This window comes from Merops nubicus, unplaced genomic scaffold, assembly GCF_000691845.1.
Source record: "Merops nubicus isolate BGI_N331 unplaced genomic scaffold, ASM69184v1 scaffold1300, whole genome shotgun sequence".
Classification (NCBI taxonomy): Eukaryota; Metazoa; Chordata; class Aves; order Coraciiformes; family Meropidae; genus Merops; species Merops nubicus.
In genome coordinates this window covers 1-51,505 of record NW_008580730.1, presented here as the reverse complement: position 1 = coordinate 51,505, position 51,505 = coordinate 1, and the positions used below count along the sequence as shown (strand labels likewise).

The window sequence follows — 51,505 nt, the reverse complement described above, 5'->3', positions numbered from 1 at the left end:
CCTGCTGATGACATAAATTAGTCGTATGCCCTATTTGCTCATATTTGGCACTCTTTCTAGTAGTCCTTCACTTCAATCGTATGTGCAACACTGATCTCCAAGAATTCAAATTTTTTTTTTCCCCTGAACAATTCAGAATATAGCCATTTATCACCTAAATGACTTTTGAAGGTGCTTTTCACTACTGTTCAGTGCAAGAATAGCTGTAGGCTTCCTTAATTAGTACATCAGGAGGTAGGAGTCTCATAGAAGTTGGAAGCTACTTTTTTTTCTCTTACATTTCTGAGGAAATCTTGCCATCCTAGGGCTCTGGGCACCTGTTCCATAAATTAATGCACAAAGATAAATAACTACCTCTAGATGGTTGCTTCAGCCCACTTGTCCTCAGCACCTTAAGAGCGAGGTTTGGAGGAAGAAGAAAGAAAGAAAAAAAAAAGGGAGGGGGGAAAGGTTGTACCAAGCCCAGCAGATAACACACATACGTTCTTGTAATGCAAAGAGAAGTGAGATCTAAAGCCAAGTACTCCCAAATGAGAATGCCCTGCAGCAGAAACCCTTCTTCATATTGAGGGAACTCTAGCTAAGCAGCTCTGCTGCTTCCACGGAGAGTAAAGAGAGAAAAAAAATAAAAAAGGGAGAGAGGGAGAACAGTTAACATTTCAGAAAATCAACCTATTTACAGACCAGCAGTGTAAAAACACATTTATTACAGCCAGTGTTTCAAGGAGAATACTGGATGTAATGAGACACTGGTGAAAATCCAAAGGGAGCTATAAAACAGCTTATGAGAAACACACTGTCTTAGAAAAAACAGAATACTAGGATTGGACATAGTTATCTGCAGAGTCTTTTAGGATGTTTCTGCTGTCAGACTGTTTGCTCATTTTTCCACTGGATCAGAGCTCAGCTTTGACAATGACATTACACGCATATCAGTTAACCTCCCTTCTGGAGGGGGAAAAAATTAAGAAATAAAAAAATTACTAAGTTTCCTGCAGAGGAACTACAGCCATGAGTGAGAATAATTTGTTTCACAATTCACTTACGCTGTCACAGAGTCTTCCGAACGATTCCCACAGGATTCAAGTCTTCATGCAGTGCTTCCATGTCTTCATCGAATGAGCTGGGCATTTACTTCACGGTGTCACTTTCATGCTACAAAAACACACATCTGACAGAGTTTCAGCCCTCTCGTTAGAAACTACCTTCTTTAGAAAGAAAGGGGAAACAAAATCATGCATGTACATGCACCATGTACAAGCCCAAGGAGAAAAGAGCTTGAGTCCTACTTCCCCAGAAGCATTTCAGGTCAGAGAAGCTTTATATCCTGGTAAATAAATCTGGCCAGCTATGAAGAGATGTAAAGATGACTCAGACCTCCCAACAGTGGTGGTAACACCACTCAAGACTATTTTACATTAAAAAAAACAAACAACAAAGGACTTTCAGGAACAGGAATGGTGAGGAACAATTTAAGGTTGGTATGTATGTCTCCACTGTTCCCCTGTACCAATCTGAGTTGAAGGCCACATGCTAATCCATGGACCTCTTTCTGTGGAGCCCGAACTCCACACTGGACAGAAGACTTGGATGCTCCAAACTCGGCAAGGACAATACTGACCCTTAAGATTAGAGAGAAGGGTATAGAGAATAGCTTTCCCATCACCTCCTTCCTTTCTTTTGTCAGTGGAAGGCTTGAAAGCTCCACATACACAAACCTCTAGCATAGAAATGAAGCCCAGTTGAAGTGGGCATCACTTCATCATCGATACACTGAGAAAGCATTAATATTTATCCTTTCCTATTTTTAAACGTTCTCCTGGCTGCTCTTTCCAGCACTCTTTCATTAAAAGCTGGTTAGGATATGTAAAAGGAACACCCCAACATCCAGCTCCTAGTGATCAAAATCTCCAGTCATGGACAAGTGCCACATTGCCCCAGGCCCTGCATACCCAGAATAGCAAGTGAGAGCACAAACAAGCGCAGACAGAAGGGGACAAGAGTACTGACAGACTTTTTTTAAACTTTATGTAGGACTCAGTATGTTTTACAAGAGACAAATGTTATGATCATGTAGTAAATTGTGAATTTTGACTTTAAGACTAAGTCAAAAAGAAGTAATAAGAGGAGAAAGAATAAAGAAAGCAGTTGTGTAAAGATATAAAGGAACTTTTCAACTCCAAAACAATTAAATAAAGGACATAAAATCAGTATTGTGTGACTACATAGTATAACAAAACTAAATTGTGTTATACAACTCACAGATAGGAGATCAAAAGTAAATGTAAATAGATGTTTACATTGTTTTCAAAACTTAATACCTGAATGGCAAGCAATATTTATCTGTAGCAGGCTGGCCACCTGTTACTACCTTAGAAGCACTTTATCAACATCTACTTCTTTACTCAGTTAAAAAACGTGTACATGTATATACATACATATTTCAATAATGATCCACAGACATTTCCTTCTCCATGTTATTGTTTTTGCTACATTCAATGTTAATAATTTCATCTAAGTGTTTTAAGAGGCAGCTGTTCAAAGTACATGATTTTTTTGAGGTAGGTTTCTTGATGTCTTCTTCATTCCCGACTTGCACAGGGTCAATATGGCCAAGTAAGGGCAGTCAGCCATTGCAGAAACTTGGGTCGCACTGCCAAGTGCCAATGGTGGAACCTTCAAGGGATGACCACTCCGCCTGCCACTCCACAGTGCAACCTGGTTATTTCCAGATGCTTCACCACTTCCTTGCACTCAGTATCAGTTAACCAAAGAACTTCAACTCTTAATTTATCACCAATTTCTTACTTTTAATTTAGTAAAATGCTGCAAGAACAATTTAGGAGCCCCTGACAATTCTCGGTGGCAAAGCTGAGAGAACTGTAGGAAGAGATGAGAATAGCTACTTTGCCTTCCCTTCACATCTTCAGCTTTGAAGTGGAACAATCTGCAAGGACAGATTGTGATACCATAATCCTGGGGAAAATACAAGCTACAGATGTGCTACGTAAATCCATCAGTCACAGAAGCAGGCACAGGTACTCCTCAAGCCTGAAGCCCTGACAACACAGTCACGGCTGGAAGTACCACGAGATTCCCTTCCCATCTTTTCTTAACACACCTTGTAAGTGGAAACAACAATGGCCTTTTGCCATCATCGTACTCTAAGACTGAAAAACCACAGTTACTGCACTGTAGGCTTTCAGTGAAATTATTTCATTCTCCATATTTTCTAAATCACATCAAATAAAAAACAGTAACAGGCAAATTATTATTAACATTATCAAGTATGTTAAACCCTATTCTGTAATATAAAAGCACGAGAGTGTTGGCTTGGTATCAATGACAATTCAGCAACAAAAATGCCGGGTCTAAACACACCCACATTTTATTTTATAAGGAAGACAAGAAACAGCGGCCACAGCCTTAACATGCACCATCTACACACTTGGGAAACAATCTGTAAGAAAAGGAAGGAAACGTTGCTTTCTCTAGCCATGATGACAGATTTCATTTATCCCTTCTGATGCCATGAACGCATTGAAGGATCAAAGTGACACAAGTGAACACTTTTACACATTAGTTCTCCAGGACACGATTCATCAGAACCTTGTGGTCTGCTGTAGAGCCTGAATACAGCATTATGCTCCAGATTCAGCAGAGATGGTTTTTGATAAAGCAATTTAAAAAAAATGAGATTTGCACACTGAGTAAATTACAGATAAGACACATCCTACATACGATTAAAGTGCTCCAGTATGTGAAAGTGTTAAGATATATAATAAAACCTGAACAGTGTTCAGATGTGAAGGCTGTCCAGAAAATTTTGCAGTTATTTCTGCATCGACCACATGACTCAAGATGCTCTGAAAAAGCAGAGATGCTGCATGCATGAGAACTAAAAGCAGCACTGCTATCAAAGTCGTATTTATCCCATATAGTTAGTAGAATTATGACCAGTAACATAAAACTATGAAAATTTAAAGCTGACTTCAAAACCCACTGTTTAATCTCTAGAAGTAAAATTCCTTTAGCATGGTAGAAATCTGAAAAAAGCAACTTCCATAGTCACAGCCTTTCTTACTGAGCAACTCGATCAGATGAAAAATGCAAGAGGTCACATGAGCCACAAAATTTCACATGCATAGCACAGTAAAACAGATCATCTTACATTCTGTCCCTTTCCAGGTCTGTTCCCTGTGTACACAGATACCCGCCTCGGGGGGTGCGTTACCTACAGACAAGTGCTCACCACTGCAACAATCACTTCCAAAATTCAGCATTTAAATGATGTACCAAATGCAAGAAGAGACATCCGCCCCCGCCCCGAGCGTGCCTTGACCATGTGATGCACTCAGTTTAGCAATATTTACTGCTAAATTTTATCTCTGTACGTGAAAGACAGGGTGCTTTTGCCTTTAAAAATTTAGTAGGCAACTAAACTGAACATTATACACAGTAAGCATCTTAGTATTTTATTTGTTGCATCTTTATACAGATTAAGCTTCATTGATATTTAATTCACTGCAGTATTCTGCTGATGTAGCAACAAAAGATTACATTATAAACAAAGAACAAAACTTTGACTTAAATTCTTTTTATATATATGTAATTTTTCCAGTTGACAAAGAGCATCACAACTACTGAAAAAAAGGAAATAAGCAAGTAAGCTAAGGCAATTTTTTTTTTAATCTCCAGTTGATAGTTTTCCTGTATTTATCATAAATATTGGAAGCTAAACTCCAGCAACTAAAACCAAACGTATTTATAATTTCCTAGCAACCAGGATTCAAATAATGCAGAAAACATACAACAACAACAAAGTTTCACCTAAGTTGAGGTCCATGATCTGTTGACACTATGCATGTTAAAATTCCATAAGGTCATGGAGAGTAAGGAATTTCAAAATAACCTGCTAAGCGTTACTTACAATGGCACTTTTGTAACTCAGGTCTGGGATTTTAGAACTGCTAAGATACTGAAAAACAACACACTGCAGCATGTCTACACTAACCACATAAAAAGACAAGTTACTCCATAAAGAGTCACTGAGATGCTCAACCAAAAATAATATACATTTGAATCTTTATCAAGATAGATTTTACTGTAAAAATGCTCACATTAAAAAATATAGTTATTATTGTTTGGATTTTCATTAAAACTAGGAGGGACTATATGAGCCAAAGTACGAGGAATTTGTATATAATGACATGCTTCCCCACTTTATAGCACTAATAAAAATAAGAATAGAGAAAGCTCTATTATAAATCTATAATATCAACAGTAAAATTTTCTGCTGTCTTTTAAAAACTTTACTAGGTGGGTATATGTGCATGCAAGTCCGTGCACATGTGCCTGTGTACATAAACACGAAAAATACTGACGTGTATATATTACACATCCACAAATACACGCTCCTGCATGTAACACTTCTATAATGCAAACAGTACGCAGGGACTCTTCCATGTGACAATGAAATGCCACATGCCACGTTTTCTTATTAATCCTTTTTGTGTTTTATCCAGTAAGTGTAATAATACTTCCATATTTAGCCAAATATAGGTGTTAAGATTCTTAAAAATAATTATGTGATCTAGCCATAACATCACACACGAAGTAAGCGATCCTGGAAATACTTCTGATGGCAAGTTCAACAGGAAAGTTCATCATGGAATGGAACGTAAATTACTCTAGAAATCAGGACGCAAAGATAGTTAAACATTATGGCAAACAACTTGGAATTTGTATAAAGTTTAAAACATTATTCACGTTACAAAGACTGGAGATATTTTATAGATAGAACTTTTAAATATGGATATGAACGGCATTTATTTTTAAGCTTACTTCTATTAGAAATAGACTCGTTTCCTGTACACGTGATGCTTTGTCTATACCATATACAGTAGAAAAATAAATTCTTTAGCAACCTAGAAACAGTTTATAAAACTCTTGAAGTTTCATTTTCTTTGCTAGACATGCTAAGATAAGACTTACAACTATAAATAAAAGCTATATAGACAACAGGTGAAGTAGAACAAGTTAAGAATGCTACAATTTACAGGACAGACTTTATTGTACTATTAATTCCTGTGTGCTTTGCAATAGGAATAGGGTTGACTTTTCTTTTTTGTTTGTTTTCTTAGAAAAGATAATTACTTGCAAGAATATAACACAATATCAAGATAATTTATAATATACATGTACTTCAAACAGCAGCTGGGTTTATGGCATCGTAGTAATCTAGAATGATAATCCAAGTCATAATTAGAAGTACAATACCTAGGACATAAGTGGAAAAGGCAATTTTTATTTTGGGAAAAAGGAGCAAATCAAACTCTTAAAAGCCTTAATTCTCAAAATCATCTATTTACTATAATACATACAAGACGATCTTAAATCTTGTTATAAGAGAAGATTACAACAGTGACCATCATAAAGCTTTCTTTTTAAACTACACAAAACATTCTAGCAGCTGAATGAGCCAAAACTGTTTTCTTCTTTGCAGACCTAAAACGGTATATTTTGAGCACGAAAGGAAAAAAAAGCTGCTATGAAAAGTCTCACAGGTAGTGTTTATCTATGGTCTCCCCTTTGCTACAATTTGTAATCTTCTAAATTTTTTAGAACTAACAAAATATTTAACCAAAAGACTTGTTTAAATTAAGCAGCATTCTTTTACAGCAAAATCAGTACCAATGTAAAAGTAAAACAAACGGGGGGAAAAAAAAAGATAATTTAAAAATGTGGTGGAACAAAAATATCAGTCATTTGATTTTTAGTACAGCATACCACAGGAAAAAAATATGAATACAAGTTTATGCGATTTTTATATATACACACTCCAAAGAGGTTAATTGTCAGTACCCAAAGTATTTATTGCTATGTATTAGCAATGCATTTTTGTATATCTTTAAAGGGTCACATAAAAATAGATTTAAAGAATAGATTAATTGAAGTCCTAGATTAAAACATTGTTTGGTTTAGAGAATTTTACTACAACAAAATTAATGTTTATGTATGAAAAGTTATATAACCTTATATGAAAATGTCATGAACTATTTTCTAAACACTACATGTATTCCCAAGTGGGAAAAATTAAAATATCTAAAATATATTAGATTAAGTTTACAAGACCATCAATGATCTTTTAAAACATGCAGCTGTTTACAGAATTAACAGTTTTACAAAATGTTTAGTTCAGTAATGGAACATAGAGAAATAAGTAGGCAACATCAAAATTTTTGTACAGTATTTGAAACTCACTTTTACAACAAGCATGTCCTTGGTATTGTGCTGTAAGAAATAATAAGCAAGTTCACCCACCCTTAACAAACTGTCCACAGGTTTACTTACAAGTAAAGATGGATGGTGAGGGATTGTAAAACTCTCAACAGTGCATTTTGCATTCTTCCATGAACCATCCTAAGCATACCGTCATGTAAGTAGCCAGGAGCTTGCAAAACAAACCATAGCTGGGCTTTCGTTGTTTACACAGAACGCTTGAATGTGAATAAATTGCCAAAAATAGCATGTTAAATAACAAAAACAGCCATAAAGCAGGCTGTAAGCACTGAATGTTTCATAAATGTAATCTTTTAAATCATTAAATTTCTATAGAAAAATTTTATTCACAATATATTGTGACAAACTGTCACAGGAATGATATAGTGATTGCAATAAGTATCATGCAGCAGCAGCTTTGTACTTTATAGCTATTTTTGCTTTTAAAAATTAAACCTCTCCAGTCATGCTTATCACATAGTTTTCATCTGCAGTGTGTACAAATGAGGAACACAGTACGGGATAGAACAAAAAGATGTCCAATCAGCTGGATGGGAATTATTTTTCATAAATATGAAGTACATTACTGTATCCTGAAACATGCACGTCTATAGCTCATCTTTACTGTCCAGTGCCAGGCTGCCTGCAATCACCTTCTACTTATATAATACCAAGAGGGTCTGCTGGTAATTGTGACTGTATCAGCTGAGGCTGCAGTGGTGGTGGTAACTGCAGAGGAACCATTGGTTCCACCATCTGCACTGCGTTGGAGGGTGGTGGCTGAGATGCCACTGGGTTCGGTGCTTCTACAATCTCTCCATTGTAGAAGAAAAACTGACACTGTTGAATGAAGGTCTCTATAACCGACTGGTGGATTTTGGTGGTAGAAAGAAACTCTCTGTTTTCAAAATCAGGTCTCATCAAAGTAGGCCAGAAACAAATCGATAAGTTATCAGCAGTCATAAAGTTGGTTTTATATTGCTGACTAACCCTGAAATGAGAACAACATGCACAGAATGAATTAAACCCAGTATGAAACCAACTACAAGTATTTTCATAGCTCTCTAACTGTAAGCATTATTGTTAAACAATTTTAAGATTTCTATTACTTTCCTCCAGCTATCCATTAAAATAACCTTTTTTTTTTTCTTTAACAGATTAGGCAGAAGAAAATTTAGAAGGCATGACTTTTCCAGATTTGGATAGCTAAGAGATCTGATTAAGCTTTTAATCAAGAAAGAAATTAAAAATCCACTGGTATTTTGAAGTTACAAAAATAAAAAAAATCTAATTTTCTATCCTATGTACAGGGCTTCATAAAATTAAAATTTTGTCCATTAAAATATCTAGAAGAAAAATGATAGAAATGGCTTCTTACTGTAGGACACTTAGATATTAGCTGACATCTATGACACTCAAAAGAAAAAGGCATCACATGTTAAAAATAAACACAAGCCCCCCCCCCAAAAACAGGTGTTGATTAAAGCACATCTCTGCAGGCTTTTTCACACCAGCTAGCAACAGAATTTAGCCAGACTGTAAAGAACACGATTGGTGAAATTTCACTACTATCACCACACAGTAGTTGTTTTATTTTTCCATTGTAAGGTAAAGGTTTCCAACTGGGTTTCTCTTCCTAGAAGCTTCCTGCTTTAAAGCAGGGGCTGAAACAGGTTCTTGACTTATGATCTGAATTCGTCATTACAACACTACCACAAGAAAAAACCAAACAGCAAACCCAACAAACCATCCTGCTACTGAATTTAGCATCTACAATTAAATTCCTCCTCAGAAAAAAAAAAAAAAAAAAAACACATTGCTTTTCAGAGAAAAAGCTAGAAAAAGCCAGACTTTTTTGCCTTCTAAAAAACACTCCACATTGTAAAGTAGCATCATTTTTATCTAGACTCATCTGGGAACATGCAATGCCTATACTACAGCAGACAGCACAGGTAACTAAGCTGCAATTGTCCTACAGAAATAGACAGAAAAAAAAAACTTCAGCAACTTGTCAGTTATGATTTTGATGATTAGCAACAGCAGACTGCATGAATTTCTGACAGCTGGCTGCAGTCCATAGATTCAAAAACTGTGAAAGTCATAGTAAACATTAGAATTAATGGTATAAGAAAATATTTTCACTCATTTACAATGCATGTATAGTGGTAACTATGAAGGCTATACTTCCATTTTAGCATTCACATTACTTATTCCAAATAGTGTGAAGGTACACAAATATTGCCCCAATCTGTTTTGAAAAAGTTTGGCCACAAGGATATATGGATACTATTTCTGAGTGACACTAATATTCATAATCTCCTTCCTGAATTACATTTTAACTTCCATTTAAGGATTAAAGAACCCAAAAATATAAATGCAAGCTTGCATTTTGTTTAGCATTTTTATTCAAGAGTTTCCTTCCTATACCGAATTCTTCTGTGTTTAAATTCCTCCTAGACTATACTCTAGAGTAGAACAGTAAGTGAAAATTGCCAAGAACAGAATAAAATTTAAGTGTAAGACACTGTGACAAGACAATGAATCTGTCAGAGTTTTGAATCAGCACTGTCTGCACCTTTTCCCTAAAACAAGTACAAGGAAAAAGACCAAAAGGGATTTCAAATTCAATAATGGTGTTTCATTAGACAAACTACAACAAGGCAAGTTATAAAACCAGGGAAAAATTGCACCTGCCATGTAATAAAACTGAAAGAAAAGCCAGACCTATTTTGCAGAAACTGTCTTTTCCTGTAATTTTTGCTTTCAATTCTAAGAAACTTTCAAGGGGCTTCCTTCAGTTTCATGGTCTGAAATATATATCCTGTGACACCCTTAAGTACTTCTACGATTTGGTTGCATGTTTGGTGTTCTCATGCACCTTTTTCCTCCCTTGTAATGACTTCACTTCTTGCTGTCTCTCATACTATTTCTTAAATCTACACTGATCTATCTAGTTGTAGACTGCTGCTGCTGCTCTGGACTCAAGTGAAGTTTCATTCCTCCCTTGTTCGCTCTCCCTCACCACCAGTATTCTGGCATCAGACCACAGGATGGCCACAGGGTGTCTCAGATCAGATAGCGTATTGTATAGAAAACAAAATTTCCCCTGTCTTTGTTTTCCATGAGAACATGCTGCAGCTGCATAATCACTAGATCCAACAAATGAAGCTGTGGGAAACTATGGCTAGAAGTGAGAAAAGGAGAAGAGCACTGCACCTCATTCCTGGTTGTGGCTTACATTAAACATAATCAACAATCAATTTTATTCTCTTCTGTGTGTCAACTTAACCTCTGTCCTTTCAACCAGTATGCCACCTCCTAGCAAACTTCAGAATCTTCTTCAAAGTGATTAGCAAATGTCTATTCACCTTTTATGTTCACTTGAAATGAAAAATGAAGAGGCTGCTCCTCTTGATCCTGCCACCCCCCTCCTTCACTGCAAACTCTTCACGATCTTCAGGCTGTAAAACCACTCTATGATCAGCCTTTAAAAGCTGTACACCTATGTCCTTCCAGACTTCAGAAGCATATTATGCTATATTAGCCCTTATGTATAAAGGAGTAATGATCAAAAGAGCAAATATAAAACACAACCAGTATCAAGAGAGCCAACATCACTTCAACACTGCCTTGTTTCAACTCCATCTTTGAAACTCACTTCTACTCACAGTTAATGAACTGCAATTAGATTGCTAGTATGCTCTGAAAAGTGCTTATCACACTAAAGAAAAATTTATCTCACTGTTGCCATTTATTACATTCTCATGGTTACTGGCCTCTCTATTTGATAGCAAACTTGTCTGGATAATACTTGTATTTTTTGTTTCAATAACCAAGTCCTATGCTTGTGGACGTGTCCAAATAGTATCAATCACCAACCACCATTAACTATACAACAATACCACCTTTCCTACTCTAATGGCATGTGATGTAAAAATAAAGCATTTAAAACATCAGGTTGTGATAAGAACTCTTCCATCACATAGAAGAGCGTTTTACCTCATTTAATGAACGATTCATTTGATGAACAATATTTCTGTTTCAATGATGTACTAACAGTAATTTACTGCAAATGAATCTCTTAAAAATAAACTGTAAAGAATTTAGTTACAAGTCCCCTTTAAGATCCTGTATCCACCCATACCTACCTCTCTATATATACATGCATTTGCTTATGCTCAAGTGGTTTTATTGTTGAAGGGAATGCAACTACCTGACACTGCAAACAAGATGAAAAATGACAGCCTTTCTTCCTTCAGAAACGATTACTTTGCTACTAGCACCCACAATGTGTATTAGTCATCATTAAAAGAGAGCAGACTGGACAGCAAAGGCCAGTGTACATCACTTACATTCTCCAGTAAGTTCTGTGCTTTATGTATTTCATTTGTCTATAGATGTGCAGGCATTAGAACCCATTCAGGCTTTTTTTTTTTTAAATTACATTTAGCTTTTATTTGCAGCAGTTCAGGTACCTGACACTGTGAATTCAGCTGTGCTATGTAAATAGGTGACCAGCTGAAGACCTGACAATTCAGAGACTGCCACTCCTCGACAAGAATACCAAATCCATTAAGAACATTTCAGGTAACTAATAACTGTGCAAGTTTGAGATGTCCTGTTTTACTTTAGATACATGTAAGGACATCTTGCAATTCTGTAATATACAAATGCATATAATAATTATATCCATTGATGTAATTTTATATTTTAGGGTTGAATTCATATTTGGCAAGACTGCAATGGAAAAATGGAAAAACTTGATACAGCTTTAACAAGTCATAGATGTGATGGAGGTGCCTAAATTCTAACATGTCTTGTATGTTCAGTGAAAAGAGAAGACCCTTTCCAACCTGGAGCAGACCAACTACACTCTCTCTGTTGACTCAATATAAAAGGTCTCACTTCTGTCCCCATATGCTCGGTTATATCACTACAAATACCTGCAAAACCACACAGAGTAGTCTGAAACAATTAACAACTTAAACATCATGAAAAGCTTAGTGTATACACACAAAACTGTCTGCCTGAAAAGCAGCACTGCAGAGAATGACCTGGAAGTCCTGGAGGACATCAAATTGAACATGAGCCAGCAATGTGCCTGTGTGGCAAAGAATGCCAACAGCATCCAGGTTGCATTGGGATTGCTGCCAGCAATGTCTAGAGAGAGGATGTTTCCCCTCTGCTCAGCACCGTGAAAGCCGCATCTGGACTACAGGGTCCAGCTCTGGCTCTCCAGCACAACAGACACATGGACGTACTGGAGCAAGTCCAATGAAGAAACTCAAAGGCCAAAGATCTCTGAAATGAGGAAAGGCTGACAAAGATGGGACTGTTTAGCCTGGAAAAGCTCAGGGGAAGTCTTAACATTGGTTTTAAATATCGGATACAAGAGTGTAGAAATTAATTAAGACTCTACTGAGTGGTGTCCAGCAATAGGACAAAAAGCAACAAGCACAAACAAATGCAAGAAATTCTGGCCAAATTTAAAAAAAAAAAAAACAAAAAAACACACACACTTTTTTCCTGTGAGAGTGACTGAGCACAAGCACTGGTTATCCAGCAAGTCTGTGGCATCTCCTTCCTTGGAGATACTGAAAACCTGACAGGACATGGTTCTATGCAGTCTGTTCTAGTTGACTCTGACAAAAACAATGGGGTCAGACTAAAACTCTGAAGGTCGCTTCCAACCGCAACAATTCTGCAATTGTGTCTAAGAATACAGAAAAAAAAAAAAAAAATCACAAGCTAATCTTAAGTGAGAGTTCAGTGGATAACCAAGTATTTTGTTTAAAAAAAAAAAGTTATTTTAGCTTTGGCAATCTTTGTTTTTAATAATGTAGTTAATCTCATTTGGTGATTTCAGAGAATAATCACATTTTAGCTAAAGAGACATGAGTAAGGTCGCCTTTTCTTCCTGTTTTTTATGACTGACTATTGTACACCTGTGCACATAAAGGGTAAGATTATGAGGTAGTATACAACTACTAATATCATATGATTTTAGTAAACATTATTTCTGGAGAGAAAATCATTAGATTTCCATGCAAGAGGCAAGATTTAGGAAGCAAGTATAATCAATTTACTGTTACTTAGAGCTTTGTTCTACGTTTTAATTATTCAGCAGGGAGTTTGGGTGCTACATTTTAGATTCTGACTGAAGCTAGCCCTGCTTTAAGGGGTAAGGCTAGGAATGGGTTTAGGACAAATGACTTTCAGGTCCTTTAAAACCTGTATTAGTCTATAACTTTAATAGCTAGTTTCAAAAGAAGAGGAAATAAAAAGGAGGTAAGAGAAAAAAAAGAAAAGAGGAAAAAAAGGAAGAGATCTTTAACTGTGGTGCAGTTATTATCCCAAACTTTTTTGTTATGTACACCAGTCTTAAAACTTTATAGTAGTAATGATGTCATATACTTATATATCAATACAATCTGAATATACAAACCGTTTCTAATCAGCTTCTAACTCCTAGTTTCACTTTTTACATTTATACTAGCAGATGAGCAATGCAGCACAAAATTTTCAATTCTAGTAGTCAATTAATTGTTAAAAGTTTAAAAATAAAAAATTTAGTAGAAAAATACTAAACCTGTTTAGATGCGTTATTACATATTTGAAGACATCATAGTTCACTGGGTGGAATTTCTTCACAATTTCTTTTAACTCGTGTAGCCGTTCTGTCTTATCCATGATTTCTATAGAAATAAGTGACATTTTCTGACACATCTACAAAGACATTCTGAGTAAAGTGTTGCTAAGTCTTTTTCCTCATAAAATGGTACAGATATCATACCCACAGATAAATAGTGAAAAAATATGATAAAATTGCATGGAATAACTTCTTTATTATAGAAGTGACTACCTAAACAAAAATATTTTCCAGTATTTGAGCATAACTGTCTATGTTTAAGAGCAAAGAGTCACTTGATCAGCTCGTTGGCTTGTAGAATCATAACTAACAACATGACAGGTAATTTTTTTGTTAGATTTTCCCCTCCTTGCCAAATATTATGACTCAGATATATCTCTAAGATTTATCTGGACTGAAGTTTCACAAAGATTTGGGGGAAGGAAGACATTCACATGAACTTAGAATATCTTAAACTTACCAGTTATTCAAATAATTAAAAAAAATATGAATGAGCCTGGTGCAGCTATTTTAAATACACTGTTTAAAGGAGAACAGGGATTTTCACATGCCCACGGGACATTATGCTTCAGAGAGGAAAGAAGCAACATGTAAGAAAGGACTATGGAGTAAAATAACGAGTAAAACTAAAAAGAAAACAAAACTAAAGCTACTACTGTTGCTGCTAAAACACTTGTGGAAAATACTGAAGTACTGTGGAACCATACATTCTGCAGAATAGACTTCTATTCCCTGCTGCTTTTGTGTCCCAAAAAGGGCAGCAAAGCTGAAGGGTCTAGAGAAGTCGTCTTATGGGGAATGACTGAGTGAACTGAGGTTGTTTAGCATGCAGAAAAGAAGGCTCAGGGGAGACCTTATCACTCTCTACAACTACCTGAAAGGAGGTCGTAAGGAGTTGGGTGCTGGTCTCTTCTTCCAAGTAACATGCCAATAGGAGAAGAGGAAATGGCCTCAAGTTGCACGAAAATAGGTTTAAATTAGATATTACAAAAGATTTCTTCCCTGAAACGGTCGTCAAACATTGGAACAGGCTGCCCAGGGAAGTGGTTGTGCCACCATCCATAGAGTGATTTAAAAGACCTGCAGATGTGGCACTTAAGGACATTATTGGTGACTTAGCAGCATTAGATGAACAGTTGACCTCCATGATCTTAAAGGTCTTTTCCAGCCTAAACGATTGCAAGATTCTACGACTCATGCCATAAAAAACAAATACAAGCTCATTTCTATTACTTGACTGCACTGCTAAAACTGAAATTTGATGTACCCTAGTACCATGGAAATAACATCAAATATGTTCTAATATATCCCAAATAGATAATTAAAAGCAGAAAATGTGCAGCAGAAATACCAGAAATAGGTATCTACATGTACTGTCCAAACCCACAAAATCTCTCATGGATCGTATATTAAGCGAGCCCAGGCACAAGTGTTAGGTTTACACTCATACACTAGTACTTTCGTGTTTTGCACAAAAAAAGCATTAAGAACACTGTATATCACAGTTGTATCCTGCAAAAATGCATAGCAGTCTTTTTCTGAGTTTGCTGCTAATACAAGAGAGATACTCTTTAAAAGAAGGGAACACTTTTGTCATTCCACTTTGAAGTGTATGAAAAAATGTTTGCAAGCAAACAAAATCAAGCATTTCATCTTATGAGGACTTCAAAAATAACGTGAAGCAAAACTAAAAGAGAATTACTGTAATATTCCATAGACATGCCTTATTTCTAAAGCCTACTTTGAATGCAAGACTTTACAAATCAAGGTTTTTTTCCCTGTTATACAACTGCAATATAGTTCCAAGAGCTTTCATCACATGCAGCACTAATACAGAATTGGATAATAAGAAGTAGATTTCTCAATTGAAATTTTCTAGAAAAAAAAGAATTAATAAGCCACAACTTATTTAGAAAAATAACCTATTACTTTTTATTATATAGTTCTGTTAATTTTAAAGAGTATAATGAAATGTACATGTCTAATTTAAAAAAATCTCAGTGCAGCTAGCCCTCTCAACTTACAAGGAAGTAAAAACCGCAATAAGGGCAATCAATATAACACGATTAGATCAAGACAAGATTGTTTTTTACTTACTTGATGTTTCTAGCAACTCTTGATGCAATGAGTAAGGAATTAATGGATCTGGCAGATCGGCAAAAAATGCTTTAAGTGCCCCAGCCACTGCATTTACTGTTACTCCCATAGCCTCCAGACTGATATTATGATCTGTAAAACAAAATTAAACAGTAGTGTAAGTAAAGCCTACAGCTATCATTCCTCAGTGTTTTGAATAAATTATTTTCTTCATAAAATATTCAAAAGGTTGCCAAACATTTGTGAAAAAATGCACAAAAAGGTGAACCTATAGATAAGCTGCCATCGCTTTGACCCACATGAAATCACCTAAGAAAATCTGACAGTAAAAGAAAACAGAAGATCAGAAAAATCAAGTTGTCTAATTCTCCATGCAGACTTAAACACTTTTCTACTTGCCACTAACTGACTTCTGATTAATCAATTTTGCCTATGAATCAGTTTTAAATTCTATTTCCCAAAATCTCATTAAAAAGTGGTACAGGGCACAACAATTCACAGAATTCATGTACTTTTACTCATGTGACCACATGAAGCCTTTTAGAAAAGGACAACAACATAACAGTGACCACACACAGCCATATAATCTACTGCTAGATTCCCACATGACAGATGCTTTATAACTAGAGGTATTTTTTTAACTGAAATTTGTAATAGTCATGCTACATAATTTTTAAACCAAGGCTAGAGATGGAAGCACTGTAAGCTGCAGAGCATCAAGTATTTAAAGACTGAAAATCTGAAAATGTTAAAGTCACTTTTCAAAAGTTCACCTCAAACTCTGGAATGTGCTTTAATAAGGTGACTGAAGAAAAAACTAGCATTAGACTCAGATTATCTGAAACAGCATAGTGAAGCATAAAAAACTAGTGCATTTAATTTCCTTATCTAGGAAGGAATTACACCATTTTTAACAGCCTCAACTTCATGATTAATACCCAAGAACTTTTAAGAAGTGTTTTCATTTTGACATATCAGCAGAGATCATAAATTAAAAATGAGAAAACAGAAAGGAAAAAAAATGCTGACTCTCTCGTTTAACACAGCAAAGCAAACAGCATAATCTACCAATCACATTCAAGTATATTCTAGCATGAGAAAGCTTGTTAAAAATCTGTTGTCAAGATTTAATGACTAATCCATATTGTTCAAGACAGCTTTCAATAAAGTATCAGGAAGTACTGCATTTGAGGGTGATAAGAGAGGGAAGTGAAGGCCTTTATGTCTAGGACCGATGAACTATCAACACAAGGACAGATAGGACAGCATTTAAACTCCCTTAAACACTGGAACGCCTACTAGAAAGTATATTAACAGCACTTAAAGCCAGCTGCAGCAAGATTATAGCCCATCGTTGGTTTATACATAGCTTCACTGCTAATAACATGGACTATACCAATATAACTTAACAGAGCATTACATATGCAGTGGTATGGAAGTCAGTTTGAAAGTGCAGCTCTCTTGTATTGCACCGTGATAAATCCATGGCGAATTCAAATTCTGTTTTGGCTGTGAATAATAAAATCCATCATTACCTTGATCAAACTGTTTCTGAATGTTGTCTTGATCTGTTTTATTCCCACTTACACGGTACAGGCCTTCAGTACATAATCCTTTGAAAAGAAAGGGGGAAAAAAAAAAAAAAAATGTTGAAAACAAAGTTTATATACTATCTAGGAAAACAGTCAGTCATAATCACTAATTCAGAAACCAAAAGGAGGAATGCAAACCCTAACTGCCCCAAAAGTAACATTTTAACCATTATAGCGACACAGGACTACCAAAACACAAAATACAAGTTGTCTGTTGAGTCCAGTATTCCATTTAATATAAGTAAGAGGAAACAATATTGTAGGATAATAACCTGAGCACACACATTTGTGGAATAATTTAGCCAAAAATTATTCACTTCCTTATCTTTACTAGATTGTTATTTGCATCTTTTTTTTTTTTTAACCATGAAAAATCTTCATTCTGGGGTTTGGTACCCACAGAATTTACTTTAAAAACTCTTCACAATTTGGACATAGCAACATAGTATGGCAAGCAGTAACACTAACAAAATACTCTGCAGAAAAATCAAGCATTTGTAATTAATTCCCAATTTCTCAATTTCATGTTACACACTGCTGTATGAGACAGACTTAATCTTCTAACATACTTTCCTTTTTACCATTTATATCTTATAAACTTTGCATCTATTTCTCGTCACTTTATTTCTAAGGTATATTATCACATTGTTTACAAGTCTTTCTTTAAGGGGCAACAGGAAGCAGAGGTTCTCCAGGCTTCTCATTATTACTTTGTTTTACCATGAGTTATGGAATTCTCATAATTACCAGAGCTATTTTAGGTAAACACCATTAAAAAAAATTACACCTTTACCATGTGTGAACACACACACTTACTTGCTCACTTCACTCCAGTGATTATTCTTCCCATCATATTGCTGATTTTTTTGCCCACAGCTACAATCTGAACTAAGGTACCCATCCTGCTAATGAAACCACTACTCAAGAACTTTTCCCATGTTAATTTAGAACCCATTAAGGAAAAAAAGCAGTTTTTAGTTCCATAATTCTCCAAGTTATTACCTTTATTGCTGCAAAATTATCTATATGCTAGACCTCCATAACGGTAAATGGTTCTACTTAAAAATTCACAGGTTTGAGAGCTTTATGAAATCACTTGGCTTTTTACCATCACAGCTCAGTGACTGAATGCATTTTAGATTACCAGATCAACATGTAACTCTTCTGTCACACCAAAGTCACCAAGTGTGCCTGTTAACATACCAAGAAACACTAGTAATCCTGCTACAAGGCTCAAAGTACAGAAAGCTCTTAACTGCTTCAGACTGCTAGGAAATTTATACCAATTACTTTGATATCAATTCTCCTAACCCAAATCTCCCCTCTTAATCCTTGACAAATCACACAACTCTTTACTAGCTACATCAAGGCTATTTTAATAAGCTTTTCTTCAATAAACTTTTATACCTATTATTCAGCTGTCCAAATCCATAGCCAAGAGTTTTCTCTTAAAAATATACACCTAAGTAGTTTTAAAAAAACCCTGAGCCTCATTTACTGATGTCATCAAAAAGCACCAGAAGGTATGATTTGCTGACACAAGGCAAAAAGTGTTTTCAGTGACTGTTTTCCACAGCTGGAAGGCGTTTCAAACCTGTCTTCAAAAGAATACCTTGAGCATGCCACATGTTATCACAGAAACACTTTGCATTCCTCTTCCAGAAGTTGTAAATAAGTAAATAATAAAAAAAATCACTGGTAGATAAGAACAAGAACAAGATTAGTTTTGTTTAGTATGAGAGATTTCTCACTTTGAGACCCTACAGCCCCAGAGTATTCTGTTTTGTTCAACTGCTATTCAATTGCTTTCTGCACAAAAGGAACTGAATGTGCTGCAATAGCATTTTCTGAAAAGTCTGATCCAGTCACTGTTTAGCACGAGTATTTAGACCTTTAATACTTGAATTAGGCTGTCCTGGAGCCAGAGATGCTCTATTGCAATATCTGGATTTTGGAGGGGTTTGTTTGTTTATTTTGGGTTTTATTCTTGTGTGTGTGTTTGGGGTTGTTTTGTTTTCTTTTTCTTTTCATTCATGTAGTAGATACCTCTTGGCTCAGACCAGCACAGCTCCAAGAAACACAAAAAGACACCTTACAGTAATTTAAAAAAAATTTCATGTTCAACAACGAGATGTCTACTGAATTTAGGCAACTTCTAAAAATAACTAAGTGCTGCAATTCTGGATTAAGCTAACTAAATTAGTCTTTTGAAGCCCTCAAGGAAAAATACTTTTTCTTACTTGTATATTCTAGAAAGTAACACTTCATTAAATGATTGGTCAATTGTTACTATGCAGTTACATATAGCACACAAGGAGACACGTTTGATCTGTTTGTGCACACATACACAGCTACAAGTCTAAAGCAATGCTTTAATTCTACCTTTTTATTATCCAACCAGATCTCTGCATTGCTTGTTACATCAAGGTCTTCAACAAATAAAAGACACTCTAGTTCACCAGTTCTAGCTTTTCAACTTCTTGTGCATCTAATGTATATCCATGTTGAAAGAGAAAGCATGCAACTTTTTTTTAACTTGATGTTTTATAAAAATTCAATTCCTGCATCTGCAAGCCTGTTGATTTTTTTTTATTTTGAATCTTATCTATGTTCTTGTCCTACGTTCCTTCTGGTTCAACTGTAATTTTCAAGATATCCTTACTGGACACAATGGATGGTGTAAGAATCATCCGATTTATTTGCTCCTCCTCTGTCCCACTAGCTTTACTACACCTTTAGGTTTAAAGAATTAGATCCTCCTTGTCACAATAGCCTGTACTTACTTCAAAACAGAGTTTATCTTCTTTGTCTAAAGTATTCCTTGCTTTAAGTACCTCCTAGTGCCTAACAAATTCTCTTCTTATATCTTCTTTTGTGCTGCTTGTTGTGACCAAGGTTCCATTCTATCTGAAACTGAAACTACTCATGGACTTCAAAATATTTAAAAAAAAAAAAAAAAAAAAAAAAAGAGCAAGGTGGATCTGCACCTATATGCATATGTGGTTTGTAAGACACTTCCATTCTTAGGCACCAATATATGTCACAACTCTTGGTTCCTCCACAGAACATACTAACTTCAGTACAAGGGCAGGCCACAGACTATCTGGTACAATATCCAGTTTCCATACTAGTAAGTAGTATATGCTTCAGAAGAGAGAGAGGAAGAGAAGGAGAGAAACAAAACAGATCAAGCAAAAATAACAACAAAAAAATACCAAAGAACAGCAGCAATTTTCCTGTGGTATATGCTGCCAGCTTCCTGCAGATTGGCTTATGTAGGCTTTTGTGTAAGACGTTGTAATAGCCACTCGAGTATTTATCCTTAACTTGTCCAAGCCCATTTAAGTAATTTACTTGTAACTCAAGAATATACATCATGAAAGCACACTGGTTTTATGCTCAGTACCTGAAGTTTCATAAACCTTTTTTTGTTGATTTACAAGAAGCAGTAACTTCTCTACTCTTTCTCAGCACCTGTTCTTAAAACTTATATTATTTCCCTTCCTCATAAATTTTCTAAGCTAATCAATTCAGTCCCTCTCCATCTAAAAATTACTATTATTGTCATACGCAGTATTTTTTTAAAATTCTTTTCTACTCTAGGACAGGCTGATCCAGATTGTAAATCCAAAACTGCGTGCAATTAAATAATAGCATGATTTTCCCCATGTCACTCAGTCTCAAAATTTTTTTTATTCATTTTGCTTGCTTGCTAGCAAATACTGAGAGTCGAAGTTTTCAAACAGCTGTCTATGATGATTTTAAAGCCTCTTCCCAAGTGACAACAGCTATACTAATATTTAGCCTGCTGGAAAGTCACACAGGATCTGCCAATTTGATATCTGTAGCCAGGTTTCACTATCACCGTTCTGTCTACGTTTCTGAACACGCCACCCAATCACAGCAAGTCTGCCTCTCCCCAGTTTAATTCCTTCCCCTTCCAGTTGAACCTTTCAGGAATCATTTTCCACTACAACAGCTGAGACCATCACTCCCACACTCACCTTTGTAAATTTTGTGGTCTATATCATACTGTAATTTTATTCCACAGACTGACCAGATGTATCTCTTCTCAACCCCTCTGCTACCCAGACTACAGAAACCTAAAGGAACTGCCACCTTACAGGTCCAGAGCAGTAATTTCTGAGTACACCTACAATACACGGAATTACAGAGCGAAGAATTCAAACTCTTTTCAATTAAGAGTCTAGCACCAAATTTACTTAACATAAAAATACATTTAAAATTAAAAATACATTTAATGTGTTCTTATCTGTGCATATTAATATTGGTATTTAAAGATCCATGACATGGAATTCACACACTGAAAACAAGAACCAAAAATAAGTGTCTTACTGCTTCTTGTAATAAAATAATTGACAGAACACTGAAAAGATCAGTAAAAAGAAGCACAAGAAAATATGCAATACTTAGAAAAGCTCTCATCCAATGCTGAATTAACATTTCTATATTTTACATTAACTGATTATTAAACAAGCTCTCAATCATTTTATGAAATGTCACTCAATCACATTATTTCACGGCCTGTCCATTTTAAAGAAAAAAAAGAATAAAAGACTTCAATTAATAAGACACGATAAACATGCCTAGGAAAATGCAGGTGCACTCTTTACTTCATTAAAAAGGGGTGACATCTGAAGACACACTAATTTTCCAGGTGTATTTGCCGTTTGGTCACTTTGGGCCTGCAGAACGCTCGGAGAATAAGAAAAGCAGCAGAAGTATTCTAAATACTCTCCAAAAGATGTTGACATCTTGCTCTTATCTCCATTGTTTAGGAACTCTTTTCATAATTGCCATGATGTTTCCTTTGAAGAGACACCTTAATTAGCCATACAGCTCAACTGCACAACATGTGTTTATGAATATTTCAAAACATATTTGTTTAGTTTCCAGTGATTCTCACACACTAATAAATTAACACATGTGCTCCTCCTCCATCTGTCTGGTATTCAGTCTTCCATTATGAGAAACAACTGATGCCTGTTCTTCCCTCATCTCAAGTTTGGACAGGGTTTCATCCCCACAGATTAATTCCTAAATTGCAAAACAAACTGGTGTACAGTTTCCTAACTACTGAAACCTGTTTTATGCCAGTTTTGAAGTTATCACAGCAAAGATCCTCAGATCACCTACCAATGTCCTGCTCAAACAATGGTCAAGGGTGAATTCAGATTGGTTGCTTATCTAAATCTGTGCTTGAGTATATCAAAGGACAGAGAGCCTACAATCTCTTCAGGCAACTTGAACCTGTGCTTAAATAATCCTCAGAACAAGAGTTTTTCCTTTCTAGTTGGATATTTTAATGAACATTTGCTCTAATCCTCCTGCCACATACTCCAGTACTGTAGCCTGGCTGCATCTTCTCAGTAACCACCTCAAAGCTATGGGAGCCACTTTTGGGTATGTCCTCAGCCTTTCCTTCAAGCTGAACAAACCCACAGGTCAGGAGTTCCAGTCCCTGACCCTCTTCTGCTAGACTCATGCAAGTTTCTCAACATCTTTCTTGTAGTATTTCAGACAATGCCTCACAAGAGCAGAGTGAAAAAAAATAACCACTTCTGTTGCTCTAGTGCCTGCCCTTCTGCTGGGACAGTCAGAGAAGGCAGGATGCACTACTGACTCATGGTTAGCCTCTTCTCCACCATGACCCCCAGATCCTTTCCAGCAGCACTGCTAACCAGCCAGTCAAGTCCTCAGCGTGTACCGCTGCAGAAATTTAGCCCTTGTAATTCTAGTTGCAAGACATGGCATTTGTCCTAGCTGAATTCCATTCAGGTTCCTGTTGTACCATTCCTCCATCTTTTCTACATTTCCCTGAACAGAAGACCTGGCCTTGAATGTATTATCTACACCACCCACTCTAGGATTAGTCACAAACCTGATGAGGGTACAAAATATACTGTGGGGCTACTTAACTCTACTTTTACTGTATCTATCCAGAATCAAGATTAACAGAAGCATGGCCTATGAATTTTTTTGCTAAACTTATAGATTTATAGGCAGTTGAGTTAACTTAACTGATGATTATGATTGAAAAAGATGGTCTAACTCCAGCCCCATCAATCACTGTTTCTATCCTTCCCTTGCTCCTAGCTGTATAGTCCTGCTCTATGTCTTGCACTTGTTTTGACACAAAGATTTTTGATTCAGCAATGTCTGAGAAGTGCCCAAAATGAAAAGTGGCAGAAGCATACAGCAGAAGAGGTTCTTACTGGCTGTTACATTCTTTCTCATGTTGGGTCTCATACACTAGGCCAAGGGGGTTGGCCACTCTTGTCCTATTCTGTTCTCTCTATCCAACAGAACAGACTTACAAAAGCCCCGAGTTTTCCCAAGCTCTCTGAATAACAAGGGAGACAATCCAGCTGAATTTCTGGATTTTGCAGCCCCTATGAACAGATTTGCAATGATTTACCAACCTTCTTACCTCAAAAAGCACCACTGACTTATTTTCTTTGCCTATTTCTACCCAATCCTCATTCTCTGGAGACAATCTTTGCATTATCTATACTTTCAATGTCAAAGTCTGGCCTCATGGCAGATTCGATGTAAAAGGTCTGGGTATAACTTAGGTGAGAAGGAAATTCACAAATACTCTTTTACTCCAATTACCTCCAAAACTGTAAATTTAATAGCATTACAGAAAGGTATAAATATAAAAAGCAGTAATTATTGTACATATACAACACAGTACAAATTTTTTAATTTCACCTATAGCTCTCCAGAGACCATGTGAGAGAGTAAATAAGATGTGGCTCTGCCAAAATAATTTTCTTCTTTATTCTATACCTTGTCTCGCACAAATTGAGTAACTAAATTATTAAAGTACATATTATTCTAAACAGATTCTCTTCCCTCGATTGTTTCATGTAGAATTAACACTATATTAATGCAATCAATTTTCTACAAAGTATGGAATCTGTAGCCTTGTCAATGAAGTACATGGATATCCATATTCTACAAGCATTTTGAAAAAAGCTTGAAAGCCTCTAGAAAAATAATATTAAAATACTGCTATTATTATTAGAGTTGAATAGATTCAAGAGCTAAACTCAAAACAGCAAAACTGTGCTAATATTCATAATATTAATTTGGTGACTCCTTCCTTGGTAAACAGAATGAAATGTAATTTATACCAAGCTTTTCACCATTGCATGATGACGTACTCAAAAAGTAAAACCAAAACAGCAGTTTTAATAAATGCAGAAATATTAAATATCACTCACATACTATCAATTAGCATAAATAATTTTTGCCAAAATTAGAAGTTTAGGAAAGTTCAAAATAATCAACTTACATGTTGAATAACACATTACCAGTAGTTGAAATTGAATTTGCAACAGGTAAAACATTGTAAAAATGTGACAAAAACTCAAGCTACAAACTGGCCATAAAGATATAAGCTTTCCATACTTTAAAAAGTTAGATATACAATGGATATTTCTACATGGTATTGCAATATAAAATTCAAATCGTACCAACATTTCATTGAAGTTAAACGTTCAATTAACCTTCAGAAACCTGCATTCCTCTTTCTCAAACAAAACTATACAAGTATCAGAATATCCTCCTTACTCTCTACATGATAACTTAGAGTAACACAGAATTCATACTGTTAATACAGTTAAACAGTTGAGCTTCAAAAATTATCTCAATTCTGCTGCCTACATTTAGGAAAAAAAAATGAGCTCTACTAAAAAAAGTAATACTCTGCATAGGATATAATATTTTTAAAAATTAGCAGATCTTTTTTTCCTAGCACATCTTGTTATAGCACCATTACTTCTACACAAAAACAGCCACTGAAAAATTCCGAAAATATAAACTGAACTCTATTTTCCCTGCTAAATGTATTTTCATAAATGTAGTGTGCAGAAAAGCAATACACTAAAAAAAAAAAAAATTTCAAGTCATGTAACCAAATGACCTTCTATTCAGTCCACCAGGAGAAAGCAACAAAATACACCAGAAAAATTGTATCATCAAAATCTTCTTTTGGAATCCCCTAACCGAAAATAACTATCAATGGCAAAAAGCTAATTTAAGTAGCTCCCTTCTAGAGCAAGTTACATACCAATTTGCACAGAATGTGACAGATAAAAGCATACAAACATCAGGAGTTTAGACATTATGGCATGTCACTAATGACAGAAAAGTGTTCATCTAGTGAGATAATGCTGTCTTTACAAAAAAAAGTTTTCCTGAAAATATTATACGTTATTGCCAAGACATTTAGTGGAAAACTTGATAATTCACCATTATCAAGTTACTTACCTGAAAGATAAAAATTCTTTTGATCATCTTGTTCGATAAACCAACAAGGAAGAGCTCTGACAACCAACCAAGAGATTACTCATCCTGCTACAATTATAGTGAATTCAAAAATGAAAGGCTTGAATAGAGACAGGGTTTTCCTATCATCGGGAACAATGCATAGAGATACAAGCAAATTTTGTGTATGATATTTAGCCAAGCTTTCCAGACGTGACAGCATTATTAAATTTACTGGGTTTAGATCTGCTCAAGTATTAACCACTGTGCTCCCTCAGTTTCTGCTTCCAATACTATTAAAAAGATTCCAAAGAGTTTAAAGTCCTAGATTTTCTTTCAAAACCAGATACTAGCTGACTGCATAAAGCTAAACCAGTTCAGAGTATAACTTCTTGTTGAAAAATATCAAATTAAAAACTGGAACACACAACAAATAATTACACCTCTAGACCTTAACTTAGGCTCCATTATGTCTACCAGATCTTCCTTAACCCTGACAGGATCTATATTGCTCCTTCAAAAGAAAAATTCCTTGATTTATGAGAGGCTAGAAATTTCAGCTCCCATATTTACTTACTTTTTTTTTTTCCAAATTCTCCCTGCTCTACTAATGCACGCTTTCTTTTTGTGAGGATATCCCAGAACAGTCTGGTGAAACAAAAATCTGACAGCATTTTTTGCATGCACTCAATTTTGAAAAGATTTATGGTGGTGGAACAAGAATCTTCAAAGACCCTTCCTGATATTATCTCCTCATCTAAGCATCCAAAACAAAGCAGAGAAAACTTTTTTTTTTTTTTTTCACACTTTGTACTTTCTAGCCTCCATCACAACCTAGATGACTGGGTACAAAGTACTGTCTCCTATAATTTCATGAGACAGAGATAGGGAACATACTAGCCCTTCAATTTGAGATTAATCATACCTTGGCAAAAAACCTGCTATTCAGTCACACGGCAAATCACACGTGGTGACACAAAAGGAAGGAGCTCAACCCCATGAAAGTACCTTTTCAGGAAAAGCTAAACAAGTACTAAACAAATATGTCCTCTGTAACAGAAATTTGCCAACTGGCCTCTTTCAAGAGGAGTTGGAAAAGACTGCACTTCTTGATTAAAAAGACAATGATAATAAACACTGGTGTCCAGTTCAGATAGTAGACTGACCTGCTAAGAGACAGCTGAAGTACTGGGTGTCTCCCCAGGGCTCATACAACAGCTTTATCAAACAGGAATGGTACCACTCTGGACTCCAGCCCAAAGCAAACAGATCCCAACTTGCCTCCTGCAGAACTGATCATCTCCAAAAGTATTTGTGGAATTTTCTCTCAGTCTCAGTGATGTGAGTTTATCTTAGTATAGGATTTGAAGACAATGCAAATGAACATTATGTTTCAAAGGAACAAGTATGTTCTATCAGAACATTTCTTGAAACTCAAATACCTACAGAGTATTAACTCAATATAAAAGCAATACACATAAAAAAATAAAATTCCCACAGACAAGTGTGGAAGTTGAAAAGAAGAACCAACAGAGTAGGAGGCTACTTACAGAGTAGGAGAAAGAAAATTGTAATTCAGATCAAAAGCAGAGGTTTTATTCCATCTTCAATGGGTGCTTAAAAGAAATGGCAAGCCAACTGCTACCTTCACAGACAAAATCAAAGCATGCAGATGGCATGTTTGTCCAGCTTACACCTGCAGCCCGAATTAAAATTCTCCAGCTTTCAGTAGCTACACAGCAGCATCACCGGATGAACTAACCCATACTCAATCAGCCAAAGGAAAAGCAGTGCCTCCTAAGTCACCATTTCTGAGGAGCCCCTCACATTTTTAACTCATCATCAGCTTAATTAAACATTTTATTCTTCAAAGACAGGTCATTAGAGGAGAATAAAAGCGTTTATATCATAATCATATGTGATTATGATGAAAACAAGACAGCAAATCAGGTTTCCACATCATTAGCGCTTGCTCTCTCATTCCATAAGCTGGTGAAAATCCTCTGGAGAAATACTAGAAATCAACAGACAACAGACAATATTACTCTTCTAAGCAAATATTTTCTTTAGATCTGGATTTACAATTTTGTTTGACACTATTCTTACAAATTTAAATATGGTCCTGTTTAAGATGTTACTTCTAGATTCTACAAATTCTTCAAAAAATCATTTGTTCTTCACTACTGGTGAATGTTTTACATAGAAGTACATAGTAACTGTATGTAGGTATTTGTAAAGAACACAAATTCAAACAGTGATCTACTCATCAAATTATGTTGTTTTCTTCTGGTTCATTTTTTGTTTTGTCTTGTTGTTTGGGGTTTTTTTTCCCACTACATACAACGGCAAACAAAATATACTAAACTGCCTATATCACTATTACTCCTTGCCCGTCTTCCTGCTTCCTTGTTGTTTCCTGGGTGAGGTGGGGAAACCAAAAGCAAGAGCGAAGTACAGCTTTTACCCTCAGGCAAAGAATCAATAGGAGGCAAAGGTTCAAGACAGATTTATACTAACATCTCTGCCTTCCAAAAGATCAGTATCTGAGGTTTCATCTAATTTTTTTGGATTACAATAATACATTATATAAGTCTTCAAAAACAACTATTAGGCTGTTGTATTCCGGAAACACTACTCTTACAGATGAGAATAAAACTGAATGTTAGCTTAAGAAATAAAACCCCTCACTTTCGCCATAACTTTTACTGTCATCTTACAACGGAAATTATATTACAGAACTAAGAAAACATTGAAAAAAGGTGCTGTTTTACTTTCTGCCAAACAATATCAAGTTGCAGACACCCATCAAAAGATGGTCCTGCTCACATTTAAGCTCCAGTCAGCTGGTTTCATGCTCATTTGCTTCAAATACAGCAATATGGCATCTATGCAACTTCAGAGTGAGCAAGATCTACCACTAATCAAAAAACAGTGCTCTCCCATCTTTAAAAAAAAAAAAAAAAAACACCAAAGACAACCACAAACAAACAAACCCCACCCACAGGTCACACCCAAAGCTCAAAACTACTCCCCGCTCCTAAATGTATCTTCCGTTAGACCAGTAAGATCATCCTACTCATCTCATGGTCACACAGTAAATAGGCTGAAACCAGGAACAAACACAACCAGGGAGAAAGGAGAAAGATAAAAACCATACTGTGAAACTTCACCGGAGTGCAAAACACATACGTTAATAATTTAAGCTGGAAATCCACAAGTTAACCAAACTGCTTAACGTTTTTAATGTGGAATCACACATTTAGAAAAGAAATGTTTCTGTAACAAGCTAAAATGAAAATTATGTTTTTCAGCAAAATAAAGCAAGCCAGCTAATTAGGCCACACCAAGTACCTGTTTTCTGCAATTGAAAAAGGTGGGTTTCAGAGCTTTTTAATGTATGAGGTAAAATACAGGGGCAACAGTGAGTCAAGTAAGACTTGAATGGCACTGGGTTAAAAATCGTTTGACACTAGAAAGTGATGTAGTTGGGTTTTTTTTTTTTCATTAGAGGAAACAAATGTTAACTTCAAATTCTTGTCAAAAAGAAATTAAATACTTGTATAAATAAAGACAAAAGAACATCAAATATTAAGCATACAATTTGTATAACATAGACTACTTTTAAAATGTGCTTTTCCCATATTTATTTATTTCAAGAATGAAATTCCAAAAGTACTTTAAAACAGAAAATGAGAGGCTTTACCCATTATGCAAAGTGGGAGAATGTTTCCTCCCATAGCTCTCCTAACTTACCTGTATCCTCAATGAATTGCACACATTTTTCAACAAACAGAGGTATCGGTTTCTCAGGTGTAACCAGATCCTGCAGGGGCATCCCAAAGTAATTACTCTCCCAGTTTCTACGGATTGGAGGATTCAACGGCTTAGTTTTCTTTTTTAGCTGCAATAAAACAGAGTTATTTAATTAATGTTCGAGTAGCATGTTAACAAACTCATATTGCAACCATTCAGTAATAACAGATGACACATCTATCAGATATTAAAATTCCTCTCTGGCAAACAACAAAAATAAAGTGCTATTAAAATAGCATACATTGGATACAAAGCATTCATGTAACTTCTAATATATTTGGTCATTTTTTTATCACTTTAGGAACAGGATGACACAATGCACCAGCAACTGAAAGGCTACAGTAACAAAATAAGTGCACTATTTGTTTAGCATGCTATGGCAAGCTCTTTATATACAAACTGTCAGCATCACTTGTAAAGAAATCTACATCGACCACATCTGAACAACACCTCTACAGAAATTTTTAGGATGAGATTGTAAAGTGTCATATCACAAAAAAAAAAAAAAAAAAAAAAAAAATCGTGTGTCTTCTGAATGCATCTCACTGAAAATACATCATCTTTATACTGCAACTGTGCCAGAAACAGCCAATTCAGATAAGCAGCAGCTGAAAGGGCCAAGCTGTAGCTGAAGAACGTGTAAAACTCAGTGAAAACATCTTTGTCAAATGTTGAATGAAAGAACATTTTAAATATACATACATTAATGCAGTGAAAAATACAAAACCAAATTAAATTTTCTCCCCTCTCCCCCCAAGAATGTCCAGTGCACATCCCCACCATCTTAGAATAAATGGAGCAACACGCAGATTGTATTTCAGACATAGCAGAGAGAAAAAGACTGTGTGTCTCTTTGATTAAGACATAATATTCACATATGAAAATTAAATATAAACAAATTCTGTTGGTGTAAGTGGAAAGCAATCTGGTTAATGGAATAAACTACGATTTTACATAATTTTTATGTCAATTATAATACTAATTATTATCTGTATAGAAAACCTGGATATAGTATGAAATATCAAATATATGTCCACAAAGCCAGAATAAAGAATGGGTTTTTTTCTAATAATTGTCCTGTGTTTAGAAGAATGGTTGTAAAGGACTGAGATATCAAGTATGGTATTATAGTCTCAAAACAGCATGAAAGTTTCTTAGATGAATTGCCTACCTGAAATAGTCAGTTCAATCTGCAAATGGTAAAAACAACACACACCCACACACACCCCTGAGGTCCTTTTCAAACTAACCTAAAAGTAAAGTAGAAGACAATTGTTGCACGGCTCTTCCATGAGCATGCTATTAGGTTTTCACAAGGCAAAGTTATGGCAACATCTTTTTCAGTTATTTATCATTATGTATCATGTCTCTCTCCTGTCCAATATTTATCAAAAGATCTCTCTCAATTTCTCTTTCTTTTGAGGCATGGGAGTGGATAAACTCTCCAATGACAGTGCAAGTAAAATGTTCCTGCAAATAACGCTATCTATGTGATCTTCACAAAAAAATGCTGCAAACCAATAACAAAATGTTAAAGTATTAAAAACCCACGATATTATTTCCTGATTTGAGACTTTCATACTGTTAAGTTGCATGTCTAGACTTCGCAATCATAGTACTTATTGTGAAAGAAAAGGCACATTACTGTGCAAAAGACCTGATCTTTGTCAACAGATCAACTGACTTCAGGAAAAAAACAGGTCTTACTTCTAACAAAAATAAGCTTTAGTGAAAGCTTTTTGTTTTAAACTGTTCCTCACTCTGAGGAAATGGCAGGTTTTGAGATCCAGTCATAGCATGGAACTTTTTAAATCTGCTACTCAGGATAATAAAATAACCTTTTCTGTCTAAAGTTAAGTTCTCTAAGGAAATAATATATGAATTAAAACACTGTTAAACATTAAATGCTTCATTTAGTTAAACAGGACCTGAAAAAAGGGAAAAATTTCAAAATGCCTAGATTTTGGTGAAGAGATTATGGTTTTACCATAGCTATTTTTAGTTCAATAGTTCTGCTCAATACACCTACTCTTCACAATACAGCGGCCACCTAATACTTCATATACAGTGAGCACCTCTCTAGGCACAAAGACAATTTTGTTTACCTCTTCTACACATCATAATAAAAAAGGATTAATAGGGACCAAGTTAGAGAAGACAAGAATCAGCACAAAAGTTTTGTTAGTTAATTCTTGCAAAAAGTTCATTGTTTCACATAGCACTGTTTCATGTTAGTAATCAAAACACAAGGCCAACACCATAAACCTGAAGTCCTTAGTTTTCATATAATCTGTGGGCTTTTTATAACTGATTGCTGCACTAATCTTGAGCTTTCCAGCATAGGTTTCACCATTTCGTTCTTGCCAAAGACAACTTCTCTTCATACCCTAACAGATTTTAATGCCAAGCCTCCAGCTGAGACATATGTCCTTTGGCAGGAAAGCATTTTAACTCCGAGAATCCCAAACTTGCTATCAGCAATACAAGGCAAAAGCATTTACCTGCAATATTGCTTTAATTATGGTAGTTAATCACTGAAACGTGTGTTGCAAAAGATTAGCCAAAGTCTGCCTAATAAAAGACAAAGTAAATGTGAAAACCTATTCTCGCATGGCAGCATTCAGTTCTCGACTTCAAAACTAGAAATATTACTATAAAAGGCATCAAACTGAAAATGTAGATTTGAAGATACTCAGGATCAACCCTCTTGACTGGAGGTACCAGGGAATCAGCTAAGCAGTGCTCATCTTCTAGAGAGAAACTAGGCTTCAGCCAGCCATGAGTCTTGAGAGTACAACACACTTAAACACAACCTTTTAACATGAACTTAGAAAACCACATTACTGCCCAAATCTATCTATCAAACCACTTTAAGGATGGGTTGCTCACTCTAGTAAGTCCTCTCTGTCCAAGAGAAGCTCCCCTGTTTTTCCCCTCTCACCTCCATCCCAGCAGAACTACCATCACAATTTATTTATCAAAGAGGAGATTCAGCCACTTTTCCACCTCCCACACACTTGACTACCACTTTTAATACAAAGGACACTTTCTGCTTGCTTCATTTGCAGTCAGCCCCAGGGTCACAAAGGGCAGAGTCAATATTTCCAGGACTATTAAAATACTTCATAAAACCACGCACCACAAACAGCATTCATTTTGTAGGCTTAATAAAGTATTTGTAATCTAATTCATGGCTAGCTCTTCAGAAACTACACGACATATGAATAATGCAGATGATGGTCCCTAGTATGTTCTCTCTTTCTTCTCCTCATGCCATTTTTAGAGTTCCAGCTTGTTATACTAAGTTTTAAGCTACAGAGACTCACGAGCACATAAGGCTCCAAATATGCATTTTAAGAGTGTTAAATTTGAACAGATGAAACCTGAAAGTACAGATTTTGGTATTTCCTATATTCCTTGGGAGAAAAAAAAGTAAGAAATTCACTGCATATTCCAGTCTGATGGAGACAGGACTTCAATATATCAACCATTGAATATCCACAAGAACAGCTGAATAAAAAAAGTTGATTTCCCATTTCTCACATGTTTACCATAGTCTTATTAAAACTGAGATCAACACACATGGGCTGTACATTTCCTGACACTATTTCAGTAACAATTTCAACATAAAATTTCATACAGTTTTGAAATGATAATGAGAGCAAACATGTTTAAGCATAGAAAAACAGATGTCAAATCTGTACGGCTTATATCAGGTTCTAAAATAAGTCAGAGTAAGATATATGGAATTCATCTAGTTGCTAGTGGATTTTTCTTGCTAAAAATACCAAGACAAATTTTCAGATTAATTTGAAGTAAAAGGTATCTTAAAATGATTTTGGTATAAAGGAAAATGGGAAGAAAATAAGTCACTATCTTATTTGTAAACAACAAAAGTCTGCAGACATTTGCAAGGCTTAATGTTTTAAAGTGGTGTTTTTCAGTTTTAACAACACAGCTGGAAACTCCAGTCAAAAAAAAAAATCATATCTTGAATAATGAAACTTATTGACTATTGGTCAAACACAAAAACAGTGACTTTTTCAGATTTAATAACTTTTAACAATGGCATGTCAAAGAATTATCACAGGTCAGTTAACTTACTATAGTGTTTAGACCTCTGTAGTTAGGATTTGTTTTCAGAAGTACTTAAATAATTACTTCCATACAAAAAAATAAAAGACACTCATGCTAATGTTATACACATTTGCAAAAACAGGAATAACAAAGTAATTCTTCCATAACCAGGCAACAAGCCTACAGAATTTATTTCAAAGTGAGGCTCTGCCTTTCCCTTTGCAGAAATTCATTCAGGATATTTGCCCTTGTTGAAATGCTGGAGAGGATAAGAACTAAACCAACTATACTTTGTAAGAGGGGAGGAAAAATAAAAAAATACAGCCTAAATTAGACACACAATATATATTAAGTGTTCACAAAGAGGTCTAAAGTAGATGGGTGAATTTTTAATACTTTTTAATTCCATAGTAAAGATAAATAATTTTATTAATTATAACTTTATGGAATAGCTACAGGTTTCAAGACCAGGAAGGCTTCCTGCTGTACAGGGAATTAGAAAACTACAAAATTAAGATGTGTCAAAAATAACTTGCAATTATTTCACTTATTAATATCAATAGATAAAGCAATACCAATTAGAAATATTTTAGAAATTATTTATCATCAAGCTTGTTTACACATGACAAGAACATAGTGAAAACAATGTAAGCCAAAATGCACTGTGGTTTGGGCCTTATATCAATGCATAAACTGCAGACAGTTGCAGCTTTAGGGTTGTTGCACACAGGTGAAGAAATTCTTCCTGCCTGAGATGTAGAAAGGCTTCCTCTGACAAGATCCTTATCCTCTAGGAATGTTCCCTGCCCTTCCACGGCCTGAGATTTTCTTCATTTTCTCTCTGACAAAATTATTATATGGCCTGCAAGGCTCCTGCTTTTAAAGAGACTGGTGTGTACCAACAGACAACAATGTTTTGTATTATACCTCAGTATTAGAGTGTTAAAGATTCTAATTGAGATAAGCAGTAACTTGTAGTTCCCACTTGCAATTTTTGAAAAGGATATGAATGAGCACTCATCCCAGCTGCAGAGGTCTACTTGGCAAAGCAGAAACAGCTGAGGCAAAGTTGCACATGAATGTTGTACTCTGTGCTTAGTTCCTCCAAATTTGTGAACACTAGTAAGGAAGCAAATAATCAGAGAAAGCATGTTGATAGAGGGAATGACTCACTCTGGAAAACGCATTTAACCTGTGAGATACTTTGCATAATAACAGCAGAAACGACTAGGTGGTTTTTAGTAAGAGGAACTTTTACAGAGAAAGTACCATAGGGGACAAAAAAGAAAGCGCATCACAGTTTAACAAATATTGGCACACAAGGTGCACATGAAAGCTTTCAGGTACCATGTGCACACACAACTCCACCTCAATTTGCTGAAAAAGTCCTAGTACTCTGAAGCCACTCTGCCTTCTTTTTCTTCTCCTCCTCACTTTTCTTCATATACTTCCCTACCAGCAAAATTTTAACAGTCCACTTGTTAGCACATGCAAGGCCATACAACCAATTTTGCATAACATGAACATAAAATAGGATAAAGGTGGGTGTATCACAAGTTAGACTATGATAGAGTGATTCAATTTTATCCATTGAAAGCATGTATTCTTTTCTAGAGGTAAAGAAACTACAACCATCCGTTGGTTTTACCAGTCTGGACTTTGTCAGACTAAATGCCTTCAGTAAGGCATCTGATGCCTTAAGAAAGTACTGCAACAAGGGCGTAACAGAAACAGGATATTCAACAACAGAAAGGACAAAGTCATAGACTAATGGAAAAATCATGCATAGGAATGTGCATGTAGCATATACTGTAACATACATGTGCTTTGTGTATCTACTATGCATGTCTGCATGTACTATAATGTGCAGGTACTATACAGTAGGAAGCCATTAGATGGAAATTACCCAGAAGAAGAGGCCAAAGTTTCCTAAAGTGAAAATAACTGCAGCTAAGAAAAAGCTGGATGCAATCACACAACTGTGTGAGGAAGTAGTTTCTAGCACAGAGGAACAAACATTAAGATTACATGACACACTGCTATGACATTCTTGGCATTACTACACACAGTTTCAATCATATTCAAAAACATTTTCATAGGGAATTACAAAACATTTTTTAATCTTCTAAAACTAAGGTGGAGAAGCAGCCATATTCTCTTTAACTATCCAGAGGTGACAGACATCACAAAATCAAAACCACTTCATTAGAAAGGTTACCACAAGGAAAGGTGAAAACTTGACATTGAAAGAAGATTCCTCACCAATAAGGAAGAAACAGAAGTTCTGGAGGAGTTTCACATAATAGTGAGAATGAGGGGATAAAAGTTTTCAAAAGAATTACTTCTGTGATAATTGAAAACAGAACTCAAGGGTGGTTTCTGAAGTTCCAACTAACCCTATATAGATCTGAGAACACATTGTTTACAGACAACAGCTATGGGTAAAGATTTCAGACCAAAGCATGCTTCTTTAACTGGTTTCAGGTTTAAATTGTTTAATTTCCTTTGGTAGTAGACAATGTTAGAGAACTCTGCAAGTAACACCTCTCGCCACAGATCTATCACTGTTGTACTTTCCAAAGTAAAACATTTTCATTTATACTTTCAAATAGCAACAAGTAGCATAATTCTGAGTATTTACATCTGCCCTTAATAACATGTGTTTACAATGGATTTTTTTTTTTTTTTTTTAAGAGTTTGGTACACATGGTAGCAGATAAGTCAAACTACAGCTGTTAATTTCAAGTTTGCAAAAAAAGAATTATTGTTTTTCCTATTCTGTTGTTTGCCAGAACTCCCTTCCTCCTACCTACCCAACTCTTGCCTTCTTGCCTTGGATTTTTAACCTGAATCCTGCAACCACTCTACACCCATCCCCTACCTCCCTATACCTGTTCTAGTACCCATACCTTTGTATAATTAATCTTGTAATTTGACTGGGGGCCTGAAAGCATCAGGACAGAGTAAGCATTCTTCATCAAGGTCCTGTCTCTTTCTTGAAACACATTACCTTTAAATGTTTTCTTATTCTAGGCCTGCCTTTGAAACACTTTCCAGAACCTCCAAAAAGAAAATAAATACCACTTTAAGAAACTTTCATCTGGTTTAACTTCAGAGTAATTGTCATAAATAGAGGAAAAAGTCAGAGGAAAAAGTCAAACCTAAAAAAAAAAAAAAAAAAAAAACACAAACCAAAGCAACCCCCCCCCCCCCAATATTTTTTTTTAAAATTCCAAATATAAAAATCTGCATAAGCAAATTGTGCCTCTAGATGAACTCTGCTTTGTGTAACTGAAAACTGAAGTGCAAGATCCACAAACAACTGTGCATAGAAGCTTTCTGCAATACCATATAAAAAACCCACCCCAAAACACATTACCTCAAACCAAAGACACAAGGTGTATCAAGAATGTTACATCCTATTTGGGCTTTAAAAAGCAGTAGTATACTACAAAGATGACTTAAAAAAAAAAAAATTTAAAAATAAATCAAGTTGTAGTATTTGAAGTCTGACATCCTGTCTCTCTCAAATGTTGAGTTTTTCCAAACAAATTAGTTTTGTTCATAAGATTACCATATTTCAGAACCACTATTATTTTAGCAAGAATAGTTACATATTTATCTTACGTTCCCTTTACATACAGCTGAACGATTAACAGAAATTATCAGTAAGAGCTTTAAGAAATATTCAGATAGGAGTATAAGTTTTATGTATCTTTTTCACATTTAAGTGGTTAAAATTCTCAAAAAAAGCAGCAAGTAGTATGTAAATAGTGGTGCACTAACATGCCTCACATGGAATAAATAACACACAACATAGAAAAGGTAATTGGAATAATTTTTGATTTTTGTAATTAAAGACTGCTGGCTGCTCATCTGAAACACTATAGAAAAACATGGTAAGTTCCAAAACGAATAAAACTACATCTCTTGGGGAAAAAAAAAAAAAAATCAACAGTTAAAAAAAACAGGAGTATGTTACAAACTGGAATGATTCAGCACATGAGCTGGAACTACTCTCACTTCAACAGAATGCAAGTCAACACACAGAGAAGTCAATACTTTTAAAAGCACTAAGCACTCAACATTCTTAGGCATTTTGGACACTTGCAAACATTTTAGCTACCAACTTAAATTTCCTTTCTCCATAATTTTAGCTATGAAGTTACATTTGCTTTCTCCATCATTACAATAATTTTTACTTTTGCTATTAAAACTTTTCTCTGAAAAATTTGAAAGCATCAGCCCTGGACCACAACTTGCACGTAAAACCTAAAATAAAAAGCAACAAAACCAAGTATGTTAAAGAAAACTTGGAATAACTTTTGTGCTCTTGAAGATTCCCAACTGTTACAAACATTTAGAACAGACTGAAACTTGCAATTCATGCTGCCTCTCAACAGGCCCAAGCCAAAAGTGAATGCTTTGGTAAAAATATCAGGGGGTTTCCTGATAACACGTGTCAGGAATAAAAGACCCCACTATACTAGGTCTACACAGTTAAATATAAATCCTCCTCAGAGGGACCTTCTGTCAGTGCAACACAGCTGAGACAGTGGGAATATTATGAATACTGCATTTCAATTTCTATGTAGCAAGATTGCTTCAATCAAAAGTATATAAATTATTGTTTTTAAAAACATTCACATTTTCCAAAAAGAACTTCAAAGTATTTTTAACCATATGATTTTATACCCATAAGACATCATTATCTATGCTTATGAGTAAGCCTTGAGAAAATTTAGTGCCCTTTAAATCATTCATGTGTAATTCAAATCACAGCTGCATACCAGGAAGTGTAATTCAGAATTTAATCCATTAGTAAAATTTAACCATGCTGTACTTCAACAAAACTTACTGCTAAGTGCTATTCAAGCACTGTCAGATTTAAGCTAACAGGGGCTTCTATAAAATGCTACAAAATAGAAAAAGTTTTACTTCTTTTGAGACAAGAAAGAAAATACCTAACTGACCAGGAACACTCCTGATAGAATGTGAAAGAAAGACAATATGCAAGACAATGATTGCTAGCCTAAAATTAAAATCTAAACTATAAACATACATCCAGAACCTACACCACAACACTACATTGATCAAAATGAAGCACATTTTTCAAGAAGAATGTCACATTATTACTTCGAAACCCACACTGGGCAGGCATTTTGTTCCCTTTACTGTGTTTGAATAGAGAATTCTGCAGGTAGCACAGCTTTCAACTTGATTACTTGCCTGCCCACACTAGGAAAATGGAGCAGTCAGTAAAACCACTATATAAAGTTTCATTTTCATGCTCCTGTTTTAGAGTTCCAGGTAGATAATTGAGAACGAAAAAGAAACCACTCCTTTCATTCACCAGCCCTAAACTTCATTCCAACAGCCAGAACTGCAAGAACTGAAAGAACCAGTTCTACACAAGAACTTGTAAAGCAGTTGTGTTTTGGTTGTTCTGTTTTACTAAATATGTTAACAAAAAAGGATCTGTGGACCAAATTCTGCCTTCATTTGCTCACAGGGAAGGGAGACTGCACACGTACCCGCACATGTCAAAAGAACTGAACCGTACTGAACAGCGGATTAGATAGACAAACCATCTCCTTCCCTCAGGTTTGCCAGTTCCAAGCAAGTTACACAGAAACCTGGACAAAAATCAAACCACCCTACACGAAAATTTTAAAGCATTCATTTCAATATAGGGTGCAACACTTGCATATTTTGACTCTTCCCTTCTTACAACACACCGGAAGTTGTAAACAAAATTTAAATGAGTGGACTTACCTTCTTATCTTCTTTGACTTTTTGAGTTTTCTTTCTCATTTTTTTGTCATCCAGTTCTTGATCTGATGTAATAGCAGGGTTATCTATGCCACCCTTCCACGTTTCAACAGGTGAAAGAAGTGGGTCTTCCTCACTTCCACGATGTCTGCCTTTTCTTTTAGTTTTAGAGGTGGTAAAAGCTTCATCATCACTGGCATCCGAGTGTGTTCTCCTATAGTAAGACTTTGCTTTGCTGAACAGAGTCTTAGATTTATATTTGTATTTTGACGGCCTTCTCTCCCCGTGACTTTTGGACATTCTATCAGTAAACCCATTTTCTTCCTCGCCTTGGGTATTTATCACAACTGAGTTTCGAACTTTAATAATACGATTCTGACTGTCCTCTGGAACCGCATAGATATCATCTGCAAAGCCCTTGTGTTTGAAAATAGTGTCAAGAGGTTCAGCATAGTTGTCAGATTGGTCTACATCTTCCGGTGGTGCCACAGGCACTCGTGAAGGTTGTTTCCTAGGGTTTTTGCCAATACCTGCCTCAATTGTTTTCAGGAGGTTAGGATCCAGCTTCTTCACATTTGCTCTTGGAACAAGTGGTTTCGGTTTTATTGGAGGAGGCACTTTATGGTTGCGTTCATGGTCATGACAGTTGAGTGGTGTACTGTGAATAGGATACTCATTTCCTTCCAAATCCAGTCGGTACTTTGAACGGTCACTAGGCGCTGGGAGTAACCTGACATCATCACCAATTGGACTGTAAGGTGGCGGCCCTTCAGTATCATCTTCTGAATCTGGATAATTATAGTCAAGAGAACTTCCTCTGGGAGATCTTGGGAAAACATCTTCACTTGTATGAGTTGTTTCCCGTGTGCTGTCTGACATATAAGAACTTTCAATCATGCTTTTCTTCTCTAACACGTCACTGAAGAACAATGTGAAAACCTCAGTTTGACGATGATACTGAGATAATGAATATAAAGCTGTAAACTTAGCAGTAATCTCCGTCGCTATGTGTTCTCCTTCAGTCATGAGTTCCTTGATTGCTTCATTCTCAAAGAAGTCTGCCTGGCTGTCAGTAACAGCCACTAACTGGACAGGAATCGTATCCTGAACTTCAGACAGAAATGCCCGAAGCATTCCCATGGACGCCTTCCGCTTTGCAGAGTAGACCAGTATATATCCATGAACAAGTTCGTCTTTCCTCACACCAATGGAAGAATGATATGATAATATTGTTATTTGTATTCGACGTCTCTTTTCACCTATTATTTTATCAAGCATCAAAGAATTATTTTGGCCAGCCTGAGCAGCACTACAGGAGTGAGAGTCAAGGAAGGGTGAAAGAATAAGATCCACACTAAACGGATCACCACACATGGCACACATGACGATTCTTAAGTCAGCTTCTGACAGATCTTTAATGGTGGGAACTGGACTTACAACATCAAAGTTGTGTTTAACTGCTTCCAGTACTCCCCTCAGGGCTTGTTTTATTTGGGTCTCATTAAATTTGCGTGGATATGTACCAGCAGGCACATCTACAAATGGACACTGTAATTTGTTGGCCAATTGCTGTCCCTGGTGTCTCAGAATAGGCAGATTCTTGCTAACACTGTCCCTCTGGTTAGCCAGTATTAACGTAAATGGAAGATTAGCCATGTATTTGTCTCTCCTTATCTGAGATGCTTCAGCCCTTATTTTTGCAATGCACTCCCCAATAAAATTCAGTGATTCAATAGAGTTAAACACACAGAAACAACCATGTGGTTTGAAGGTTGAGGTCCAAAACTGAGTCAACAGGTATGGGGATTTTGCATCAACTGGTCTAAGATCTAGTTCATAGATTTTCCCATCTAGTGCATATTCATCATCAGTGGATTGTGTCCGAATTTCATTTGCCAATTCTTGTGCGAGGCCATCTTTGCCCAAAATGAAAAGATTGACTTTATCAATATTGGCACTATCATGGTACAAATTTGAGCGGCCATGGTCCAGTTGCAGAAGGCTGTTGGCAAGTAACTGCTCTACTTTAATGTCCGTGCAATTTTGGCCACTAAGACAAGTTTCTTTAGTTGGGTGATAAACAAATCCTATGTGTTTAAGCAGAAGAGACTCTCTATCAGGTGCAAGTTTCTGTAAAGCTTTGTATCTAGGTTCTTCACTCAGAACTGCATGGATTTCACTCATTTTATCAGAACTTGGTGTTGCATTAAGATCCAGGTCATAAAACAGCTCTGAATGTTCAAAAAGCATTTCCTGAAATTCCTCTTTGGCTTTTTCAACTATCTCCCTCTGATGCCTGCCATACACTTCCTTACTATCAGCATCAGTGATATATTTGAACGCTTCGTCGTCCACCACAAAACATATAACTTCTTCCCACGGCTGGCCGGGTGAAATGAACTGGATTTTATCAAGAGTTTTTTTGAATTTCTCCTTCATTTCAACCCTCCTTTTTTCGGATATAAGATGCTGCACATGGTTTTGATAAACTTTTTCTGCTTCTAGAGTAGTGAGAAGGTCAAATGGAATCCTTCTGTCATTCACTTTATCTATATGGTCAGTTTCATCCCAGGGTGTTTTTTCAAGCACTACAAAACAGGACTGGAAGTCAGGCCTTTTCTCCATTAACTTCAAGGCCTCTGCCCAGGTCAAGTGTTCAACCTCATCAAGGTTTGACAGAAGAGTATTAAGAGCTCTTGGCAATGCGTTAATGTATTCTTCTTTTCTTTTTCTAATATGTTCCTGTTTAAGCTGCTCTATGTGTTTTGAGAAGGTATTTCTGGCCTTTTTTGTTCCTTCCAAATTTATGTACTCTTCATAATCAGGGTGGTTTTTCAGTTTATTACTAACGGTTTTCCAAGTTGCATGATAGTCTCTCACAGTTTGGACAAGTTTTTCAAACTTGTCTGTTGCAGTAACAACTAGTTGTCTTTGAGTTTTGTAGGCATCCAGATAGGGGATTATTTTAGGTTTACCACGAGTTTTATCCATCATTTGTACCAATGCAGTAAAACATGTTTCAACATTGACATTGAATCTTGCCGATGTTTCCACCACCACGAGGTTCTTCTTATTTGAAGCAAATGCCTGAACCTCTCGCAGGTAATGATCCACACATTCATCACATTTCGTTGCTGCTATTATTATGGGTTTTTTAGATTTTGAGAGCTGGATATAGAGATTATTCACAAATTTAAGTTGATCATCAAACTTCCTATTGCATCCTTGGCTTACGTCAATGCACAATAAAAACCCATCTATGCTTAATTTCCCTTCAGGCATTTGTTTTTGCTCAAAGTCTTGCTCCAAGCCAAGCTGATCTGTGCAAATGTACATTAGTTTTTCTGCTGACTGCAGTTTGGAGGCAGCTGCACGTTTTATATATGGTTGTAAATTCGTACTCCGATGAGGCAGGAACGTCTGATCATCAATGAACTCAGTCTGTTCAATTACATGGATTCTGCACTCAATTCCATCCTCACCGCTTTGCGTTACGTCACCCCAGTACAGAAAGTGATCATTGTTAACAACTCTTCCTCCAAAGTCAATTGTGCTAAGCACAGAGGTATGCTCAGGATAATATTCATCTGCTTTTGAACGAACGAATCTATTGCACAAACACGACTTTCCAACTCCACAATTACCTTTATCCTTTTCAGTTCCAGACAGTCCAACAACACTAACAGCATAAGATGGGGGACGTGGCTCTTTGTTTTTTGCCATCATAACTTTCCTCTCATCCTTTCGCGATATCAAGGTAACTGTATGTGGTTTTCATTCTGGAGAGGTTCCTACAAATTTGAGTTGTATATCCAGGGTTCCAGAAATAGCTTTCAGTTGTTCCTGCTTCAGCTTGTCATTGAGAATGCCTCAAATAACCAGGATGAGAAGGATCATCTTCCTAAAGAAAACAAAAAGGGGGGAAAAAAACATGAAAGACTGAATGTATTTCTTTCTAATATTCATTAGAGAGCAGAGATTTTTAAAAAGCACTTTTGCTTGCTCATCTTGGAATTGTTTTCCAGGTATATAGAAAATTTTAAAACGACTTTAAATGAGATTTTAATCTCACAATTCATTCATGTTAATGCTGTTTATAAGTGTTAAAATAAACATGTTTTAGGCACAGTTTAATAACAGTTCATCACCTGTTTTGATAGGTGACCAGCATACTTCTAAGAAGAAAAACCCACACCCAAAATCCCAAATTACAGTTTTGCTTCATAGCTATGGGTACTAGGTACTAGAAAGTACTATCCACTACAACAATACAACAGAAAAACTCTAAATCCAACCCAATATTCATATACAGGTACTTCTATTCATGCTCATACACAGGTAAACATGCTCTCTAGTGGAAGTAAGTAACACTACTTTTGTGTGCACTTGTAGGTTTGGTTTTAGGTTTCAGTAAAGTTATTTTTAAACTAAGAAGCTGCAAAACCAGAAAGTTGACAATGTGGCTCAGCCGCTACCTATCTGCAGAAGTAAACTGCTTCACTTGTACACTAACAGTAAACTGCTTTAAGAAGAAATTTCTAACCTGAAGTCTACTGTATATAGTGTGTGAAAATACAATACTTATACTTTCCTGTCATTTTCTCTAAAAAAAAAAAAAAAAAAAAAAAAAAAAAAAAAAAAACAGAAACAAACAATTTTAATATCTGGAAGGAGAAACTACTCCATCTACACTCAAACTTCCACAGAATTATTACAAGTCTCCAGCTTTACTGAAGCTATCATCAAGTATAATAATTACCACTAACTTCAGTTACTAATCAGAAGACTTTGCTTGCACAGAGGCATACTGCAAATGCAAAGATATTTACTGTTTCAGAAACAGTTACAGTATGATAAAAACAAACAAATGGCTGAATGACTGGGCCCAGCAGGCTGTGGTCAGTGTCATGGAATCTAGTTGGGGGACAGTAACTAGTAGTCTACTCCAGGGGCCATTACTGGGTCAAATACTGTTCAACAACTTCACTAAGCACTTGGATGACAGGACAGAGTGTACCCTCAGCAGGTTTGCTGATGACAAAATTGGGAGGAGAAGTTAATACAGCAGAAGAGCTGTGCTGCCAGTCATGGAGATATTTTGATAAAAATACTTCTCATTTTCTTGGTAAAAAGAAAGCTACCACATGGTGCTATGAAAGCTAGCCTACTGTACCTAACATATTTGGTTTTACATTTGTGGAGCAAAAAATAACAAATATATGTAAACAGACCTGTAAACAGCCCTTAGACAAAGGAAAAAGTATAATAAGCACCAGTACTGAAATTTTAGTCTCAGTATCTCAGCTTCATTTGTTATGTATTTCAGCATTCCTAGCATGTTTGTTCAAAATCATACTGCAGTACCTTCCTTTAGTTTAAAAAACAAAAGTGTGTAGGAATTTTCACCCTAAAAGTTCTCAAAACCTGCTTTACTATTTGTAAAACTACTTAATGACTGGTAAAATATCCAAGTTCAAAGACATGCAACAGTAAAAAAGCATTTGTATCACAAAGAGTTGCAATAGAAGATAAAAATATCAAAAACTTTAATGTCTGATATAGAATCAATGCCTGGCTAGCAGAGCTTTCCAACCTACTAATGTCTACAAATAGAAAACTGACATTCCGATCAGACACATAGTATTTACACCATAATATTTGTAATGAAATTCATTTACCCAAATATAAAATGAAACCCAGATATATAAACCCAGCTTTCAGTTATAGGAATCAGTCAAGGAAAGTACCTATTTTTTATAACAAAAACATCAATTTCATTACAAAACAAAGAGGAAAGTAAACTCTGTTTAATTTTTGTACCTGAGTGGTTTTGTATTTCAAGAACCTAAACTTCTATACTGTGTTTCAGGAATTATTTTTCTTCTTGCGTTTCAATAAGTTTACTCAAAGACACATTCAAAAAGATAATTTGTATTTTAAATTTTGGGGTTTAATAACAAAAACTAGAGTGGAAACAGTAAAATACAGAATTTAGAGCTAATAGAAAATGGCTCTGGGAATAAAAACACTTAACAGAAGTAAATCCTTCACAAGCAGTGTTTATATTACTACAAATAAACCCAGTGTTTTCTTTCTAAAGCAAAGCTTATCACAGCAGCATCATTCAGACTATTAGAATGAGAAGTTTAGTCAGCACTTCCACTATAAAATGTTTTCTGTTCACCACAGCACAATACAGACTTGACGTGGATGAAACTAGAACACAAAAATCTTCATCCATGGGATTATTTCTTTAATCAAGAAAGACACTGTCAACTTGCAACTAGTTTACAAGAAACAATCAATACTTTCAGATACTCTGTGTTCTTATGTAGCAAAGGTTCTTCCTCCCCAGCAATAAAGGTTTTGTCTAATCGATACATTTTTAAGTACGAACCTGCAAAGAGTAAGGGGAAATGGGATACTGACAAAGGGAAAACAAACAGTCTCTCACAAAATTTCTGACATGGAAGATTTTCACTGGAGTGGGAGTTGAATCATTAAAGATAGCTAAAAATAGTGTGGTTCTTTTCACTTTTTATAGTTTCTACCCTGCGCTGACTTTACAAAGCGAAGTCACAGTATGAAATCTATGTTCATTTAGTAATAAACCCAGTTTTACCTGGCTTCACATTCAATAAGTACTCCTAAATAAGCTGCTCCCAAATGGAAGACTTTTTTTTTTTGTATACTACTAATTTAAAGGTCCTTTATAGTTTTTTACTGTTTTAAAATATACACACTTGAATTCCACGGTAAGTTAGTTCAATTATCTTACTTCAGTTTGCCTAATTCTGTTACAACACATCCAATTCATCGCCTTTCCCTCTTCACCTTTGTTACAGATTCAAAGGTGAGGTTGCTTGATTTCTCTGATTAATTTCAGTCTTCAAATTGACAATAATATAGCATTTCTATGTTTAAATAGAAAAACGCTGAAGAACTATGGAAGACACAAAATGTATGACATCACTGCATGAAGAATCTGACCTTCTACAGTCATACCATAGGACCTTGTCTCTACAGGCTTCTAGATTTCCAAACGTAGTTATGAAGAACATAAGATGCATCATCTTGTACTTATTCACCCACCTCCCCCCTCAAACAAAAGATTATGAAGACCTAAAGCCCAAACTTACCGTTAGGAAAACAAGGTGCAAAGCAAGATGATTACCCTGCTGTGTTCCTCCTGCAGTAATGTCACACATTTAAACAGTGTCCTTCAGTAAGTCCTTCCCTGAGGGATCTGAAAAGGCAAAGAAAGATTCGTTAATAATTTCAAAATTACAAAAGCAGAAGCAGCAATCAGAGAAGGTACAACACTTCACCTATGCATGAGGATTGTTTTCCTCATTTTAAACCCATAAACAAAACTCAGGGCTCAAGCTGGTCTTCGTCTAAACTTAGCAGCTTTCAACCCTGTAAGCACAGGTACTAATACCTGGGACAGAGAGGGCACAATTCTTCTGAAGTGACTGTGATGCCATAAGCTCAACTTTGTATTTCAGGTTGCAGAAGCTGCTGCTGAAAAAAATACCATTTTTCTGATAACACAAAATGTGAGATCCAAAAAATTAAAAAATACTCACTAAATGCTTATAGAAGAATCTAAAACATCTAGGACATAGTCTTGCAAGATAAAGTCGGTATAGTCAGTAAGTACAAAACAAAATGAATGTACATCTAGATACGGATTATTACTAGGATAAAAGTAGAGTCTACCTCAAAACCCTTTTACCTGTAGAACAGCATTTCTAAATTAAAAGGCCTCACAGACTGTGACGAATAAAAAACTGAAAGTGTAATTATATTTGAAGACTGAATTCTCAACTAGAACACAGCTTACTAGCATAGCCTTGATAAGTGTTGATTTTACTGCAGGGATGCTGCTACAAAGTAACCAAACGTTGAACTCTCTTGCACAGACCTTCCTCAAGTTTGCATCCACACAAAACCCTGACTTTGAGCACCAGGCAAGTGATGCACCTATTACAATGCACACGAGGAAAGGATCTTAAGGCACTTGCACTGATCATGAAGTAAGCCACTTTTAACTAAGGAAAGGTGTCATTTTTAAGCAATATTCAGCACCCTGATGTATACATGCTAAGCTTAACATCAAGAAGGCATGGCAGAGATTTTCTTTGTTTTGTCACTTACAATTAAATTATTAGTATATAATTATATATTGGGAATAATACAGCTACCTGAAAAAAAGTCTACACTTTGAGTAAACTCTTTTTTTTGGACAAAAAAGGTTCAACAATAGTGACAGGCAACCTACTGACATCACAACAATACCGCAATTCTCAACTTGTGGTACCAAACAACACCAAAATCGTGAGGCTACAGGCTGTCAGGCCTGCACTAAGCCTGGCCTAACTGCAGAGACAGACTCTGGAGATAAGTCACACTCCCTGCCCTCAGCTTCTAGCTGTGGGACTTCTCTATGTCTATAGCTAGGTGAGCAGAGTAGATAGTCACGCATGAAGAAAAAGACTGTGGGACTCTCAAGAGCATCAGGAGGAGCAGAGAAAAGTGTCTCTGCCTGCAAGAATGCATCTGCGGCTTTGGGGCACCAGCCATGTGGCAATGTCCACTGCCATAAGCAAAAGCTCAAAGACAGGCCAGCACAAGGTCAGCCAGAAGAATTAAGAAGCCAGAAGAATTAAGAAGCCAGAAGAAGCCTTATTTTCAAACACATGAAACGAATTCTAAACATTAGCCTAAAATGCCACCTAATTAGGAACTAATAAACACTAAAATAGTTAATCACCTATCGTTATTTAGCAATTGTGACTGCACAGGAAGTTGTAGATGGGTCCATAGCCAAGAAAAATCACTTAAGTAAATACTCTGAGTATTTCTGAATACACTCCAAAACTGCTTTCTGAACCTTTATGAAACATTTACCCAACCCGGCTGAAGGAGAAATGTTGTCTGAAAGACGCTACAGAATTGCTGATGACCAACAACTATTTAAGCAGCTAGAAACAATGCTAACAGGGAAAGTAGGAATGCTTTCCCACAGTCCTTTACTCACTCCCTAATGTTGTCTAGCTTCAACAGTTTATGGGCCAGTATTCTTCAGGGTGAAGTTTCAATCACCATAGTCTTGTGATAGTGTTTGCAAGTTACCTTCAGCGAAGCCAAGAAAAGCACACACGGGGGGCAGGGGGGAGAAGGGGGTAGGCCATCACAGTCCAGCCTGCTTTGCAGGGCATATGAATACAGCAGCAGAAAGTGACTGTGACCTCTACAGCAGATCACAAAGTAAATTCAAACATGTTAGGTGTCACTGAAATGGTTTATAGGACAACTTCTCAATGCACTGCACTTTCAAATATCAAAGACCATGATTCCACGGAAGTTACAGCTCTAGATTCAGGTTACTTCTGACAGTAGTTTTGATACCGAGTCATCCCTCACTTCACACTTTCTGAAAACCAAAACTTAGCATTGGAAAATATTTGGTATGGTATCTGAATTCCAAGACCTACCAGCACACCAGTTATTACAGCTCTACCCAGAACGTAACACAGTAGCAATTCAACCATTTTCACTTCAAGAACCAGCAAAAAAAATCCAGCACTGATGCTGTTACTTCTCATTTGGTAATTAGCAAGAGGAACCTTTTTCACTTAAACAAGCATAAGAAATCTTCTCCCTAAAATCCTTTCTAGAAACTAAACCAGATCCAGTATACCAAAGTCACCAACAATTTCAGTTCACCAAAATGCACTGAGGTTCTAGGCACTCAATGGGCCCTGTCCTCTTCACTAACACGCCAATATTCTTGCACTCACAAGTGCTGGCAATCTTAATTAACTGTACTTGAAATTTTATTTATAAGTAAGGGTAAATACAATGCTCCCTTGTAACTTTCTGCATGTACCAGCCAACAGTAGGAAAGAAAGATTCAGATTGCTTATCAGGAAATAGACTCGATCAAGCAGTAGCAAGATAGGAAAGGAGAATGTCCTGAGATGCCTCCGAGAGCAGCGCTCTCACCGAGATGGAATACGGTCCGAGTGGTACAGTGATTAGTCATGCCAGGGGAACGAAGGATGAGAATGGATTACCCCAACCACTGGCCATTTCAGACTCAGTGTGATGGCCAACAACCATCCCTAAAGGAGTTATCTAGCCTAGATAATTCTTTGCATGCAAAAGCAATCAATTTACTAAAAAAAAAAAAAAAGACAGAAAACACCCAGACTGCCCAGCTCCACATTACAATACAAAACTGTGTTTAAATACAGTGACTCAAAGCTCTTATTTCTTAATAAGTTTACTACATTTCTCCTAATAATAAAAACACACTGAAGATGACAAGAGTATTATCCAAAAAAAAAAAAAAATAAAAAAAAAAAATCAAGGGCTAAAATTTACTTCTAAATTCAAAACAAAACATCATTCTTTACCTGGAATCCTAGCATTCCAGGAGGCATCTATTATCGCTGTTGCTGTTCACACAGGAGGCATCTATTATCGCTGTTGCTGTTCTCAAAAAAAAAAAAAAAAAAAAAAAAAACACAAACAAATTATCAGCGCTGCACTAGGCTGAACTTAAGCCTTTCCAGTTACCTATCTACAGATTTCTGAATATCAGAGAGCACTCAATACAGGTTCAAAGCCCATATTTTAACAACAGAGGAAATAGTACAAGTTTACTGCTCATAGAAATGTCTTGGTCCAACACTACCTGATCCAGCTTATTTACAAAGTTTTTCAGGAAGAACACAAAAAAAAAAAAAAATAATGGAGAAATTCTACAAAGGAGATCCAAGAAAACAGAAGCAGATGAGGAAAGAGGGATGAAGGCAAGAACAGAAAAAAGGCTCTAATGCATTTCCCGCAAAAAGAAAAATAAGCATCCCAGCAGCAGCAACTTCAATATATTTCATTAATCCACATATCTGGATCATTTCATGTTATTTTGCTTCATGAGGAACTGCAGTATAGAAAGCAGGACCTGACACTGAGACTTAGTTCAAGCAGTAGTTTGTCGTTTGACCTTGTACATGCCATACGTCTAATTTCTGCCTGTATAAAACGAGGGCACTGGCTATCCACTTTTTTACATTATGAAATGAGCAAGTGAAAAGCCATATGTAAGCAGGAAGTAGTATTCTGCATAATAATTAGCCAACTTAAATTAATGCCAAGGTGCAACAACATACACATTTCAAGAACTGTCCATGCAGGTGTTGGCCTTAATTTTTCAATGTGAACATTCTTCAGTTATGCTTGTATGGCAACTGATGCAGAATTGTAAAAATGCGTGGGAATTGTAACTCAAAGCCAAAGAAACAACCCTAATTTACCACAAAATGCAACATGCAGAACTAGCCAAAAATTAATTAAATCAGCCTCCAATAGGTGTTAGTGACTAGAAAAGCACAGTTAATACTCACATTCAAAATAGCCTCACTACAATTGCTTCATATTTTCCTGCAAGGAATTCTGAACTCATTTTTAAAAAATATTTCATTAAAATCCATAAATATAAGGAAGAGATGCAAGGGTTCAACCAATAACCTGTAAGATGTAAAACCCTTAGAAGTACTTCTTTAAAAAGTACTTTTATGTAGGAAAAAAAAAATAAAAAAATCCCAGCTTACTTGCACTGACCTTTGGGCTAAAAATTCTCAGGAGGGATGAAAAGAAAGAAAGAAAGAAAGAAAAACAAACAAACAAACAAATTAAGGGTTTTGTGCGCCCATTCTATAGAAACAACACAGATGGGGGTGGGGGGGAGAGGAAAGTCCTGATAGTCCCAGCGGAGAATCCCCAGCGTTACTGGGACTACCGGAAACGAAACTCCTCTCCGCTGTGGGTGCGGTGGAGCAGGTAAAGCCAGGGCAGCTCAGCTCGGCTGTCGCGCTCTTTGCTCTGAGCACCGGCCAGGCCGGGCCGGGCCGGGGCT

General features: G+C 36.0%; 1 protein-coding gene across 1 annotated transcript; it reads right to left on the bottom strand.

Annotated features, from left to right (window-relative positions):
* Positions 1 to 5,829: 5,829 nt before the first annotated feature.
* On the bottom strand, positions 5,830 to 43,354 carry ARHGAP5 (Rho GTPase activating protein 5). The gene is made up of 6 exons (XM_008936380.1): positions 39,580 to 43,354; positions 29,668 to 29,815; positions 17,563 to 17,640; positions 16,028 to 16,159; positions 13,871 to 13,976; positions 5,830 to 8,272 (listed from the first exon to the last, which is right to left on the bottom strand). The coding sequence occupies exons 1-6, from the start codon at positions 43,300 to 43,302 to the stop codon at positions 7,942 to 7,944; spliced, it is 4,518 nt and encodes a 1,505-aa protein (XP_008934628.1). The 5' UTR covers positions 43,303 to 43,354; the 3' UTR covers positions 5,830 to 7,941.
* Positions 43,355 to 51,505: the final 8,151 nt, after the last annotated feature.

What these genes read in the sequence shown, in the direction of transcription:
- ARHGAP5 (XM_008936380.1), bottom strand. Translation starts at nt 43,302, where the DNA reads ATGATGGCAAAAAACAAAGAGCCACGTCCCCCATCTTATGCTGTTAGT. An exon ending in GCAATTCATTGAGGATACAG is followed by an intron (nt 17,641 to 29,667) that starts GTAAGTTAGGAG and finishes TTCTTTTCAAAG; the next exon opens with GATTATGTACTGAAGGCCTG. An exon ending in TCAGAAACAGTTTGATCAAG is followed by an intron (nt 16,160 to 17,562) that starts GTAATGATGGAT and finishes TTTGTTTTACAG; the next exon opens with ATCATAATATCAGTCTGGAG.